Raw genomic sequence first — 60,948 nt, 5'->3', positions numbered from 1 at the left:
ACAAATGGGTGTGGCGGCTTATGACTTAATCCCAGCACTCAGGAGGCTGAGGCAGGAAAATAGCCATGAGTTCGAGGCCAGCCTGAGCTCTACACAGTGAGCTCAAAGCCTCAAGAATGGAGACTTTCAAGAGACGTGTTCCTTCCGGGAGATGGATACCACAGCATTGGTTTGGGCTTAAATCTACTTCAACTTTGAAAGGAATTAACTTTTACTGCTTTCTTTAAGATGGGGTCTTGTTACCTAGAGTTCATCATCCACCACCCCCCCCCATCTCAGCCTTCTGAATCCAGGATTAGAACATACATATTTTAATTTCTGAGTAGCTAAGATACCTTGAGCTTCTGGTTCTCCTGCTTCCCTGTTCTGTGTGTAGATTACAGGCGTGACCTACTCTGCTCAGCCCTTCACTGTTTAAATGAAGACTGTACTTCACTGCTCACTTACGTAACACTATCTTATTTTAGCTTCCGGAATAGTGCTAGCTCCCATTTACCGGGCCTTCCAACTCTGTTTTCTTTATGGATTGTTTCCCTGCTACCGGTGGCTGATTGATAAATATTTGCTAAATGTAGTTTCTTGCTGGGCGTGGTGACTTCCATCTGTACACCCAGCTCTTGGGAGACTGAGGTGAGGACTGCCTGAGTATGAAGGTATGTCCTGGGCCCTTGACTGAGGCAGTGAGGGAATGAAGAAAGGACAGATACATGGACACACAGAAAAGCTGGGTGGATGAAGCTCTATGATGGAGAAACCACAACACATCCTGTTTGTTGTATGGAGTTAAACAGAGGCAGGGGTATGACACACAGCTGAGTGAGGAGGCGGGGCTTATCACACACACACACACACACACACACACACACAGCTGAGAGGCGGGGCTTATGACACACACACACAGCTGAGAGGCGGGGCTTATGACACACACACACACAGCTGAGAGGCGGGGCTTATGACACACACACACACACAGCTGAGAGGCGGGGCTTATGACACACAGCTGAGTGAGGAGGCGGGGCTTATGACACACGACTGGAGCTAGAAAACAGGTTCAGCTGGTCGGTAGGGCGGTCTCTGTAAGGGAGCAGCCTCCGACTGTAAACTGTCCAGGGAGAAAGCTACTGTGGACATTTTCTGCATTGCTATCAACAGCTCCACAGGACCGGAAGGGAAATCTTTGCCATTTCCCCAGGGGTTGGGGAAAGGCTTTGAGGTCCTTGGCTGTGTGCACATAAACAGCACACATTTACTCAGGATTCCAATCACCCTAGGCTTCCTCTGCTCCCTAGAGGTTACCTTGAGTAGTGGTTTGAACGAGAATGGCCCGCACTGGGCTTATATATTTGTACACATGGCCTCACCACGCCCCCCCAGCTGGTAGAACTTTGTGAGGAATTACCTGGGTGTGGCCTTGTTGGAGGTGTGTCACTGGGGGTGGGCTCTGAAGCCCGCCCTAATCCCAGTTAGTGCTGGCTGTCCGCTTCGTGGTTGTCCTCTCAATGTGAACCCTCAGCTTACTGTTCCAGGGCCACGCCTACCTGCCTGCTGCCGTGCTCCCAGACATGATGGTCATAAACTTACCCTCTCAAACTGTAAGCCCACTAATTTCTTCCTTCTATAAATTGCCTTGGTTATGGTGTCCTTCACAGTAACTAAGACAACTTGTCTCAAAAAGTCCAATTTTTTTCCCCCTCATAAAATAACATTTTTACTGGGTATGGGATTTTTTTTTTCTTTTTGAGGCAGAGTCTTGCTATTACAGCCCTGACTTCTGCCTCAGCCTCCCAGATGCTTTCTGTAGGTTGGCACCACTATGCTGAGGTAAGCTATCCGCTGCTTCAGAGACATGAAACGCACTCCAAGTTGGTTCTGTCTTCTTGTGAACATCAGATGGTTGATCTATCAATAGAGGGTGTCTTATAGGCTCATCTGTGGTTGAGTTAAACATTACTGGGGTTAATGTGACCAGTTAGAGAACAGCCTTAACTGACTTCATGGCTGAGGAAAAGGCGTTAATGAATTTTAGTTCATGAAACTGTCTTTGCAGGAATGCTTGTCTGTAGCACATTCCCTCCAAACCCCTAAAACATTCTCAGAAATTCATGTCTGAAATAGCATCTGGCAGCTGACGGCCTCGTGCTGCTGCTGTGGGTCTGCTCAGTAGGTGAGCTTTGAGCAAATGCTCCCCATGGGGTGATGGCAGTGTGGGAGGTGAGCTTTCCCAACTTCTCATTCTGTAGTGTGTGGCTGCGTGGTCAGAGGTCCTCCTACCTTAGTACAGGTTCCAGAGCTCAAACCAAGGTTAGCAGCTGTGTGACAATACCATTTACTCAGTGAATGGTCTCACCAGCCCAGCCCAGAGCTCTTACCAAACCACCCCACCCCTGCTAGCCCTCTGCCATATCAGGATGTGCTAGATATGTGTGTCTGGAAGTTAATTCAAATCCTAGTCATATTTATTTATTTTTATTTTTTCTAATTTATTTATTTTATGAATATGAGTACCCTGTAGCTGTCTTCACACACTAGAAGAGGGCATCGGATCCCATTACAGATGGTTTTGAGCCACCATGTGGTTGCTGGGAATTGAACTCAGGACCTCTGGAAGAGCAGTCTGTGCTCTTAACCGCTGAGCCATCTCTCCAGCCCGTCATATTTGTTTTAAAGCTTTATGTGTATGGGTGTTTTGCTGCATGAATGTCTGTGTACCACGTGTGTGTGGTACCCATCACAGCCAGAAGAAGTCGTTGGATCCCCTACCACTGGAGTCACCAATGGTTGTCAGCTGCCATGTGCGTGCTAGGAACCACACCTGAGTCATCTGGAAGGACAACCAGGGCTCTTAACTGTTGAGCCACCTCCAGACCCTCCCTAGAGGGTCAACATGGAATGTATGAATGGCAGCTTATCTAGTTAAGCCAATAAAAATATCAATTAGTGGCAAATTAATTTTAATAACAAAACCTCAAAGTTATTATGTATCTGTATGTTTATACACACATCCATCATCCTCCTGCAGGAGACTTCTGGGGCACCTCATGACTACTGTAGCCACCTCAGGTGCTTCCGAAGGTGACTTCCGGGGGCGAGTGCTCCACAAGAGCAGGGTCCAGTCCACAGCGCTGTTGTCTGGGGTGCAGCACAGGCAGCGGTGGCCTCAGTCCTTGTCCACCCGCACAGTGCAGCTGCCATTTCTCTTCAGCCAAGCTCACACATCCAGGTGCCTGTAGAGCCTGCGGCTTTTCTCTTTTTTGTTTCTGTTACCGTGTTTTTTCCAGGGCTTCCCAGGTACGTTCTCAGCACTCGCAGCAGCTGCAGTCACCAGGCCACTCCCGGGCTTGTAACCCATGACAGCCTGGACCCCTTTGGTCAATGCTCTGACATTCTCCTGGAGAGAGGACACGAGACATGAACACACTATCTCCTTTAGGGCATGTGCACTGTGCCGCTGGTGCATGGCTTCTGAGGAACAGGAGCAAATCCCTCAAGCACACGGCCTCCTCTGGCTCTGTCTCACTCCTACGGGCTCATGCTAGGCTTTGCTGTACTCTTAGAGTTTGTCTTTCCCAGCCCTTCTTGTCTACACTTTAGTAGTTTCCAATGTCTAAAATCACTAAGAATGCAAAGTATTTCCTAAAAGTTCTATTTTTTCTTTCTTTCTCTCTTTTTTTTCTTTTTCTTTCTTTTTTTGGGGGTGTGTGAGGGCGGGACGGGGGTCAGGGTCTGTCTTTGCAGCCCAAGCGAATTTTGAATTCATGACTCTCTGCCTCCTGAGCGACAGCATGGCAGACGTGTATCACATGGAGCCTTGGTCTCCAAGCTGCTTTGGCTCACCTGACACTCAAGAGATATTACGTTTACTTAGAAGTAGGAATAAACATTATAAAGTAGTATTCTATGACTATCATATGCAGTAAAACATTACTCTTAGGGGTGAAGGTTTAGATACAGACATTAAATTAAGGTGACAGCATTTTCCCCCTTTATTGAAAATAGTAGGTCTTTTCTCACATAATGCAGCTTTCAGCTTTCTCATGAAATGCCTTCAGAAATCTCTTCAGACTAAACAAACTCAAATTGTGTCCTGTATGACAGCTGTGGATGCTGGGAACCAAAGCCAGGTTCCCTGCAAGAGCAGCATATGCTCTCGGCCTCCACGCCATCTGCTCCGCCCCTATTTAAGAACATTAAAATGTTTATTAAACACAACCAAATGACTTCACTTTTGTACTTAAATTTGACACTGGAAAATGCTACCATCTATGAAGAAGTGATTTTTTTTAAAAGATTTATTTATTCATTTATTATATATAAGTACACTGTAGCTGTCTTCAGATACACCAGAAGAGGGAATCAGATCTGTTTACAGATGGTTGTGAGCCACCATGTGGTTGCTGGGAATTGAACTCAGGACCTCTGGAAGAGCAGTTGGGTGCTCTTAACCGCTGAGCCATCTCTCCAGCCCTGAAGAAGTGATTTAAGTTACTAATATTGTACTTACTTATGATTTTATGTGCCTGCGTACACATATATGCATGTACACATGCATGCATTGTGTGTGGAAGTGAGAACATGTATGTATATGTAATGTGTACGTGGATGTCAGAGCAGCGTGCTGAGTACTGGGGCCAGGAGTGTGCACCTCTGCACCTTGCAGTCTTCAGCTTGTGCGCGTGTACAACTATAATCCTTGTCTATGGGATGTGGGGGTGGGAGAATCAGGAGTTCAATCAGTTGGGGTCAAGCCAGCTCTGCAGAATGTCACTCCTGAGATGTAAAAACACAAATATACACATGCACACCTAGCAACAAAATTAGTCGAAAAACAACCCAAGTGTCTAACTGGTCAATGGGAAATGAGCCACGGCACTTCTTCACATTGATTTGTTTGCAGTGAGGAGTGATATATGGACACACACTCCACAGGCGGACCCTGGAACAGTTGCGCAGAGGCAGGACTACACTGAGGTGAAGCACCCAGAGCAGACAGCTCCATAGACAGAGAAAAAGCAGTTGGTGGTTGGTGGGAGAAGGAAAGGGAAGGTGGTATGGGGTTTCTTTTTGGAGTGATAAAATCCTATAAAACTGGTTGTGGTAATGGCTGTACAACTCTGACTACAATACGAACTTCTCTATACTTCAAAACTGTTTGGAGCCAGATGTGGTATCGCACATCTGTAATCTCAGCACAGGGGAAGCTAGAGTTAGCTTGAGGCACAAAGCAAGACTCAGAAGGAAAAGCGCAGGTGCTAGGGAGATGGCTCAGCGGGCAAGCTGTTGCAGAGGACCTGGGGTTTAATCTCAGCCCCCACTTGGTGGCTCATGACCATCAGTAACCACAGCTGCAGGAGACTGGACACCCTCGACTGACTTCCACAGGAACACACGATACCGGCAAAGTAACCATACACAGATAAGAGTGTGCTGTGGGAACTCATGAAGTTTGTTTTGCAATTGTGTGCGTGTGTGCGTGTGCGCGCGCGCGCGCGTGTGTGTGAGTGACCTATGTTGCATCAGTGCCCAGAAGAGGATGTTAGATCCCCTAGACCTTGAGTCACAGGTGGGACTGTGAACCTTGTGATGTGGGTGCTGGGAATGAAACTCAGGCCCTCTGGAAGAGCAGCAAGTGCTTTAACCACTGAGCCACGGCTCCAGTCTACTCGATGTTTATAGTAGTAAATATTCTTAAATGTATTCGATGAGAAGTTAAATGCAGACTCTTAAATCTTACCTGATGGAAAAAAGTCTTGTCGACTACATTTTCAACCTGTTTGGCTTTTTGGGTTTTGCCTGGCTGAAGCCTCAGTTCTTCACCTTTTATTTTGTTCTCTAGGAGTTGCCTGTGTTGATGCTGGAATGCCACAGGGTCTTTTCCAGGAGGAGGGTGACAATACAGAAGTTTACCCTGCAGAGAGAGCAGGAATGACACTGTGCCTGTGTTACCCCAGGGGGGCAAAGGTCCTCAAGATGATGTCAAGCAGGTGCAGGCTGAAGCAGCTCCCTGTGGTAAGGAGCCTCGGTAACTGCAGAATCCCAGTCTAACACACTAGGCCGTCCAGGGCCCAGAGCTTATGTTCAACCTTCCTTCTGTGGCCTTCCTTTTCACTGTACTTCATTCCTACTAAGTATTCTTCAGTATTCTTTTATGTCGGACACACTAACTCTGGGAATACTAGGTTAGTCTGAAATCAAGATCGTTTTTGAGAGTTGGGGCTGGGACTCAGTGGTAGAGAACCTGTCAGCTTGGGTAGGGCCCACAGGTCAGTCCTACCTGGGCATCAGTCTATCTCAATGGAAGCCATCTTTTTTAACAGGCTGACATTACTGAGAACACAGCACAGGGAAAGGCAACCTGGCTCATTCAGTCAGGATCTGGCTCACTCACTCTGACGTAGTCCTTCAGGATGTATCGTGCAGACCGAGGCTGGTCTGGCTGTCCGTGTGCTGTCATGAATCCCCGCATGCCTATGAGAGGAAACAGTGTGAAGGAGCGCTCAGAAGGGGTCGGCGCGACAGGGAGCACGGGGTGAGATGCGTTTGGCTCTTCCCACAGCGCTACAAAAAATTAATTTCCTTTCTCAACATTTCCTAATGCAGAGCAGACCATAAAGATTTACTTAATCCTTTGTTTGCTTGGTTTTTGAAACCAGGTTTCTCTGTGTAGCCCTGGCCATCCTGAACTCTTTCTGTAGACCAGGCTGGCCATGAACTCAGAGGTCTGCCTGCCTCTGCCTCCCACATGACCACAGGCACGCGCTGCTACTGCCCGAAGCCTCTCTGATACCTGAGCACCACCCAGCAGGTGCCAGGCTCCAGCTTCCTGGTTATCTGTATCCCGTCTCAGGCATTCGCTCAGAGGCGTCTTGCAGGAGAATATTTTCTACAAAACAAATGGCCACACAGAGAACATCCTAATTTAATAATCACACCTGTTTTCAGCTTCCCAAACATTCCAAGACGACTGCTCCAATTCTCCATCAGGAGCAATGGGAGAGCACGGCTGTCTTGGCAGGAATGCTGGGTTTAAAACTCAGCTCCTGTAAATACTAGTTATGTTGGCCTTTTCACTTTAGAGGAAAATATGCAAAATCCTAATTCCTATCACACACACACAAAATAAACTTCGATCTAGTAACACCCTAAGTGTTGGTCTGGAGAGATGCTCACTGGGCAAGAGCATGCACTGCTCTTGCTAGGACCCAGGTCCAGTGCCCCACAGCTGTCTGTAATTCCAGACCCAGGGAAGCCACCCCTCCTGACCTCTGAGAACACTGCAGTCATGAGTACAACCCCTACAGAGACACGTGTATCCCCACACGCACACACAACTAAAAATAAAATCTTAAAAAACAAACAAACCCAGATGTTAAAGTAAATATTATAGAACTGCACTCTGGGAACAAGAAAGGCTCTACACATAAAAGATCAAACCCAGGCTAGCCCCAAAGGAAAACACTGCCGTGTAACTGGTAACTTTTACAGTGCTCAAGAAATCAAACATAAGTGGGGTGAAGGTGGGGGTTAGGGAGTGGGGAGGATGACAAAGAAACTACACTCAGAATAACAACAAAAGCTTTACAAATTAAGAAGATTTAAGAAAGAATGCACAGGAGAAACCAACCAACCATCACCATCACCAAAAACAAGAGAAGAGGGTGGGGAGGGGAGGGACTGGAGAGCTGGCTCAGTGGTTACGAGCACTGGCTGCTCTTCCAGAGGTCCTGAGTTCAATTCCCAGCAACGACATGGTGGCTCACAACCATCTGGTGTGCAGGCATACATACAGGCAGAAATCTGTGTGATGTATACACATAAGTATTATACATAATAAATAAATATTAAAAGAACAAACAAAGGGGGCGGCGGGGGATAATGATGTTCCCACTTCTTCACTGGCATTTGCATCAGCAGTTAATAGCGTACACAGGCTGGGCTGCCCACAAATGTCTAACTGAGCACCCACTGCTTCCTCAAGCTCCAGACACACACAATGCATAATGCATAGACATAGACACACATGTGGGACACACATGTGGGACAAACAGTCATATAGAAAAAGAGAAAAATAAACACAACGTTTGGGAGCGGGAAGGCAGGCAGGCAATCTCTGCATGCTTCCTGCAGACTCCAGGCCAGCCAGGGTCACACAGTGAGACCACCTTAAACGAAACCAAAGAATGCTCTGGAGAAAGGGCTCAGTAGAGAGCACGAGGCTATGCAGAGGACTCAGGCATTCAAGTACACTGCCCGCACCCACACAGGGCTCACAACCACAGGTAACTCCAGCTCAGATCTGGTGCCTCTACTGCTGTGGGCAGGAGCACTCATGTCATAACCATGCAAAACACAACTTAAACTACACAAACTGATGTCTTAGAGTGACGTGACAGTGCCCTTAAAGCCTGTGGCCAGAGGCTTTATCCACAGTCTTGTCAGCGGTCTGAGCCGACTTGGTAGGAAGTAGTTGATGAGAATCAGCACTTATGCTGCTAAAATCAAACAGCTGGGAATGCATCTCATGCTTGTCCTGGGTTTGATGCTGAGCGACCCTCCCTGAATCGCTATGAACCATTTTGCTGGGGATTACAGGAGGCAACTCACATCCATAAGCTGTCAACAGCTCTTCTGAGGTCGGAGGTCGGTAGGGGTCTTCATCTTCTCCAGGCTTTATAATGTTAATGCCATAGGTAGCTTCTAAAACTCGCCTCGGGATATTCTGGCAAACGTAGACTTGTTAAGGAATCCTCCTGAACTGACTCCTACGCTCCCACGCATCTAAGACATACTGCTTCACTGCTGACCTTGCACAGCTCCTCCAACCGCCCAGCCCCTCCCAGCACTCCCTCCCCAAAACAACAAATAAAAAACCCCTGAACCAAACCAACCAAAAACCAAGCCAGGCACGGTAACTTATACCTGTAATTTCAGCACTAGAAGGTTGAGGAGTCTAAGGCTAGTCTGGGTAACACAGAGTGTTCTGGGCTAGCCTGAGCAACATAGTAAGGTCCAGTCTCTAAACATACATAAAACAATCTGGGGGTCAGAAAGATGGTTCACCAGTTAAGAACACCTGCTTCTCTTTCAGTACCAGGGTTCAATTCCTAGCACCTACAAAGCAGTTCACAACTGCCTGTAACTCCAGTTCAGGGGATCCAATGCTCTCTTCTGACCTTTAAGGGCAACAGGCATGTACGCAGTGTACAGATATACATGCAGGGAACACACACATTAAACAAAAAAATCAATAAATCTAAAAGAAAGAATTTATCCAAAACAATCTAAACAACATTACCTTAAGGAATAATATTATAAACAAACTCTTAACTTTGAGACAATCCTAAGGGAGATACCAAGGACCATGCCTTGTTCCTAATGCCTACCACTATGCTGTGTGAGGGCAGTGCCCTGAAAATCCCCAAAGCCCTCACAGACATTAACACCCAGAGCAGAGCTGAAACAGAAAGGATATTAGTGATACAGGCGGAACGTGATCTCTCATCTGGTCGATAGGGAGGATCCCACTGCAAATCATCTCTGCTTTGGTAGACACAAAAGATGGCATCACCAGGCCGGGGCAGTCACACAGACAGAGGCCTGGCTCCACGTACAGGGTCTGAAAGTCACAAGCCAGGTTATGACAGCACATGGCAAGCAGAGGAAGAGACGGAGCACAGGACAAAGAACAGGGACATACCTGGAAATGCTTGGTGTGGCCTGGCGTGGCAGACACCGATACTTTCTTGTTGCCCATGATGGTGTTGATGGTTGAGCTCTTACCAACATTAGGGTAGCCCACCTAGAAGAGGACCACAAGTCACTCGAGTGGTAGAGATGCTATGTAAGTGCCTGGTTGCTCTGAGAGATTATTTAACAGATGCTCTGTCTGTCTGTCTTTGATTTCTTGGCTTCATACACTTAGCCTTATATCTGACACGTGGTTTATATCTTATTTCTGCAGGCTCGGCTGTTAGCCCCATAGCAAACCTCACCCTTATGCCCAGCACCTCCCCATGAAACACTTCACTGTTTCCACTGCATCGTCAACAAGGGGGTGAAGCCAAGCACCAGACAAACAACCCTAACTTCCGAGCATCTAAAAAGCGGCAGTGCTTTTCAGTCAGGGCTCAGTGGAATGTGGCAGGTAATTTCTGTAGAACACTTAAGCTTCTCTAGATATACAGAGTTAAGACTTCAGAAAGCAAGGGAGGCCACTTTATTTTTATAAATCAAAGACACAGGTAGAGAAACCAGGCTTCCCAATACACGTGGAAAGTAATTTTTGGAATAGAGACTATACACAGCCTTAAATCTCAGAGAAATTAAAAAACCTTCCATGTTCAGGCTAGTTGATTGTGGGATTAAGAATTACACTAGTCTGACCCCGGAGGCAGACCTTCAGTCAGTACACTACAGTGAAATGCCACTTTACTTCAGCACTTTTTTAAAAATGTTCTGACTATGGGGAAGGTGCTGTGTGTTCATTTACGTGTGCAGCACCTGCAGATAGTGCTCATGGAGGCCTGAAGAGGGTGTCAGATCCCTGTGAGCTGCTGCCACGCGGGTGCTGGGAGCCAAATGCAGGTCTTCTGTGAAAGTAGCCGGCACTCTCGACTGCCAAGTCACCCTTTAGACCCTACATTCTAAGCCGCCTTCTGTTGCTAAGGTGGTGGACAGATGCAGGAGAGAAAGAGCTAAACACAATGATGAACCCACACCTAACCCTAACCGAAGAGCTGAGAGACTCGCACTGCTGCCACCTCTCTCTCCACCCTGGTTTGCTTCCCTGGAAAGGTCTTTCTTATGCTACCCCTTCCATGTCCTTACTTAGCTAAGGCTGGGCCATGTAGAGCCATGCTGTATCCTTTAGGTAGGTCATGTGGCTGGGATGGGAGCTATCTTTTCCCATTTTGTTATGTTTACACAATAAAAGTATCTGTCATAGCTTGTCTGGCCAAGACTGGGACTCTCCCGAATGGCATCTGAAGCAGCATAAGCTGGCCAGGATCCCAGGATGTCTACAGAACACCACACTGAAGTCTGGCAATATCAAAACCTGCCTCATTCTCATCTCTCATAATGGATGTGACAAAGGTCTGGACTGGAAGATTTTAGAAAGCACTTAGTATAAACATGTGTAGCAACAATGTAACTCTGAGATATTTCCTTTGAGCCCGACCCTGCCCCTCCACTACTACGTCATCCCATGATGCCAGGGGCAACAAGAAGGAGGAATGTGTTCCCTCGGGTGCATACGCCTGACTGTGTGGGTCCACCCGTAGCTACAGAAGGATGGGGACTGCAGGCTCTCTCTCACGTGCTAGCTTCAGTGTCGCTCATCTTACCAGCCCTACAGTCAGCTGTCCGTCTTTCACCTTCTTCCCAGTGTGGAGTTTCTTGAAGAGCTCTAGTAACTCCTGCTTCGAGACCAGATGGCTCTTGTTGCTCATCTGTGAATTTTCTGGTGATGCTCTGCTCTGAGCCTCAGAATCCTCAGGACCGTGTTCCTTCTGGTCCCGATCACAGCCCCCTTCCTCCTGCCCCTCCTCAGGATTGCTATCTTCTTCAGAACACGTCTGCCAATCTTCCTCCTCGTCCTCCTGACAGTCCTCATACTCACTGTCGTCATCGTCACTTTCGGACTCCTCACTAAGCAAGAACAAGTCTCTGTGTGGAATTTCATTCCCGTCCAAACTGGAGTCTTCAGACTCAGAGCTGTTGGCTTCTCCAGCAACACTGTTTACTTCATCCTGGTAGTAACAGAAACCACAAAACTTCAGACAGCAGACTAGTAATGGAAGGAGAATGAGGAATACTATGCTGGGGACAAGCATATGGCAGAGCAAGCACACAGGTGGGTCTGAGCAGACTGCCCTAGGGAGGGCAGACCTTCACTTTTGTTGCTGTTTGTGCAGTGCTAAGACTGAGCCCAGGGCTTTGCATATGCAGCAAGCAGTACACCACTACCAACCTTGCTTTGATTTTATAGCTGCTCTAAATAAGTCAAAAAGTACCAAAGGCTTTCTGACCTTAAGTGAGTCAAAACAGACCCCTGTGTGTAAAATTCAGAGGTTGCAAAATTTCATTCTAGATTGGATGTGATGATAATGATGATGATGATGATGATGACAAGCTCACTCTGTAGACCAGGTTGTCCTTGAACTCAGACATCTGCCTGTTTCTGCCTTGTGAGTGCTGGGATTAAAGGCAAGCACCAAAACACTTGGCTGGCTGAGAACAGCACTTATTTGAAGACAAGCACTTTAACTCACTGAGTTAAGTTTCTAGTTATGCTTCCAGCTCTACAAATTGGAATCTTCCTTATGTACCTTAGCAGACATCATGTGGAATAAATAATGTATTCCATTAGAGTCCATAATTTTAGTGATAATCCCTACAGAAATAGGTAAGCACCAAGCTGAGATCCCCCAAAACAGTGTCTATGAGATATCCGAAGGCAAAAGATGAACAACAGTACAGGAACCAAGGAGACAAAGAATAAATCCTCAAACCAAAGATTAGGAGCTAACCAAGCTTTACCGAAGGGAAGAATTTTCTGAATTAAGAGATTAAGAAGGAATGAGCTGCCTGGTGTCATTGCTGGAGACAGACCTTATGCATGCTTGGTAAACACTGTACCACTGTCATATCCTCAGCACTAACTAGTCAGCGACAGATAACGTGACCATCTAACAGGGAGATGGGAGAAGGACTTCCTTTCAGTTGGGACTTAGAGCTCAGTAAATAATGAGCTCGTCCAGGAGAGGGCGCTGTAGTCACAGAACCCACTTTTTGAGCTGGGTTCTCCTTTGTAACTGTATCTGCCATGGAACTCCCAATGTAGATCAGGTTGGCCTGGAACTCATAAGAGATCCTCCTGCCTCTGCTGAATTAAAGGTGTTCTCCACCATGCCCAGCCTGCATGCCACCTATATTAACACCCATCAAATAGCCAAAAGATAAGGATAAAAGAGGAGGAGAAAATATTACCTCTAAGTGTATTCTAAATATCAAAGATGCCACGACTAATTTTTTAATAGACTTCAAGTTTTAGTACAATTTCGGTTAAAGATAAAAGAAATAGCATAATGTGTCTTAATTCAAGTTTAGTTTGTTTTAAAAACAAATTCAGACTTAGACAATTACAACATCCTTCAGTTGTACCCTGTATACTGTGAAGTTTCTCAAAAGCAAATACAAAACCTTAAGAAACTTCTTAGACGACTTTCCAAAGGTAAAACAGTCAAGGTCCCAGATGTGACACGAGGCATGTTAGAGTACATGAAATCAAAGTACCTGTGTGATCTGATTAAAGATTCTAGTTTTATAGACTATCCTGTAACCACTGCACTGTGGGGAGGGGAATCTCCAAACAAAATTAATCCTCACAAATCACCAATACAAACAAAGCACATTAATCAAAAATCAAAGTAACCCCGAAACCCACCTTGAGAAACCCAGCCCATTACCTTAGAGTCACCATTTAGGTGAACGGTTTCTGCCAAAGCTGACCAGAAGATAACCTTCACACCTTCTTTCTCAAAGTGCACAGCCCAGGCAACCCTCTGCTCAGCAGTCAACAAGTCTGCCTTGTTTATCAGAATCACATTCTCCTTGGCAGCATCTATCTCCTTCACGTAACATTCCTGTAACGACAGGCATTGCCGGTCTCCTCAAGCAACAGCTGGGCCCATCATCACCACAGATTCCCAAAGTTGTTATCGCACCCCCCTACCTCAAATCATTTTCTTTTTCTTTTTGTTTTATTGAGATAGGGTCTCTCTGTGTAGCCTTGGCTGTCCTGAAACTCACTCTGTAGACCAGGGTGACCTTGAACTCAGATCTGAGTGCTGGGATTAAAGGCAAGCGACCCCATTACTAGGCTTAAATCACTTTCTTAAACAAAGTACTGCGTGTGAACATGAGCTGCGTGCATGCCACATCATGAATGTAGAGGTCAAAGGAGGTCTCTGAGGATTCAGTTCTCTTGATCAACTTCTGCAGGGGCCCAAGAGGTCAAACAGGTCACTGGGCTTGTGCAGCAAGTTCCTTTAACCTGCTGAGCCATGTCCAAGGAGGCCCTTAAATCACTTTCTAACTCAAAGATTAGAACTTTTGATGCACTCTACTAATTGATCCTTTCTGTGAGCTCTGAAAAGAACTTCTACCACTAATATTTTTGGTATTCATGCATTCAGAGAAACCAAGATGGTCTTCAAATGGGATTGTGTACATCACACACAGGCATGTATCATGTTTCATGAGTTCAGCTGGACTGTGTCATTTTCAGTAATCCTTACACCTCAGTACTACTGAATATTTTATGAGTTTAGTTCATTTGTAAAATAGCTCAGGTGTAATAAGGTGTGAAGAGAGAACTCTGGAGTGGATTAAACCGTGACTGGAATATCCTGAGTGAAAGCAAATGCTATGGGGCTGGAGAGATGGCTCAGCGGTTAAGAGCACGGACTGCTCTTCCAGAGGTCCTGAGTTCAATTCCCAGCAACCACATGGTGGCTCACAACCATCTGTAATGGGATCTGATGCCCTCTTCTGGTGTGTCTGAAGACAGCAACACTGTACTCATACATAAAATAATCTTAAGAAAAAAAAAGCAAATGCCATTTTGACTTGTCTCCTGAAAACAAGAAACCAGGAAATGGCTAGCAATAAAGTGCTTTCTAGCCCAGCAGCTAGAACATGGCAGTCAATGTATGCACTCTACAGATGGGAACAACTGTTGGCATAAAACTGTCTGAAGAAGGCTGCCAAGGAGACAAGACAAACTTCACTTACCAAATCCTCACATCTGAACAGGAGCGGGTTCCGAGCATCTACTATCTGGACCACAATATCACTGGGGGGGGGGGAAAGTGAGACAACGCAGTTACCGTAGCGTAAAGGGGACCACTGCTGGCACAGCGGTTAGCACGAAGCTCACAACTATCTAATGTTCAGGAATAAGTGTCTGGGGACTGCTTGGTCAGCCACAAACAGTGCGTACCCCACTTCCTTTCCTCAGTGTCCAGAGACCCTTGAGCTCACAGCTACAGCTGCCTGCACAAGACCTGAAGAGGATCAAGCCATCACCATCCAGCCCGGAGTGGGAAGGGGGCTCATGAACTCTTCCCCTAGTCAAGGGGCTACTGACACCTGAAGGCTTCCAGAGAGTCAGTTTTCTTTATGGTATGGCCCCCAGTCCATCTAGTCTGCTTCAGTGGCGGTCCCCACACCCATGAACAAATAGGAAATGAAAACTGGACCCAGCGGGTTATGAAGATTTGTGTATGCAATTCTTAAGTTAGTGAGGTTTAGCAAGTATTCAGCCCTGGTCTCAAGAATCCTATTAGGGTCTCCACACTGACCACATGTAGGCAGCTCCATTACAAAAGCACTTAAACCCAAGATTGCCAAAGAGGAGAGCTTACAACTAGCCAACAGTCACCTATGAGTTCCGAGAATGCATTGAAACAAGAAAAACAGGACTAAGAGTCAGCTTGTGGTGCCTCAGTGAAGCATGGATGTCAAGTCAGATGTCAGGTCACATGGACGATGTGACAATAAGGTATCTTTCTGCAGCAGACAGCAAGCCCCTCCAATCCAGCAAAATGGAGACGAGGCATGCAGGTCTGCATGGCACTGAACACGGGGGGCACTTTCCTCCTTAGAATACCTACTTCCTTCTTTCAGAGACCCCCTTCCTTCCTTCCTTCAGCCTTTGTGGCTAGGGAGATGGTGGGTGCCACGTGGCTACCACTGCAGAGATTCACTGAGGAGGCAACATGGCTGCCGTGTTCCCTCCAAACCCTAGATAGTCATGGAACTCACTCTGCTCCAAGTGCTGGGATTAAGGGCATGCCTAGCTTAAATCTACTCATCTTTAACAAACTTTTAAACTTCTCTAAGTTAGTTTCAGAATTTCCTTTTTCATAGTCACTTTCAAGTCAAACTAAGCTAAGTGACTGCAAAACCTGACAGCCTAAGACAAACATTAGTGGGCTGGAGAGATGGCTCAGCGGTTAAGAGGACCGACTGCTCTTCCAGAGGTCCTGAGTTCAATTCCCAGCAACCACATGGTGGCTCACAACCATCTATAATGAGATCTGATGCCCTCTCCTGGTGTGTCTGAAGACAGCTACAGTGTACTCATAGATAATAAATAACTAAACCTAAAAAAAAAAAAAAAAAAAGACAAACATTAGCTCTGTCTAGCAATGCAGCAGGGAGAAGACGCTGCAGGCCAGCCTGCTGGAGGTGTAGACGACAGTGGCCTTGCTAGGACGGAGTGGTGTTAGTCTCACGCCTCAGCACTTTCCTGCGGTTTTATATGGCAAATCGTTTTTGATAACTGCTGTTGAATTAAAGAGACAGATGGCTTAGTCAGCCTGTTAGCAAACAGGGACATCTGTCACAGGGAAGACATCAATAAAATATTTCCTATTAAAGATGTGGCGGGTTGGGGATTTAGCTCAGGGGATTTAGCGCAAGGCCCTGGGTTCGGTCCCCAGCTCCGAAAAAAAGAAAAAAAAAAAAAAAAAAAAAGATGTGGCAATAGTCAGTTCACTAATATTTCTGGGTAACTCAGGTCTCTTCCTATGTGACACAAACCATACTGTGTGATTAACACATACTGTTGTATTGAGGAATGGGTTGGCAAAATGAGTCAGCCAGTAAAGGCTCTTGCTGTCAAGTCTGATAACCTGAGTTAGACCCTGGGACCCACATGGTGAAGGACAGAACCAACTCTCACAAGTCATTTTCTGATTTCCACAAGTATACATGATGATACAGACATATCTGTCCCCGTCAGGTGTATATTCAAAAAATAATTAAATATAATAAAACATGGTAAGTGGCCAGAGGTGACCTGTGAAGATGGTTCGCTACTCCCTTGACCAAGAAAACCCCACAAAATCATGCAAATCAAGAGGCTCAAACCTTCGTGTTCACTTTAAGAACACCCGGGAAACTGCCCAGGCCATCAAGGGTATGCATATCCGCAAAGCCACCAAGCATCTGAAGGATGTCACTTTAAAGAAGCAGTGTGTGCCATTCCGGCGGTGTAATGGTGGAGTGGGTAGGTGCGCCCAGGCCAAACAGTGGGGCTGGACACAGGGACGATGGCCAAAAAAGAGTGCTGAACTTTTGCTGCACATGCTTAAAAATGCAGAGAGTAGTGCTGAACTGAAGGGTTTGGATGTAGATTCTCTGGTCATTGAACACATCCAGGTGAACAGACTCCTAAGATGCGCAGATGAACGTACAAAGCTCATGGCCGGATTAACCCATACATGAGCTCCCCCTGCCACATCGAGATGATCCTCACTGAGAAGGAACAGACTGTTCCAAAGCCAGAAGAGGAGGCTAACAGAAGAAAAAGATATCCCAGAAGAAACTGAAGAAGCAAAAGCTCATGGCACGGGAATAAATTCAGCATAAATAAATGCGGATAAAGTAAAAAAAAAAAATCTATATATCTATAAATAATAAAACACTTTAACAACAGCTCAGCAAGTCCTAACTGTGCTCCAACTGACCTGCAATCTCTAACGTGTACAGGCTCCCTTTGGGGATCCGAGGGGCATACAGAGCAAAGACAGTGCCTCTGTCAGTCACGGAGGACTGAACATATACGGTTACTTCTGCCCCCTCTAACAATCCACAAGAACAGAAGTAAGTAAAGTCCTCGTTACAGAGCAAGAATGACAGGCACCAGAAACACCAGTCAGTGAACTTAGACTGCTTATGTCCCAGGCAGTTGGGGGCAGAACTGTAACGTGTCTGAACAGGAAGTTCCCAGGCTGCCTTTGCTGTTCCAACTCGGCCCTGGCAGCAGAGGGCTGGGGTTAACTATGGCTAAGATGAACCTGACCGGGGCTCAACTGAGACTCTGGCCTGGGAGCAGACGGGCGAGGGAGTGTTGCTATAAGGCGGACATTAAACATAAAGCAGCCTGTGAGGACGCCTGGCCCCCCTGCCACAGCGTTCTGAAAATTCCTGGTTTTAGATTTTTCCAATTTGTTGTGGCAGATTCAAGGCGTGTTCTAAGAATTTTCTACATTCCGTCACTATCTGTCATTACGGCTCCCCCTTTCCTCTAATCTGATTAGTAAGGCGTCTCTCTCTTCGTTCAGACAAGACTTTGCCCACCTTTATCATTCTCAAGTATTCAACTTTGTTTCGTTGATTTTTTCCTGTTTTCTTTTCATTAATTTTGGCCATAATATTGTATCTTTCCATCTACTGATTTGGGGTTTGGTTTGTTCTTTCCAGCACTGTGAGGTGTACCTTTAAGTTATTTGAGATTTTTTTTTTCTAGGCAGGACTTGAAGTGCTATGTAGCCAGGATGAACCTGAATCCTTTTGGAAAAAAAAAATAAGGCTATACGTGTTGTCACAGGTCTTTAATCCCAGTACTTGGGAGACTGAAGCAGGCAAACCTCTGTGACTTCAAGTTCAGGCTGGTCTAGAGTTGAGTTCCAGACCATCTAGGGATACGGAGAGAGACTGACTTTTAAGTTATGCATCTTGTGTGTGTTTATTGAGTGTGTGCACGCCACAGCACACACATGAAGGTCGTAGATAACTTTTCCTTCCCACCTCTACTTTCTGAGTGCCAAGGTTACAGGCAGGCATTACTATGCTGTGGTAGTTGAATGGCCCCACAGACTCGCACATTTGAATGCTTGGTCATAGGGGAGTGAACTACTCGAGCGGGGTTAGGAGGTGTAGCCTTACTGGAATAAGTGTCACTGGGGGCGGGCTTTTCAAAAGCCCAAGACAGCCCCAGTGTCTCTCTCAGCTACCTCTCTAGCACCAGGTCTGCCTGGGCGCTGCCATGCCTCCCACCATGACGAGATCGGACTAAATCTCTGAACCTGTAAGTCAGCCCCAATTAAATGCTTTCTTTTATAAGAGTTGCCATGATCATGATGTCTCCTCATAGCAACAGAATACTGGCTAAGATACGTGGTCAGTTCTATGTGATGCTGTGGGTCAAACCCAAGACCTTGTGCACAACAGCAAGCACTCCTACCAACTGAGTTATAGACTCAAGCCCCCGCTCAGGTTTTCTCTCTCTCTCATTCATTCATTCATTCATTCATTCATTCAGAGACAGGGTCTCACTTTGTAGCTCTGGTTGACCTGGAACTCTCTGTGTAGACCAGGCTGGCTGTGAACTTGGAGACCCACCTGCCTCTGTTTCCCAAATGCTGGGATTAAAGGTCACTACCGTCCAGCCTCTTCTTTCTAACGTTAAGAGACAGACAGAGGAGGCCTGGTGAAGTGGCTCAAGGAGTAAAGGCTCAGCTTGCCGTCAAACCTGAGTGCACAAGTTCAATTCTCTAGACGTCACATGATGGAAGGAGAGAACCAACTCCCTAAAGTTGATCTCTGACCACACATACATGTGACACACATGTACAAAATAAATGCAAACAAACTACTCTGACAGGTGCTAAGACAGAGAGTATTCCAAACAAACACAACCGACCCCTCTCCCGTCTCCCTGTATAAACTACATCTAGACATGCAGGGCTGTCAATCAGCTTTGCAGTGCTTCATTCTTAAATATGAATGGACAAAAGTGTAAGTCATTTAAGGAGGTTTCCTACGGAAACAGCAGAAGCCAGGATGAGCAGAAAATGGAACAGAGGAAAGACCGTTTGAAACTAAACAAGAACTGTAGGAAGGCGTGTGGGTGGTGTCGTCCATCAAGGTGTGGTGCTGCAGTCTGTGACCACTTTGGAAGTAAGCAGCGCACACCCTCGAACGCTACTGAAGCTCTGAAGGAGACATGAGCCCGCCTGCTCCACTCAAGTTCCCCAGGGGTAGAGCGCAGGCTCTCCAGGCTCCAGCAGAGCGGAGACTTAAGGGATGCCTATGCAGAACCTGCCTCTGCCAGCAGAACTTCTTTCAGAGCCTCCTCCGACCTCCCACATCCCAACAGCCTTCCACCTGCCGGAGGGAGATGGCTTTAAAAATCGGATGTGTACTAATCCCTTCTTCTAGTGGTGAGAACATTCACAAAGGTCTGCCACCAGCACTAACTCTTAAATGTTTTCAATACCATAAAAAGAAATGTGTTTTCTTTTACAAGTTAAATTCAAGCCCCACGTAAACAAACCTGTTTCTGACTGTTCTTCTGAGGTATATTTTATGGATTTCAAATGAACACAACCCTATCGTCTCTTACTTAAAACTACCATTTCGTGGATAAAGTTTATTTGCTAAATCCTTGAAAGCTATTCAGAAACTCTGAGGAAAGCACGGCTTTCTAACCATGCAGAAGAGAAGAAACAGAGAACAAAGATTCAGAAAGTCTCTTTGGTGGCAGATGGGAAAGAACCAAAGTCTTCCACTCCAAACTCAGCAAAAAGACCAATTGAAAAAGTGATCTGGGCTGGGCATGGTGGCTGATGGCTTTAATCCCAGCACCTGAGGAGCAGAGGCAAGCGGATCTCCGGGTCCCAGGTCAGCATGCTCTATAGAGCCAGCTCCAGGAGAGCCAGGACTACACAGAGAAACCCTCTCTCCAAAATCCAACCAACCAACCAACCAACCAACCAACCAACCAACCAACCAACCAACCAACCAACCCAGGTTGTCCTAATCTTCACCAGTCCTCTCTTCTCTGCTACAACGCCCAAGGCCTGGCTATCTGCAACCAACTGCGCTGCCCCGTCCTTGACTAGGCACCTTGTGCTCTGAGCTCAAGGACTTTGTCTCACTCCTCCATGTGTCCTTGGAGTTAGCAGCCCCCCCTACAGCACACACCTCAGAAGCTGGGCTTTTCTGTGCTTGTTTTCCACATTACCAGGGCGAACTTAATGAACATGTGCTGAAATAACGACAGCTGCTCCAGAATTTACCCTATACAAACATTTACTCTGCTTTTTAAAAACTTATTTATGTTTGCATACAAGTGTTTTGGTAAACGTGTGTGTGCACAAGCATCTGCCATATCTCCCATGCCTTGGAGCCCAGGAGAGGGTACAGGCTCCATTGGAACTGGGAGCTGAACCCAGGTCTTCTGTATGAGTAACAACCACGCTTAACTGCTTAGACATCTTTCCAGCCCCATCTTACATACTTGTCAAATGCACGCATCTAACACACGCGCACACACACACACACACACACACACGCACGCGCACGCGCACGCACACACACCCTTCCATCCTCTAGTACTGAAGAACAAACTTAAGATCTCAAACATGCTGGGTAAGTGTTCTACAACTGAACCACCTCCCTAGACCTAAAAAAAAAAGAACCCACTACAATTTCAATGGAATACAGTATACATTCAGGTCTCTTTTTCCCCCTCCGCACAGGGTTTCTCTGTGTAGCCTTGGCTGTCCTGAACCTCACTCTGTAGACCAGGGCTTTCAGGTTTAAAGATGTCTGTGTCTGTGCATGTGTGCATGTCTAATTATGTGCATGTGTCTATGTGAGTGTATACAGGTGGCAATGGAGGGCAGTTACAAGTGGTTGTGAGCTATCTAATGCTGAGTGCTAGGAACCAAACTTGGGTCCTTTTCGAGAGCAGCAAGAGTTCTTACCTATGCATCATCTCTCTAGTCCTATATTTTTCAGTTTTTTAAAAAATTAATCCTGCTATCTGAAAAATTCATCCACACACATAAAATATTCTGATTACATTCTCTCTCCCTCCCCGTCTCCCTCTCAGCTCCATCCAGTGCTATTAGCACCCTCCCCTACACAACAGCTTACAGTCAGTTCCTCGGCCAGAGTCAGACTTTTGGTTTAGTTTTGTGATCTGTTTATAGTCAGGGCTACTTTCTGTTTTGCATAATTCTCAATAGCTCACTGTGTAATTTAGTCTCCCTCCTGTTGGATCCAGTGGTTGGAGATATGTCGACATTTGGTCCAGCAACAACCCTGCAATGTCTTCATCAAACAAAGAAAACGTTTCTTACCTTCTCTCAATGACCCTCCAGAGCTGGCGCCAGAAGTCCAAATTCCGTTCAAAGGGAGTCAATATCAACTTCTGTTCTTCTTCTAGCCTGGCTTTAGAATGAGAAGGTTACATCTCTGCCTGATCATAATAGTTTTAAAGAATTATAAATACGCACATTTATTACATTAAAAAAGACACATTTACGAATACTGTAAATTATTATTATTTATGATACTGGGGGTTACACCTAAGGTTTTATACAAGTCAGGCAAGAGCTCTTCCCCTCAACCACATCCCAGCCCTGTTTTTAATTTTTTGTAGTCTAGGAAGGCCTTGAGAACTCAGCCTTCCGAGTGGCTTCAATTACATCCCTGCACCATCAGACCAGGCTCCACCCGATTACTTCACTACACCTCTTGTTGAGTCAACTCAAGAAAAACTTACTCATAGCATAGTCCACCAATTCAAATTTTATCTTAAGCCCTTGGAGTTTCTCTCCCACAACCCTCACTGGATGAATGCTGGCTCACAGAAGGGAAGTAACGTAGAAAAGACTAGGGCCAGAAAGATGGCTTGGTAGTTAAGAGCAACTGGCTACTCTGCAGGAGTAGCTCACGGCAGCTTTCAGCACAGGTAACTCTAGAGCCAGGGGATTGGATGCCCTTCTGACCACTGCAGGTCACTCTGCAGGCACACACACACACACGCAGGCAACACACAGACACACGCAGGCAACACACACACAGGCAACACACACACACGCGTGCACACACACACGCACACGCGCGCGCGCACACACACACACACACACACATCAAATAGATAAGAAAAGACTAGCAATGGGGCAGAGTATCTACTAAGCAGCTCTGTGCACAGCTGCACTCGGTGTGCCGTCTACACTCACACTGTATGCGTTGGCAAACACTACCACCCTTTCCCGGTTAAAGTTTTATTAGTTATTTTGTGTGGATATTTAGAGGCCAGTTGACAACCTGCAGGAGTCATCTCTCCTCCCATCACCTGGGTCCTGAGAATGGAACTCAGACCATCCAGCTTGGCCGCAGTGCTTCAATCTGCTATGCTATCCTGTCAGTCTCTGGATTTCTCTGCAAGCTAAAATGCCTGAACCCAGGGCCTCCGGGCAAATCTAGTCCAACACTCACCGGACAAGCTGGCGCCTCCATTTTAGAAAGTTATCTTTCTCTGCTTGTTTCAGTTCTTCAGGGCTAGTTTTTCTGTCCCAATTTGGTCTGAAACAATCATAGAGAAGAAGAAATTTTATATATAAGCTACCAAAATATGAGAGAATCTGAAGGTAAATGGCAGCTGGAAAGGAGAAGGAAGCAGGAAAATTACGAACTAAGAATATCCTTAGTGGCCGTGTCTTTTTTAATTCTTTAAAAATTAATTTATTAATTTATATGGATGACTGTTCTTGCTGCCATGTATGTCTGTGCACTCTGTGCATGCCTAGTGCCTGAGGAGGCTAGAAAAGAGCACGGGATGCCCAAGATAACTGTGAATTCCACATGGGTACTGCGAGCTGGATCTGGTTCCTTAGAAGAGCAGCCAGTGTTCTTAACCACTCTTAATTCAGCCTCATTCTGTCTTATAATGATCTGAACTCTTGTTCAACTTACCTCCTTGGTATACACAGGAACTGTCTGTTTTCTTCATGGAGTCTCTTAATTCTCTGGCTCTCCTCGAAAGACAGCAGTCCAGTTCTAGCCTCAGGGGGCACAAACTTAATATTAAGCTTCTCTGTTCACAGGAAAGAAAAGTACTATTAGTCAAAACGCAATGGTGTCTGCCCAGCAAGCATGAAGCCTTAAGTCTACGCCGAGCACCTGGAAATGTGCTCAGTGGTGCACGCCTGTGATCCCAGCCCTTGGGAATGGAGGCGGGAGGGTCAGGAGTTCAGGACCTGTACTGACAATTCTGGAATTTTGGGTTCTTTTAAAAAGGCAGAAATATTATAAGAATGGTTTCATTTTAATCCCAGGTGTGGGGATTTGGGGCCCTGCAGCTGACTATGATCTGCCTCATGTTCTAGCAGAGGTGTGATTCTGCCAGCTGCAGATCGTTTCTGTGATTGTGTGACGTTTGGAATCCTGGAAGTTTTTCAAAGGGTAAACTCAAGAGCCCTAATAGGGATTGGTGGCTGTTGGTCATTCAGGAAGATTGCTTTTGGTTTGTTAGTAATTGTGTTCAAAGAAGAAAAAAGAAGAAATTAGATTCAGATCTCTCTCCTCTCTCTTCTTTCTCTCTTATTTAGTGATATGGGAGGTGGGGGGGGTGGATAAAGAGTGAGAAAAAGAGGAACCACTAAAGTAGCACAGAGCAGCTACAAGAAATGATAAGAAATTAGATTTAAGGATCCCCCCCACCCCCTTCCTTCTTTCTCTCCTATCTAGTGACAGGGGGTAAAACCGCAGGGTGAGAGATTTAAAGGGTGTGAAAAAGAGAAACCCACAAAGTAGCTGAGATTGGCTAATGTGACCCCAGTAGTATACACAACTGAGAAGGTGGAGCCTACAGAAGCAGAGAGTGAATATCACAAGGAAGAAACAGGATAAAGGCCATCAAAGAGTGCAAAGCTTCAATGAAGCTTGAGAAGGAGTTCTAGACAGTTAATGACCAACATGGTGATGTCACCAAGGGATGCTGTCCATTTGAAATTTACCAAGAGGGTGGACTGTGAATAACCTTGCCACCATCAGAGAGCCATGTGCAGTGATGGATCAGTCAGCTTGAAAGTCACCTCCCATACACTGTGTATGTATATTAAGACATATCGTGTACCATAACTTCATAAAGCTAGGAGGTGGGTAGCATGACTATCCCCTCCCAAACCCCCAAATCAAAACAAAAGCTCCCCTCAAACAAAACCTACCAGAAAATGAAATCTGAAACTATGTCTGTCATTAATTGCCTAAAAACCTATAAAGAACCCTTTATCCCCAACCCCTTAAAAGACAAGTCCTCACTATATAGATCAGGCTAGTCTCAAACTCCCTGACATTCACTTACCTCTGCCTTCTGCACTCTGTGGTAAAAGGCATGGGTCACCATACCTAGCCTTCCCTTTCTTCCTCCTGGGAATATGGCCCTTGCCCACCCCCTCAGTGTCTGTGCTCATTAACACCTGTCCCCTGCACCAGCACAACCAAACTTGTGACAATTTTCTCAACAAAGTAGATTGCCATTTCACATCCTGTCTGGATGCCTCTGCCTGCCTGTGTCTTTTGTTTGGAGATAGGGTTTTGTTATGTAGCCCAGGCTGGGGATTTATTATTTGTAGCCCAGGCTTGCCTCAAACTTAGGGCAAGTGCTGCCCAGGTGCTGGGATCATAGGTGTGCACCAATCTGAACAGTTGTCTCCTGCTCATCACCCAATCTTGTCAGAAACTACTAGGAGCCTGCTGTTTCTTAGACTTCTTTCAAAACATATAAAAGAATATTTTTAAAAATGAATAAAATGTATCTCTTAACATTCTCTGAGTAGCCAGCACAATGAATGAGAGTAACTGATTCTAAATAAAGGCATTTGGAACAAATAAACGAATGACTTTCTAAGGAGCACAACATCTGTAATAGTAAGAGAAATACATAATAGTATCTGTCAGTGACTGAGTGCACGCACTTACAACACAAGGTTCCAGACAGCAGCAAGGATGTTTTGAACTCAATGGTGAATTACAATCTGAAGTGGTATTTGTTCTGTGTTTGAGCCGGGGTCTCACTATGTAATGTAACCTTGGCTGGTCTGGAACTCACAGAGGATCCATCCATCTGCTTCTGCTTCCAGAGTGCTGGGATTAAAGGCATGCACCACCATGCCTGACATCTGAAGTGTTCTTTAGAGGTGAATTTAAAAACCAGTGTTGACTTTACCTTACACCCATGGGACCGCCCCATACTGCTTTTTGGATTCATTTGAAGTGAGCAAGATGGCGGTGTGGCCAGTGTCACAGGCACCAGGTAATAAACAACTCACCAGCCACGAACTCCGTCCCTGCAAGTTCTGCAGTTGCAAGAAAGTCCTCGAGGGAGCTCTGTTCCGTCACTGACTGAAGATTCAGACGTCCCCAATCATAACCATCATTGAGTTCACTCGTATGCAGCTACGAATAAAACAGAGCAAAGAGTGAGGCAGCTCTCTCCTGCGCCTGGCATCCACAGGCTCTACCTTTGCTTTTACTGGTCTATGTTCTCAAGGTGGTTGACTCTTCTAAATGTATACTACCAATACCTAACGCTAGCTAAGAGGGGGGCCCAGCTCAGCAAAATACTTGCCTGTTGCTGTCAATGGTGTTGATATCCGGCAGTACAAAAACCCAAGATCAAATATTTAAATGAACACTTTCTTATCTCAGCAAGAGCATTTCCCTTTTATCCTATAATTTTATTTTCTGACTCTTTTGAAACGAATTTTATTGTGTTCTCATTTTACCATCAAGAAAACAGGTTTAAATAGGTAAAATAATTTGCCTATAGTTGTAAACCCAGAGTTTGATATACACCACCCTAAGTTATATGCTTATATGGGTCAAACATAGTTTTTTAAAAACGAAATTAAGGATTGAAAGCTTAGAATTAACAAAAATCAGGATACAAGTTAGGATTTCTTTTTTTTTTGGTTCTTTTTTTCGGAGCTGGGGACCGAACCCAGGGCCTTGCGCTTCCTAGGGGATTTCTTTAGATTAAAATTAAACCTCTCCACTATTTCCCAAAGGTTAGTACATTGATAGGTCACCACAAAACCAGGTGAGAGGATTAGTCATCAATGTCCAGACTTGAACACTGAGAAGCATGCGTGTATTCCTCACAGTATCTGTTTGGAAATGGGACGGTGTGATGGACATGTACCAGGGACAAACAACTTCAGTACAAGACCTTAGTGAGGACTCAGAATGCCCTCAAATACTCTGCTAGAATTAATTTCTCTATTTCATTTACTTCTTAAGGCTCCTACTACGATCTTTCCTAAGCTTCTAGAGACAATGTCAATTCCTTAAGATAAACTCCAAGGGGGCAAAACAAGGGAAAGCAGGGATCGGATTTATTTGTTCTTCTGATGGAACCAATCACTTCCATTGGATCGATTCTCTGGATAACTAAAAATCTCAGTTTAAAGATCCAAGCGTGGTAGCCACGGCTTGTAAATCCAGGACTCTCCAGGCACAGGCAGGAGGAAGGCAGTTCTGGGCCACTCTTCGCTGCATACGGACACTCTGTTTCAAAATTTTACGATAACACGTAATTTTCTTTATAGAAATTTCCAAGAGCGTCCATGGCATCTAGGGCAAAAGCCAAACACAGGGAAACATTCTAACATGAAAGGCTCTTCATGTTTTCACTCCTACTTTATTACACACTAGCTCTGTTTTAAAGCCTCTCTGCGCCCTGCGCCTTGTCGGTGTCTGCTTCGAATTCCTGTTCAGGCGTGACTTCTAGCTACAACTTTTGTAGCATGGAGGCTCTCAGAACGAGACGGGAAGAATATGGAGAGCACGGACGTTCTTACCCAGGAGTCAGTATGACGGTGACTGCGGCTTCGTTGAGTCTGATGCCGGATAAGTACCCGACCCAGTGACCCACCACCCGGCGCTCTTCTCCGGCCCATAACAGCGTATCAGCAGCACGAACCACTTCTCAGCGCGTGAGGCTTCCGGTTTCCCTGGCTGTGAACCAGGAAGTGACGTAAGAGCGAGTCTAAGTAGTACAGTTCCGAAGTGAAGCTGCAGGGTATTGAATGACTTGCTTCAGGATGATTTTGGTAGAGCCAGAGTTTAACAGTACTATAGAGAAGAAATGTAAAAATCGATCGGGAGGATTCCTTATGGCTACTCCTTCGACTGTTCCCCTTTTGATAGATTGACCGACTTAAGAGAATGGTACATTCCAGACTTGTACGTCACTGTTTAAAGTCCGGCGGGAAATTGGGCCAACTGGAAAATATGACCGCTCACGTTCGCAGCACTTTCGACGGGAGGAGGGCCCTCGGGTGAAGGGGTGTTTCTGTGGCTCTAGGTGGCAGAAGTTTCCTGATGCTGGTTTTTCAGCTCAGTTTTTGTTTTCCTAGCATTCTGTAGTTGCGGAGCGGGGAGAAAAGTTCACACATGGTTGAGAGTTTAGAATGGGTATCATTTTCAGAACTTGAAAGTTGAGAACAAAAGCCGGCGCTTTTAGGGGAAGGGAGGGAGGTAGAGAGGGAGGAAGAGAGCGAGGGAAGAGAGAGAGAGAGAGAGAGAGAGAGAGAGAGAGAGAGAGAGAGAGAGAGAGAGAGAGAGAGATATTAAGCATTGTATCAACATTTTTTATAATTAAAATTAAAGCTGTCTTTAGTGAGCTGTCTTCACTAATAGATATTTAGTGCCCCAACCGATCGTCAGCTTTCCTCGTAATGTGTATATAAAAAGTCTGGCATGGTGACACACATCTTTAATCCTAGCACTTGGGACACGGAATCTTCACAAAGAGAGCTCCAGGACAGTCAGGGCTACACAGTGAGACCCTGTCTAAAAAAGAAATAAGTGTATAGTAGTTGGTGCTGAATAACATTCTCATTACTGGGGAGACCACTGTAACATGCTGCTCAGCCGTGGAAGGAGTTTTTACCGGCTATAGATCAAAGATAGGCAGTGTCTGGAATTGACCGGCTATAGGTCAAAGATAGGCAGTGTCTGGAATTGACCGGCTATAGGTCAAAGATAGGCAATGTCAGGAATCGACTGGCTATAAATCTAAGATAGGCAGTGTCAGGAATCGACCAGCTATAGATCAAAGATAGGCAATGTCGGGAATGGAACATGAGTCTTGTTACTCTTCCGTATTATTGAGAGGACTCGGTCAACATGTATTTTAGAAGTCATTGTTGCTAACTTGTTTGATTAATCTATGTATAACGCTAAAATATAACTAGGTGGCACATAAATATATATATGCACATGCACATATATGTATACACATATATACATATGTATGCACAAATACACACACATATATACACACAATTTTTACTTGTCAGTTAAAACAATTAAGAAAAACATCAGGAAGGCACCTAGTCTGGTACTTTTCTAGCTTTAATGTGTACAGAAATTTCCTAGGAATAAGCTTAACAGACTGATTCATAAGTTGTGATTATGATGTGTCTGTCTGTCTGTCTGTCTGTCTGTCTCTCTCTCTCTCTGTGTGTGTGTGTGTGTGTGTGTGTGTTGTGTGTGTGTGTTTAACAAGTTTCCAGGTAACAAGTAGCAAGAGTAGCCCATTCCTTTCTGGTGTAGATGAAGATACTGCAGTGGATTAGCTAGAGGTCGGCCATAGCAAGTTAGCAGCTGGCAGAACTAGGACCACAGTGCTCACCCATTTCTGATCTTTGCCACTTCCTTTTTGTGTGCCTTACCTCCACTAGACTCTTGCTTAACTGGAGTGGATTTTGTGGAGCTCCCAAAGGATTGACAAAGTTGGTGGTAGCTGGAAAGGCTTTGAGGAGACAGTGCTCACAAAACACTGAGAAGGGATGTAAGAGAACAGGACTTCTCCATTTCCCAACTTAGAAGCATGACCGTATAAATCTCTGAACACAATCTCCAGGGGGAAGATAGAGAGAAGCACACAAATAACATTAGAGAGAGCATCTGGCATTGTTAAAGATAACCCTAACTCAAAGAAATGAAGAGAGTTGTGCATTTTAATGAAGGCAAGGACAACAGACAGTGTAGAGAAAATGGCCATCTGATTACTAGATTTCAACCAATAACTCAAGGCTTCACCCTAGTTCCGTTTTCCAAGGCTTTGAAAAACACTCTTGGTTGGTTGGTTGGTTGGTTGGTTGGTTGGTTGGTTGGTTAGCTTGTTTGTTTTAAGACAGACTCACCACACAAACACACAGGGTTTCTCTGTGTAGTTCTAGCTGTTCTGGAACTCTGTAGACCAGGACAGCCTCGCCTCAGATGCTGGGATTAAGGTGTACACCACCACCACATGGCCCAGAGTGAAAATTTAATCGATATTGGTTGGGGAGTGTGAAAAGAGCATCAACATGGTAAGATTAATTAACAGTAACTATTCCAAGCTGCCAAGTAAGGCACAGTCTATTTTAAGATTTGCTCACAACACAATACTCAAAGAAGTGAGTCTTCAGTTTTCTTATATGGCTAATAGGAATAAGAGTAATGGTCATGCCTTTAATGTGGTGCATGCCTTTAATCCCTTCGGGAGGCAAGCAAAAGCCAGTCTTAGTGAGTTTGAGTATAGCCTGCTCTGCATAGAGAACTCCAGGCCAGCTAGAACTACATCATAAGACCCTGTTTCAGAACAAAGCAAATGGAATGTTCAATATAATTTTTGTCCTGCAAATGAAACAAACAAAATAGTTCTGGAAGATCATTGTCCGATAGTACGTGGAGATACCCATTTGGCACATTTGAATATCCTCTGCCCCACCCCACATACACACACCCCAACTGAGCAATAGACGTGAGAGCCCAGCTACATAATTGCTCATGGAGAAGGGCAAAGAGGTAAGCAATTGAGGGTGCTGATGAGGCAAGAGCATAGGACCCAGATTCGAAAGAGTGGAGTGCAAGTGAGGATCATGGTGATGAAGGATTGAATAAAGGGCTGGATGCCGCCAGAAGGAGAGGGATGCATGGATGAATCAGCCAGGTCCCTGCCCTCTGACTGCAGGAGCTATTCCACCCACACACTTTGGGGAACAACCTCGCTCGGCCAAATTCCCACCACTGCTTTGTCATGCCATCAGAAAAGCTCATCTACAAGACCCCCACCTGAAAACTCCCAGTTCCCAGAGCTAAGCTCTTCCATGGAAACCAGGATTGCCTGAGAAACTGATTCTTGGGGAAGTCTGCATTGGTTTGGGGGTTGGAAGCCTGTATCCGCCTTCCAGAGAGCAGCACAGGGAGTGCACCTCATCCACGGTGTTGCATAATAGGTGACTTACCTTGTCCAAACAACTGTAGTTCCAAGCCCCGATACCCACACCCGGGAACAAATCTTGGGATTGTGTTTCATCAGTCCAGTTCCAGGGCTCCTCATCTGTCAGGGGAGGGAGAAGAAAAGCAGATTGGCCTCTATTTTGGCTTTATCACCTCCTTGCCCAAAAAATGTGTCAGTGGCTGACATTTTCCCAAGGTAGGCATACATCCGCATTCTCCCATCTCTCACTTCTACACACCCTAGTCAGGAACAGCAAAAGCAGTTTGCGTAAGCCCGAGAGTTGTGAAAATTAAAGTCTGGCCATCTTTGCAGAGTGTCGGCGAATCGGTAGGGGAACTCCCTTCTATTATCTGCTGTTTTCCGTTTCTCTTTGTGGGAGATGGATGGGTTCTCACCTGCCAGTGAGTTTAAATAACTTTGCAGGCATTTATTGGTGATTATTATTAATGATTGATTCACTGCAATTAAACATTGGTTGGCTGAGTAAGTTGTTCACCCAAGGGAAATTATCAAGGGGCTTTTTTTTTTTCTTTTTTCTTTTTTTTTTCAGAGCTGGGGACCGAACCCAGGGCCTTGCGCTTCCTAGGTAAGCGCTCTACCACTGAGCTAAATCCCCAGCCCCTGGGGGCTTTTTGTTTTGATTATATCTACTATACTGTAGGCTATAATACATATATATATATATATATCACAGCTCTCAGAATATATGCATCTCACAGCTATAGGAATATAAATATGTACCACAGCTATAGGAATATATATAATACACATATATATGCATGCCTATGCCTATGGATTTAAAAATGATTTGAAACATTTAGGATGTGTGTGTGTGTGCGCGCGCGCGCGTGTGCGCGCGCATGCACATTTATGTCTTGGCACTCCTCTAGGAAATAGAGGACAATTTTGTGGAGTAGACTTTTTTCCTTTTCCCTTCACAAAAGCTCTGAGGATGGAACTCAGGGCACCAGGTTTGTGCAGCAAGCCTTTACCCACCCCCCCAGCCTATGAATTTTTTAAAAAAAATCAACTCTTCCGTGTGATGCATCTATGGTTTTACACACAAATGACTTCACAATTAAGTTTTTCTTTCACAAGAGTTGGGTAAGAAAGGGCATCACCAGGGTTGGGGATTTAGCTCAGTGGTAGAGCGCTTGCCTAGCAAGCGCAAGGCCCTGGGTTCGGTCCCCAGCTCCGAAAAAAAAAAGAAAGAAAGGACATCACTGTTTTTCTGCACCTAAAAGTCATAGCAATTTGTTGACAACTTGAGTCAAAGTTAAATGAAGGGACCTGAGTGTGGGTTTAGTAATTGACAAAGCAAAAATGAACAGATAGAAAGTGCCAGGTTGATCGCACTCAGTCGTTGATTTCCTCCATCAATTCATTGCTCTCACTGTCCTCTGGACCATCAGCTTTGGGCAAGCTCCCGACTGAATGAGTGTACATTTTAGTGTCAATCAACCAGCATCAAATAATCCCAACCAGCCTGGAAGCCATGGAATGTACCATCCAGAGCGTCCCCTACAGACTAGCATTTTGCATTTTGTCTCTATGACCTCTCCTCTTAAATTACCCTAAATACATTATCTCTGTGCGGTGGATGACGTTGGGGTGTAGATCTGTGCCGTAGGACAGCACCCTGAAGGCACGCAGGGGCTAGTTCTATTCATGGTCACTTCTATTCATAAAGAAAGGAAAGAAGGCTGTTCTAAGTGGATGCAAGGCCAACGGAAGCAGAATGCATGCTAGAAACCAGAGGCACCGTCTGAGATTCAAACTGGCCCAAACTTTCTTACAATCAGGGGCTCAAGGATGTCAAGTGCAGGTTTGGAAGTAATGTGTTCCCTCCCACAGGAAATATTTAAGCAACGGCTATATAACCAAGGATCTGGGTGGTTTTGGTCATGTCTGTGCACCAGAGTGGGTTATGGCTAGTGGCTTCTGAGGTGCTTGGCAGTATCTTACCCATTGTAGGTACCCTTCTTCATGACACCCTGTGATTTACTCTAGTATCTGGAACAGCGGGTGCATACAGGCAACCTCAGACAGTTTCTGTGTGGGAAACAGTAGGGCAGTACTTTTCTTGTGTAAGTTGAAAAGACCACGTCTTGCCTTTTTTGCCAAAGAGGGTTGCTAGGAACCCTCCTATCCAGCAAACTCGGCCATCATTGGTTATATAAACTGTAAGACCCTCTGTCTTGAGCTAAAGGACATTTCTCAAAGAGAGATGCTAAAGTTACTAAGATCGAGTTCACAAGTAGTGGGCATTAGGACTTTAGTCCTTGCTGCGAGACCGCTCTCTAACCTTTGCTAATCTAATATCGATTTCCTGTGACTACATCTGCAAAAAGAGTTTTCCAGGTAAGATCACACACACACACACACACACACACACACACACACACACACACACACACAACACACAGAGGTACTGGGGATAGGACTTGTCCAAGATGGCCAGAGTTGATGCTCTTTTGTGTTTAAGGTGAGCCAGAGTTTGCCTCGAGAGGACATTAAATAGCAGATCGAGGTCTCTCCCATCTGAGAGTCACTAGAGGCCATGAACAAGGGAAATAGCATGAGTACAGCCAGAGCTCAGGTACTCTGAGACCATTTCTGAACAGTGCAGTTCCTAGGGTAAGCTGTTCTCAACTCCTTCAAATGCAGTCCTTCTCCTGTGTGAAATCAAAGGAGCAGTGGGGCCCATAAAGCCCTCTCAGGGAGAGGAAACCTTCAGATGGGTCTCAAGCACTTGGCTGTGCCAGACACAGAAAGGAGCTCAGCACACTCCAGGTCTCTGCTCTCACGCCTGTCATTCAGTGCTGGGCACAAACCACCTTCCGCACGAGTCATTTCTCTCCTTTGAACGTCCCCCTCCTGTCTCTGTAGCAATCTGTCCATCCTTCCGTGCTTGACACGAAGTGCCCCACCCTGTCCCCGCCCCAAGATAAGGCTTCCTGAAAGAGGTCCTGACCTCTTCAATATTTACTAGAAGTTCACCTCAGAGTTCCCAGAGTATTTAGTGTGCTCTTCCTACATCATCACCTCAGATCAAACCTCTTCGTATCCAGCGTGCAGCAGCCGGCTGAATAAATCTTAACACTGAATAGCTGTTGTGTTGTTAGTTCTTGGCATTGCCTAGCTAAAGGTGTGCCAAGTCTGTATGCAAGAGAGAAGTTTAGAAAAAAAGACAAAGCCAGGTATTGGTGGCACACACCTTTAGTCTCAGCACTCAGGAGGATCTCTGAGGCAGGTGGATCTCCGAGTTCAAGGCCAACCTGGTCTACAGAGTGAGTTCCAGGGCAGCCAGGGCTATACAGGGAAACCCTGTCTCGACACACACACACACACACACACACACACACACACACACCGAGAGAGAGAGAGAACACAAGGTTGCTTAGTAACCTTTTCTATTCTTTCTTTTAAAGATTTATTTATTTATTTATTTATTTATTATAAATACACTGTAGCTGTCTTCAGACACACCAGAAGAGGGCATCAGATGGTTGTGAGCCACCATGTGGTTGCTGGGAATTGAACTCAGGATCTCTGAAAAAAAAAAAAAAAGTCAGTGTTCTTAACCACTGAGCCATCTCTCCAGCTCAACCTTTTCTATTCTTAGTTTGAAAAGTCTTCAAGTATCTCTATATATTTAACCTCATTTTACTTTATATCTTCTGAGGAGTGAAGCTGTGTAGGTGTTGTTTTTAAAGTTTAAAATGCTGACAAGATCAAAGTTAATACACAGAACAAAGGGATTTCGTGGTTACCACACTTTCATGAACCTAAGTGTGATCTTTTTTTCTTTGTTTTGTTTGCCCATTTGTTTTGAGACAGGGTCTCACTCTGTATCCCTGGCTGTCCTGGAATGAACTCACTACGTAGACTTTGAACTCACAGATTTCTTGCAACCTTTGCCTCCCAGGTGCTGGGATTAATTCTGTGTACCAACATACAGGGCCTACGTGTTATCTTTACTACAACAGAAACCAAAATCCTGCTACGAGAGTCTGGTGACAGATATGCTTTGGCTCAAACCTCTTTCAGGGCAGTAAGAACCATTAAAAAGTGAATTTTTCATGGAGGAGTCAGTGAATGGAGAGAAGTTCGTCTGGCTAGTGAGGAATGCTCAAGCCTAGTTGATAGAATGAACCAGAAAGCCCTAAAACATAGACTTTCATCAAGTGTAGTAAATGGTTTTTTAAATAAACACAATACATTTATTTAAAAGCCTGGGCTTTATAGGTAGCAGAAAGAAGGAGGCATGAAATCCAGATTTAAGCCATACGGAGCCTCATCCTGACTCAACCACTAAATTGCTCTCTGGCCATGCACATGTTCCCTCTGGGCCTCAGTTTCTTAGACTTTAAAACCAGAGGGTTTGGGGTTGGGGATTTAGCTCAGTGGTAGAGCGCTTGCCTAGGAAGCGCAAGGCCCTGGGTTCGGTCCCCAGCTCCAAAAAAAAAAAAAAAAAAAAAAAAAAAACCAGAGGGTTTGACTAGGTTACGGAGAAGAGGTCTCCAGTTTTGGCAGTGTGCGCTTAAGACACAACGGTTACTGTAAAAATATCCATAGGCTACTGTCCACGCCACATGCCACACATTGACCATACACTGGCAGCAGGCCTGAGCTAGGGACTGATGAAACTTCAGTGCATGAAACACACCGAAGGAGCTCACAGCCTAGCGGGGAAAATGGAGAACCAACCAGACAATGTTAAGCAGATGAGAGCTATAGCAAAGTGTACAAGTGAAGTTGAGGAGGAAACAGAATGTTTCCTAGAGAAGATGCCATCTGAGCTGGCTCTAGAGAATGAGTATCAGGGCTGGGGTGGAAACTCTGCCTGGCAGGACCCTTAGGTTAGTTCCCAGCATAGAAGAAGAAGAGGAGGAAGAGGAAGAGAAGGACGGGGAAGAGGGAGAGGGGGAGGAGGAGGGGGAGAGGGACAGAGGAGGAGGGGGAAGAGGAGGGGAGGAGGGATCAATGATGGTGAGGGGAGGGGGAGGGGGTAATGGTGGTGGTGGAGAGGGAGGGGCTGATGGTGATAGTGGAGGTGGAAGACAAACTCGGGACCAGACAGGGGAAGTGACAGACCATTTCAATTAGATGGCACCATACGATCCACGGAAGGGACAGAAGAAGCAGTCTTAGCAGCCCAAGGGGAAGGCCAGGTCATCCTTCATCACTTAGCATAGATTACGTTGCCAGGAAAGGTCAAGGAGGTTGAGCAGCTAGGTAGGGGCCCAACATCAGAATGCTCGAATACTGGGCTGAAGGGGCTGTGCCTGGAGTCAGTGGGAAGCCCCTTCAGGGTTGAGACTAGGAAGAGGCACAAGGCCAGGGCTGCGATGTGGTGACTATACAAAGTAGCTCTGAGGGAGACAGGCTCAAAAGGAGAGACTTGTGAGCTATGGGGGAGAGGTGGGCATGTGTGTGAACATGCCGTTCGCTGTGAGTTTGGTTGGGACACAAGTCAAGGTCTCTCTATAGGCCTCACTTCTGTTGGGGGAGGTGTCAGTTCAGCTCTGCTTGTCACTACAGAGACAACTCTCGGTGCAGGGACATCTTCCAAGAAGATTGGCTATATCAATCTGGTTCCCATCGCCATATATAACAAAACACACGAAGCTAGCCACTTAGCAAGAAAACCAGTCTATCAAGTCTACAGTTTAGGAAGTCTAAAATCTAAATGACAGAGCACTGGCTGGGCTGCGTGGTATCTCGGCAGATGGTGTATATGGGAGCCCACACACGACAGAGAAATCACGTGCTGAGACACAAGGCTGGAAAAGGATCAAGAGAAAGCTCAAGGCCAGCCTTGAGCTTTCGTAGCAATACTGTTTGGTGGAAATTAGCTGGAGTCCCACACCAACCGTGGGAACCCCCTCTGAGGGCCTCGAGGCTTCTCACTGATGCTAGTGCAGGTGCTGGCAAAGCTGAGGAGGTTGAAGACAGGAGTCAAGGGCAGAGGGGCTAGGATAGTAAGATGCTAGTTAAGTCACGGAGCAGACGAAGAGGCTTGAAAATCCCTGAGTCCATTTAGCTTGTCACAAAACCTAAAGGCCTTTACACTAGCTGTGGCTTTTGTTTAGGACAACACTGCCTGCATGGGTGATCCTACAGCCGCATTAAAGAAGGAGGGGAACAGGAGGAACTAATTTCAATGCAATGCCTTCCATCTACCTCCCTGTGGCCTAAATATTGTTATTCAGCATGAAATTTACATAAAATTATTACAACCCCTTTGTCTTATCAAGTCATCCAAAGCAAGCTTCTGGTATACCTCAACGTGAGCCAGCCATCTCCTGGGTGCTCCAGAGCCACGCACGCCAACTTTACTGGCTGGTGCAAGCATCTCTTTGAGTGCCAGCTCCCTCGGATGCTCAGTGTTCAAGGCTATCCCGGAGAAACACCTTCCGGCTTTGAAAGCGCCGCTTTCACTCCTAATACTGCCTCCTGTTCACCAGGGACTTCACACTATGGGGCATTTTATTCCTTGGGTATGACTCCTAAGAAAGCAAACACCCCCAGCCACAATGCTCGGTCTCCAGCAACGTCATCCCCACAGCAGACTCTCAACAAATGTTTTCCAAAGGACTAGAAAGTTCCAGACTCACCACTGTCACCTTGAAGTCCATGTCCAGTTAGTGGGACATCAGGGGAGGAGGAGCACTATGCAAAACACACAGTGACAGAAAGCCAGTCCAAAAGCCCTCGAGGAGGCTGGTTCTCAGGCGCCAAATGAGAGGCTGGCATTCGGGCCGGCGGTGTTTCTTTTCAGCTGTGACTTGTACTGATCACTGGCTTGTCCAGTTTTTTGAGAAACAACCTCACCAAGTGGCACTTTCGTCTGCCACCAGTAGATGGAGTAGTGTCATCAAAAGTACAGCCACAGCGTCTAACCAGTTTCTCAATGGTCTCTGCTGAGACGTTCTCTCTCTGAACTGCCCGTCGCCAGCTCCTCCTTCCCACGAGGAACTGCGACCTCAGAGTTCGGCAAGGGTGGCCAGGTTCTCCAGAAGGCAAGGTAGATAGACCCCAAGGTCCAGGCCTGGAAGAGATAGCAAGTTTTCCTTCCTGGGTTTAGAGCACAAGCCCAGGACATGACTCACATATGGGGTGTTCCCATTCACCTAGAACCTTTCAGTTCTTCCAAGACTGAAACAAGCTCATTAAACAGGTAGTTAGGCGTGACACAGCCTGTACATCTGAGACTCGTATTCCCGCTGCCACCGAAGAGCTGTGGTTGATGGCTTCTTCATCGCTGTTTCTCTCTGGTTTCTCTGTCACTGGGTGTAGTCCATGATCATGCCTCCAGTGGAGGTGAGACCAGCTTTCATCCTCTTCTTGCTCCCCAAAGCCCTTTGGAGCCCTCAGACATCCTGGCCACTTAGATATGTTAACTTCTTGAATATGGGATCTACTTAGAACTTAGAGTTTGAGATTATGGAGTGGGAAAGGATGACTCAGCCGAGGCTGAGCTGGTAGGCTTCCCCCAGAATATTTTGTCCTTTAGATGGCAAGTTGTCATTATTGGCATTGCACCATAATTTATATTGTGTGCACACACTAATAAGCACAACATTGCAGTCCCTTTGGCAGAAAAGAAACATCAGTGTTAGCATGATGGATTACTGTAATTCTGGTTTGTTCCATCATGGTGCCTGGTACCCCCCTGCCCCCAACTAACCCAACCACACAGCTGGCAAGTAGGCCACTAGGACCCTAGTTTACAGCCAGTCAGGAAAAGACCACTCCTTCCTTCAGAGAGTGAGAGGGATTTAAATCCATTATAGGACACTTTTTTGATGGGGAAATATTTCTTATTTTTTGTCACTTACTCTGTCCCATCTTAGACAAGTGTCTATATATATTTTTTTAAAGGTTTATTTATTTTATTTATACAAGTACACTGTCCCTCTCTTCCGACACACCAGAAGAAGGCACTGGGTCCCATTATAGATGGCTCTTAACCACTGAGCCATCTCTCCAGCCCAGGAGTCTACATTTTAACCCTGGAATTTCATCATCTTCTACTCTCATAAACCCTCCAATCCTCCTCCTGTTGGGAGAAGTCATCTGTCAAACATCACCCGCTCCCTGAATCCTTTTTAATTTTCTTAGTCACAGTGAACTCTCTTCTCTCTTCTCCCAGATTCTCATAGGACTTTGAGGTTTTGTTTTTTATTTACTTTTTAAATTTTATTTCGTTTTATTTTTGGCTGAAGTTAACCCAGCCAAAAAAAAAATATTTCTGTTCACTCAAATGTCTCATCTATCAACTAGAAGTCATTTTGCTTTTACTGATTGGCCCCTGAGTGTCAAGAAGGTAGGCCTACATACAGCAGCACAGCCTTACCTAGAAACTTCTCATGTCTCAAAAAAGCGTCTTACTCTGAGGGTCTGTGGCAGGAGAGGGTGTTATTGGGACGGGGTGGAAACTGGAAGCAAGTAACTTAGGGATCATTCACTACTGTGTTCAATACTGTTCAAGGCAGTCATCTAAACCACGAGCTTTTCGCTACCTGCTGTTCACCGGCGGAGAAATGGCACCAAGAGAGTTAACAGATAAGTCTTTGACTCTCCTATATTTTCTTTTCTTTTCTCGTCTTTTCTTTTCTTTTCTTCTCTTTTCCTTTCTTTTCTTTCTTCCTTCCTTCCTTTCTTTTCTTTCTTTTGTATTTTGTTTAATAGATGATTATTGAAGAATAATAGTAAACAAACCTGCAAATTCTCTTGAAGTTGTCACAGAAGGAACAGAACTACAACAACGACGACGATGACGACAACAAAAATACAATTTCTCCCAGTCTTCAATCTCAACTTCCACCCCTCCTCCAGTAGTTTCGATCTAGACATACACACTTATTCAGCCAGTTGCAATTTAGCCTAGGGCGGAGTGTCCAAGTTTAAGTTCCTCTTGCTATCGGGTAACTCCGGGTCTTTTTGGTTTCTATAGCTAAAGGGGATGCTGGTAAATCTGGGACGTGGTTGCCTAAGTGGACTAGTCCTCCCCTCATTTGACCAGTGCCTGCAACCTGGTCCCTTTAAGAGACCAGAATTGCGTCCGGCGTCGCAGCCCTAAAGGGATCCTCTCCTGTGCTCCTCCCCTGTCCGCGCGGTGAATGGTTCGCGCCGGCCTATATTAACCCGAGATCTTCCTCTCGGACAGCAATGATGTGAGGCGAGCGAGTCGGCTACCGCGCGCACGACCACAGAGGGCGCGCTGCAGATCGCGGAGAACCCCGAAGCGGAGCCGGACACCCCCGGAGGGAAGCAATGAGGTAGCGGCAGTCCCCGGAGCGGACGATGTGCGCGTCCTGCCCTCGGAACCCCGCGCTACCCTGGCCGAGCCGGCGGAGCGCGAGTCTCCGGCGTCCCCTCGGATCGAGGATGCAGTGAGCTGCGGGACTGCTGTGCTTGGCCCGCCGCGGCCAGCCAGACCTCTCGGACCGCACTTGGGGCAAGCTGCTCATTCCCGGACCAGCCCAGCCAAGGGGCTCGCCCTCTCCGGCACCCACTGGGGGTGGGGAGCACCGGCCCCTGGGCGCACTGCTGTAGTTTCCGCGGCTCCTGGCCCTGGCCCAAGACTTGTGTGTGTGTCACGTTCGCTGAAGAAGAGTTCCAGCTTATTCTCTCACCATCCCGGTTGTTTTGGCCGAGCCCTCCCCCTCTATTTATTTGCACGCACTCATTTGGTCTTTTTCTAACATATTTTCCGTTCTGCTCTCTTATTTCGTTGCTTGTATGAGACTTTTGTCCTAGTCTTCCTCATCTAAGCTTCTGTAATATTTTCTCTCACTCCCCCTCCCCTTGTGTGTATACGCCTCTCTTTTGCACACTCGAAGCTGAATATTTTTTTTTCTTTCTTTCTAAGATTGTACCCCAGCCCCTGCGGGGTTCCCAAGCACTATCTGGCCTCTCCTGCCTCCATCTTCCTGTCCTGGAGGTCCTCCCAGCTCGAGTTTTATTTTTCGAGCTTGCCCGGGCAAAGCGACGCCTGGGTTGGTGGCCCTGCGGGGCTCGTACCCCGCGCTCGGCCACCGCCGCCCAGCCACTCCCGGACGTCCTCCGGAGATGCTGCCGTGGAAGAAGCACAAGTTCGAGCTGCTGGCCGAGGCGCCGCCGCGGCAGGCGTCCAAGCCTAAGGGCTACGCTGTGAGCCTGCACTACTCCGCGCTCAGCTCCCTGGCGAGAGCCTGCCCGGAAGGCGCGCTCAGCCGGGTGGGCAGCATGTTCCGCTCCAAGCGCAAGAAGCTGCACATCACCAGCGAGGACCCCACTTACACTGTGCTCTACCTGGGGAATGCCACCACCATCCAGGCTCGCGGGGACGGTTGTACTGACCTAGCGGTGGGCAAGATCTGGAGCAAGAGTGAGGCCGGCCGTCAAGGGACTAAGATGAAGCTGACCGTGAGTGCGCAAGGCATCCGCATGGTGCATGCCGAGGAACGAGCGCTGCGACGTCCCGGACACCTCTACCTGCTGCACCGCGTCACCTACTGTGTGGCAGACGCGCGGTTGCCCAAAGTCTTCGCCTGGGTGTACCGGCATGAGCTGAAGCACAAGGCGGTAATGCTACGCTGCCACGCGGTGCTGGTGTCCAAGCCGGAGAAGGCTCAGGCCATGGCCCTGCTGCTCTACCAGACGTCAGCCAACGCTCTGGCAGAGTTTAAACGTCTCAAGCGGCGGGATGATGCACGTCACCAGCAGCAGGAGTTGGTGGGCGCACACACCATCCCCTTAGTGCCGCTGCGCAAGCTGCTCTTGCACGGACCTTGCTGCTACAAGCCGCCAGTGGAGCGTAGCCGCAGCGCTCCCAAGCTGGGCTCCATCACCGAGGACCTGCTTGGGGAACAGCAGGAGGAGGAGCTGCAGGAAGAAGAAGAAGAGGAGCACCTCGAGGGCTGCCTGGAGGAGGAGGAGGAGGAGGAGGAAGAAGAAGAGGACCGCGTGGGGGATGGGGATCCAGCAGAGGAAGAGGCTGAGACGCAGAGGGCGCTGGTGGTGGCCATGCAGTTGGAATGTGAGGACTTGCTGGACCCGCTGGAAAATGGCCACGAGGAGGCGTTGGGGGACGGTGGGGTCTCTCTGGGCCCCAGCTCCGGGACACCACTTCCTCTGTCAGGCTGTGCTTCAGACATGAAGGCCCAACTGTCACAGCTTATTAGTGACCTGGGTGACCTTAGCTTTGGCAATGACGTGAGCACCCTGGAGTCCGACTTAAGGGTGACACGCCTGTTGTCGGGCGAGAGCACAGGCAGCGAGAGCTCCATCGAGGGTGGAGGCCTGGACGCCACCTCGGCCAGCCCTGGCAACCCATCCGGCCCTGCTGACAGCACCAGCCTAGATGAGCCCTACTCAAGCTAAGCTACCAGAAGACTTCTCCGTGCGCTCACTCCCCCCAGCCCTCCACATACACACAGTGGTTCCCCAACAGTAGTTCTATTCCCCTTAAACTCCAGGAAAGGGAAAATGATGCACTTGAGGCCCTGGGTTTGGAGTTTCCTGGAGAGCTATTCTCTCTCCAGTTACCCCAGCGCTTTTGGCTCTGAGGTGGCTCAGGTTGTGAGCCGGGAGATGGGGGGCGGGGAAGAAGCACTACAAAGGAAAGAGATAGGCTTTCCAGGGTGGGTGAGGGAAAGCGGGCTGAAGCTGGAAAAGGCCAAGGGCGGGCTGGAGGTGCCCAGCAGCCGGTTTCCTGTTTGTGAGGCAGCTGGGGCTTGGGAAGGAGGGGTTAACTTCCTCTCCAGACCCCCTGACTGGAAGGCCTCTCTCTGTCTTCAATATCTCATTAACAAAGTCACTTTCATAATGTTGAGGCTTTAATGCCGCTTACCTGCCCCCAGTTCTTTTGGATATGAGAGCTTGGGCTGTTTACCTCAGACTCAAACTCTTGAAAGTATGCCAAATTTCTCAGATAACTCTTTTATGGGGGGCGGAGGGCGGGGTATGAAAGTTGTGTTTTGTTTACAGTTAAAGAAATCTAATATCTAAGACACACACACACACACAAAAGGAATTTTCCTTTAGAAATACACACCTTCCTCATGCCCCAAAGCTCCTACTCCATGATGCTATGTAAAATATTTTTGCACCGTTGTGAAGTATTTTTGACTTTTTTTTTTTGTACATATATCTGTGTTCTTGGAGCCGAATGTTTATATTTCTTTTGCTGTGCAAAAGATAACCTGTAAAATGTTGTTCGGTTGTATATATGGAAATGTGTATAAAACATTTTGTTATTTTTTTTGAGCAGCACTGTTTCGGTTCTGTTTGCATGTCAGCGGGGTGAGAATAAAGAGGAAAAGCTGTCAGAACAGGCGAGCCTCTGGAAATGCTACCCCAGATGATTGGTGGTGAGGTGGGGGTGGGAGGGAACGGGGGTTGTGCCTCCAGTCTTAGTGTGGTCCTGCTGCGGCTTGGAGAGCTCAGGAGAAGGTGAAACCATGCTACCCTCTAGAGTGTTTTGGGATCAGACAACTCCGGGTGCTGTACCTGTGGCCAGCCTTCTGTCTGTTCCGCATTCCCATTGCTTGTGGGCGATGTTACTTGCTTGTTTCTGAGACCAGAGCACTGACTGGCTGGGAACTCCATAATGGAGACCAGGCTGGTCTGCTTACTTCTGCTCCCCAAGTGTTGGGATCAGAGATGTGTGGCATTCATTATGCCTGGCATACGGATTTTTTTTTTCCCTTCAAGTTAATGTTGGAGAGGTCAGTGTAAATTCAACTGCCCACACTGTTTAGACGTGTATGGCTGTTTACTGAGTGACTTGCCATGGGCTGAGTTTTTTTTTTTTTTTTTACCACCTCCTGTGGGTTGGCCTGGATCAAGTACAAACATAATATATAATCCTTTTCCTCTGCAAATTGCCACGGCGCTTTGGAGACCGACTAGCAACTGGAGTCGACAAGGGGGACTCTGTGGAGTGAGGCCTGCTTTGTTTTTTTCTCCGGGAAGAAAAGCAAAGAGAAAAGTTGTAGGCCCCAGACACTTGGGAGTGAGTCATGGTGCAGGTGGGGCTGGGGGAGACAGCTTAAACAGTTTCCTTCCCTGACAGCCCAGCCTGGCCCAGTGGGAACCATCCCTAGAGCAAGACGGAGGGGCTGTTGGCTTGGTGTGGGCGTGTGTGTGCTGTAGGGTGTTCATGCTTTCTCTGTTTGTTTCCGTCGTGAACTCCAACCAGATGTCTCTGGTTGGGCTACACCCAATCAGCTGGAAGTGGTAACAGGACGTTGCCCAAACTCCCTTCTGCCAATCATTTTCCCGTTGCCCTTTTGGACTTCTCTTCCTGTGTGGCAGAAACGGATCGCACTCCTGGCCTTTCGAGGTGTCCTGAGGCCACTTTTGCTTTGTTTTCTTCAAAAATATGTTCTGAGCAGCTAGGCCCAAGGATCCTAAGGAGACTGGAGTGCACTGGAATCAGAGAGGAAGGGAGGGTGAGATTTTCCTTCTAATTAACGGGAGTGGCTCAGCGATAAACCTGTCCTTTTAGAAGAAAGTAAAGGAAGTGGGGTGGGGGGGTGGGAGTATTTTAAAATAATGTCTTCTTAGGGACACAGGCCACACCTTTTAATCCTGTTTTGTTTTGGTAGAGTCTTCATCTGTCTCCCAGAATGCATCAGAAATGCATGGTCGAATGACACTTTTAAATGGTCAGGTATAGATCAGGAAGATGGGCAGCACACCCTGCTGCGGCCTTCTATAGCGACACCTCCAGCGGCTGATAGCTGTGCGAGCCATTGTTCTCCTGTCCGACCGAGTTCACATTTCTAGTTATTTCCACACTGCCAGCTTCCTCCGCCGAACAAAACCTGTGAAGGTGTAAGGCAGTGGAGCTGATATGCCTCCAGCTTGGAGCAGGGCCTTCCCCGTTAGCCAGACAACGTGCCAAGGTTGGCTTTCATCAGCGAGGGATGTAGATACGACAATGTCGTTTAAGCCAATGCCATCGATAAGCGCCCCCCCTCAGCCCCGTCTTACTCGATTTGTGAGTAATGGGGAGTAGGAGAAAGAAATGCTGGTGGAAAAGGAGCCAACGTCCTTCCTCCCTCCCGTCCTTCCCACACTCTCGTTCCCCTTGGCTTCTTGGCTGTTTGTCACCACACCTCGGGGCTCTTGGCTGATGTAATTCCAGAAGAGATGTGAAGGGGAAACATGATGCAGCCACTCGCCTCGCCCGTCTTCCAGGGATGACATCACTAGAGAAAGGAGAAAGGTGTCCAATGAAGACACAACAAAACTTCGTTTGTGGTACCTAGTGGTGCTAGACAGCCTGGTGTGACGACAGCCAGCTCAGGCTGCGGGGTGAAAAATACACCCCAGAAAGGCCCGATGGATGTTGGTGTACTCATCACAGGGACCTCTTCTTGCAAGGTGAGGTCCCTGTTTCTCCCGTCATAGATGTAACCCACCAGTGTTTTAAGTGCAGTGAGACACTGCCCATCCTTTTGCAGCCTCACCCTGCAAGTCCAACAGTGCAGGACTGACTGCATGGGAACTCAAGTGACTTCCGGAGGCAGGCGGGCTGGTGCAGCCGCGTTGCTAAGTCTCTGCGGCCGGCATCAGTCCACTTCTCTCAGCACAGACATCCCATGTTGTGTCTGTAATGTGTTGTGTGTCCTAAGGGAGAACGAGGGAGGAGTAGGACGGTGTAAAATAAACCTTAGCATGACAGTCTCTGGACTATGATAGTTTCAGAGAACACCCCCCACCCCTCACACACACACACACACACACACACACACACACACACACACACACACACAGTGCCTCTTTAAAGAAACATCTCTCACGACACGCCCACCTCCCCCACTCCAGAAGCACAGTGGCTCTTAAACAAATTAGAAAGGCTCTGTTATACTCTGAGCAGGTTTCCTTCCCAGGGGACACAGCTGTGTTTGAGGGTTCCGCTGGTGAAGGAGGAACCGTTGGGGAGAATCCACCCTTGGCACCACACTGGAGATTTCGAAATCTCCCAGGAGTCGTCAAAGATCATGAGAAACGTAAAAATTCTATTAGGAGTGAATTGGCCCTGTTTCCTAACAGGATTTGGTAATTTAATCAGCGGGCCTCTTCCTCCTGTGTGGCACGCATCAGTAGTCTCAGCAGCTGCTGGCAGGGGCTGCATGACAGAGCTAGACAGTGAGCAGGGACCACAGGCAGGAGCCCGGCGCCACATCAGATGCCTGGGAAACTACTCCGGCCCGAGGCAGGTGGGGGCCAGGGCGTGCAGTGCTCACTGCTCCCGGGTCCTGAGTATATAGCCACATTTGTATCTAGTTTTATTGTGAGTTGGAGCTTTCCCTCTTCCTGAAGGCTCCCCTCTATTCACAGCCCAGAGTTGAGCCAACTGGAGCAGCCATGAGTAGTCACCATTTTGATGGTTTGAGAAGCAAGGGGGCAGCCGTTCCTTCCTCTGCCTTGGGGTATTCAGCAGCACCAATGAAAGTCTTTATTTCTGACTCCTGTGGACAGCGGCCCTTCCAACGGACACCATTTTCTGTCCTCCTCTCCATCACTGTCTCCAACCCCACTTCCTTCTGTTAATACACTATTCCCACTGTGCACCCAGCTTCTCCTGTTGCTGCGATCGTCACCCGGTCCTTGGCTTCATTCCTCAACTTTCCACAAATGCGCTCAGAAAGCCAGTTACTCCAGAAGCAAAATAAAACCCCCGATGTTAAAGGGAAAGTGTTAATGCTATTGGTCACCACCCACTCCTGAGATTTCAAGGCTCCCTCTGGCCTTGCCCCCACATTTAAGAGATGGAAGAAACTGGAGTATCCTGGCCAAAGAAACTGGAGGTTTATCCTGGCCAAAGCCACACAGGAAGGCCCCAGGGTCCAAGTCCTAAGTCAAAGCTGAGTTTCCCGGCCTCTTTGTACTCCTACACTTCATGCACGGTAGACACTCGATTACAGATGTTACTGGCTAGCATCTCCCACCACCGTTTGTGAACCAGTACGAACGGGATGTACAACGCTGTAGGTGAGAGAGGTCAGGAGTGTGTCTTTCTGGGAAGAATATTGTTGGTGGGAGGCTGGTGGGTGGCAGGCAGTTCTCAGAGCAACTTGATCCGCTCTTCCACCCATGAGATCTGGTCTAGCCAGACTCCACCCTCAAAGAGCAGGTCTAAGCTGACAGTGAGGAGTTCTTCCCATTGCATCATGGTTATTAATCATCTGTATCCTTCCGGCTGGGCAGAATTCTTCTAGGTTAAGGATGTGTCTTAGGCGTCTCCGATTCACTCTGTGGAGAGCACTGAAGTTTGCATGTAATAGGCACTCAGAAAATACTCCCAGGGAGGGAAGAGGTTAAGTCTATTCCAGGCTGGAGGTAGAGTCTGATAAATTTCCAGGTCACCACCCAGGCAGAGGAATCCAGATTTGAGGACCCGTGTGGGATGAGGTGGGAAGTTGCTTCAGTTTTTGCTGGACCGTCGTCAGCCTTCTAGAGAGAGGTGATTCTAGCTTAGCGGAGGATGGGCCACGTGGAGTTGGTTTTGAAGATAATTGGTAACGTGCTTCTACTCATTTCAGCTTCCAAATCCTTGCCTGAGATCACTTAGTATGTTAGACTAGAATTTTCGTCTCCTGACTGACAGTGCATATTTAGAGTGTGACGTAAACATTAGTTTGTTTAGCCGCTGAATTTCCGTATGAGGAAACTTAGCAAGGCCTATGCATGACATCAAGAGCATCCGATAGCAAGATGCTTTGTCACAACAGAACCCAAGCCCACCTGAGGCAAGACTCAGGAACTGACCGTCTCGGAGATGCTTCACCCCAGTAGCAGACTCCGCCTTTCCAGAACCTATATCCATTTCCATCTCTTTCCCCAGAACTATGTATTCTCTGGTTGGAATTCCAGGATGAGTCAATCATGGCCGACAAGGGCATCGGGTCACTTCCAGGGTCCTCTCTCCTTCCTAATTCTGACTGAAAGCCACACAGAACCTTGGGCTCTAATCCTTTTATTTTATAAATGGGGAAACTGAGGTTGAGGATTTTAAACACACGTCTCTAGAAGCTCATGTGTAGCAGAGCCCAGATTAGGACTCAGGGGACAATTTTGCCCTCAGTCTCTTTCCAAGACGACATATAATCCTCTTCTAGAGCCCTGCAGAAGGTGACACAGAGTCCCACGGCCTTAGGAACAGGTGTCAGCTGCTTGTATTCAGAGATAAGCCCCTCTCTCCACCCCCAACAACTGTTAAAGCACCCCATTTGGCCTCCTTAAGCTTAGTATGTGTCCTGAATTCTTTTCTAATAATAGGGGATTTCAGGAATCAGATAGGGAAACAGAGTGAGTAGTAAGAAATGTTTTGGTGCAGGCGTATTCAACATTACAGACGTTTCCGAAACACCAGATGCCACATTTCAAAAGACATCAATCTTGCAGTTGAGTTCCTACCCAGAGAAAGAGAAAGTGAAAGATTTGCAAGGTCAGGTGAGCTCAAGGAGAAAGGGCCACCTGGTCCTGCATCAGCAAACTCTCACTTCTGCATTCTTAGATCAGGGCTTGCAAAGGATTCCCAGATACCAACCACCTATAGACCTAGAAAACCACCCACAGTTAGCCATGGCTGCTGTTGTCCCCCCCCCCCCCCCAAGGCTTTCCCAGAAGGGAAACAACCTTCGTAGGACAACTTTTCCCCGGGGTCCTGAATCCCGGCGAAAACCCGTCACTGTCTCCTGTCATCTGATTCCAGTACAGGAACAGTTCTTTTTGGAAGAGCTTCTGCTTGTCTGGAAGAGATTACCATGTTGTGCGGAGCCCGCCCTTGCTTTCTCACACCTGAGGCAATTGGTCAGCGAAGGAACTGGTAGACGAGTCCGCCCGCCCCTTTAGACACGTTCCCACCAATGAGAATACAAGGTCTTAGTCATGTGGCTCAAATCTTCCATTCCTTTCCTCTGATCCAGAGCCTAGCAAATGTCCAAGGTCAGCCATGAGAGATGGGATTGGGAGTCTGGAGTGGGCGAAGGGAATGTTTCTGAGGGCAAGGCTGTAAGGTGCGGCTGAAGCAGAAATGAGTTTTTCCAAGTTGTTCTAGCCTCTCCTGCCCTGGGCGACTTTCCTTTGGGGGCAGCTCTTTCTGAGGACTGGAAACACTAATGCCTCACAGCAGTACTCTCTGGATTGCTCTCGGGCTCGGAATCTAACCAGTGGATGAGTGAAGGTTGCATATAAGGATGGAGTAGTTACTGCTATGACAGTCAGATGACATAACAGTGGGATCAAGAGTCTCTGTGGGGCTCCCACATATCACACGTGTCCACGAAACATGTTCCAGTGCCAAAGGAGGGCAAACGAGTAGACCGAGGACACAAAGGGTTAAGAGCAGGAAACCGCAGGTAAGTATTTACACAGCACAAGGAGAATTTATGACATTTCCATCAAAATGTTAGGTGTCCACAGGGGTTCTGTGCTATCTCCAAAGCAGTCTCTCCCTTCAGCTGTGGTAGGGAAGTGTGTCACTGCTCTGGCTTCTCTGGATGGATTTGTATTTGTTTCATGTAAAGGGGTGCATTATGTCAGCATTTGATTATTGATCCAGATCAATACTGCTGGTGTGATTAATGCTCTACACACACACACACACACACACACACACACACACACACTCCTTGAGACAGTTGTTTAGAAGTGTGGAGGATCTGAGGTCTCTCTGGGAGACATTATATATGGAAAAGAGTACACACAGGCTCTGTTAGAATTTGTGCGTGTGTATCACCATGCTCTCTGTGTGCGTATGTGTGCACATGCATGTGTATGTGTATCTGCACATGTGTGTGTACTTGTACCCATGTGAGTGTGTGTGCCCCGTGGGTGGGCATGACTCGGGCAATACTCAGAACACAAGCTGCGCTGTACACTCTGGCTGTTGTGGTTGGCTTCGGTGTGAAATGCACAGTGAGACGGCCAGCACAGGGAGAGCACCATGCTCATCCTCCCAGACTTCTGCCCAGAGAAACTTCAATCCCCCTTGCCTCTCCATTACACTCTCAATATCTTGTTTGCTTTTAGTATTGAGGGGGTCCCTGAGCTAATCAAGATCATCAGCTCCCTTTGGGAATGCCGAAGACCATGATCCAGGGAAGTGTTGGGTTGTTAGGCTTGCCCTAGATTGTTAGGCTTGCTCCAGGCGGCCCTGGTGTGTACCTGATGCCCTCACATAATTATAGGGAAAGCACTTCCATTTTCAAAATGATATGACTGCCCACCTTCAACCTAGGCAGTTTTCGTCTTAATGCATGCAGGGCTCTGTTCTTCCCGGCTCTCTCCCTCTCTGAAAGCACACTTGTAACATGCTAAGCGTATGATATCACTCCATCACAAGAAGAGGTGTAACCGAGGATAGCGCTCAGGGGAGAGGCCGAAATGGTTTGGCTCTGGGGATAAAGACACTTCTGCCAAGCCTGGACACCTGAGGGTTTGGGGTTTTTTTTTTTTTTTGTTTTTGTTTTTGTAAACAGAGTGTTACATACCGACTGGCCTTAAACTTCCTCTGTAGTTGAAGTTGACTTTGACCTTCTGCTCCTCCTAGCAACACCTCTGAAGTGTCAGGGTTATACGCATGGTTTATGCTGGGCTTTGGGCTTGCTTGGTGAGCACAGTGGCACTGAGGTATTTACATCTCTAGCTGAAGTATTGAAAACATTTTGAAACAGAGTTTCATGTAGTTCAGGTCAGCCCACTTACTATGTAGTTGAGGATGTCTCTGAACCTGTAAACCCCATGTTTACTCCACTTCCGAGTGCTGTAATTACAGGTAGGGGCCACCACGCCAAGTCGATATAGTACAGGGGATCAAACAGGGACGCAGGCTAGGCAAGTTCTCTACTAAACATGCTGCGTTTCTGACCCTCTAGCACGATCTTGGTAAGGTCTTCTTCAGAAACGTGTTCAGTTTCTCTCCCTCCACTCTGGTCTGCCTTTTTATCCCACTTGGCATCTCTACAAAGAGAGAGTATAGGGTGTCTAATGAACTAGGGTAAAGGCTACTGGTTACATTAACAAATCTCATGCTTTTACTGGCTTGACATCATGAAGATTTATGTATCAATGGGTGATGTCAAATATGAAGAGTTCCCTTGTAAGTTTGTTATGCAGTCACATCTGCTCGTTTGCATAGTGCCTACTTCTGCTTGTGCATCGTGACAGTGGCGGCTAACGTAGTCTGCCCCTTGGTCTCTAAGGGAAGTCGGTTCCAGGACGGCCTTTCCGCTACCTCATAGATGACGAAATCTGAGGATGCTTAAATCCTTTGTGCAAATGGTGTTTACTTGCTGTACAATGTAGGTAGGTCCTCTGGTATATCTGCATAAGCCATATCTGCATTATGGTAGCTATTTAAAAAGCAAATTCTGCAATCGTTGATATATTCTTGTTTTTATTTGCATTTTTGTTGTTGCATGATGATGATGGCGACAACGATGATGACGATGATGACAATGATGACGATGATGGTGACAATGATGATGATTATGACAATGATGATGATGGTATCATGATGATAATGATGATGTTAATTTTTCCCATGGCAGGTTGAATTTACAGATCTGAAGCTTTAAGATTCTAAGTACCAACTCTAGTTGCATCAAACGCTGTTGCTATGGTTTGGGTAAGTATCTCCCAAAGGTCCCTGTGTAAAGCTTTGGAAGAGTGTTCAGGAGATAGGGCACAATAAAAGGTCCTTAGGTCTTAAGGACAGAACCCCAAAGGGGATGTGACACCCAAAACCTGTCCCCTCTCTTTGCATCCCTGTTAGTGAGGTGAGAGGCTTTCCTCTGCCATCCTCTGGCCACAGTGAGCTCCCTCATGGCAGGCCCAGGGTGATGGATCGTCTGTCTGTCATGGATTGAACTCTCCAAATTGTGAGCCAAATTAAAATAACAGAAATGTTGAGGTTGGGGATTTGGCTCAGTGGTAGAGCGCTTGCCTAGCAAGCACAAGGCCCTGGGTTCGATCCCCAGCTCCGAAAAAAAAAATAACAGAAATGTTCTTTCCATTGGTTCTCTTAGATGTTCTTCTTTTGTAATAGTGACAGAAAGTGGACTAACAGAGCCCACAAGCCTAAAGTATTTGTCACCCTACACGCTACATAAAAAGATGCTGACTCTTACTCTTAAACACCAGAGTCTGCCTGGTCCTCTACATCTGGACAGTGTCCTATGGTCTCAAGGCCCTTTGCAAGGCTTTAATAGGTCCAGTGTGGCAGGACACACATCATATCCACCTCACTTCCTTGGCCTGAACCCAGAATAGAGATGTCCTTGTCCCTATCAGTACAAGGGAAGCTCAGAAATTCAGGCTGTGCTCGTTGGAAGAGGAGGAAAAGTGCCTTGGTTTGGTTCTCTACTGCTGTGATAAGGATCATTAACGATAGCAGTTTGGGGATGAAAGAATTTACCTTGTATTACAACTCAGTTCATCGTGAAGGAAAGGCTGGGCAGGAACTCAAAGCGGGGACCTGGAGGCAGGAACGGAAGTAGAGGTCTCCGGGATTTGTGTGTTTGCTGGCTTGCTCTTCACGGCTGACTCAGCCTGCTTCCTTATACAGCCCAGGGTCATCTGTCCAGGAGAGGCACCACCTACGGGCCCTCCCATATCAATCACTAATCAAGAGAATGCCCCACAGACTTGTCTATAGGCAAGCTGAGGGAGGGCTTGTCTCCACTGAGCTGCTTAGACCATGCTAGTATGAGCCAAGCTGACAAAACAAAACCTCAACCAGGACAGAAAGGGTCTCAGAGAAGGAACATACAGCGTCTACAGCATGCAGAAGGGACATGGCTGGTCATTCCAAGTCTGTTCATAGGCTGCCTATTTAAACCTTGGAAGATTTGGCTTTAATCAGCCCAGATGTTAAGATGACCCTTCCCCAGGCTTGAGAGATGGCTCATTTGGCTGCTAAGCAAGTGTGAGGACCTGCTCTCGGATCATCCTTAACACCTACGAAGAAAGCTGGACGAGTCTCAACAGCTGAAACCCTAGCACAGTGTAGCACAGTAGAGTGAAGGAGTGGAGAGAGGTGGATCTCTGGAGCCCCCTGGTCAACCAATGCAGCCATCACTGAGTGCTAGGTTCAGGACATAACCCTCTCTCCAAAGATAAGGCAGAGTCTGCACATTTGCACACGCTTTAATCCCAGCACTAGGGAGGCAGAGGTGGATGGCTCTCTGCGAGTTGAAGCCAGGATACCGCGTTCCATGTCAGCCTAAACTACACAGTTAGACCTCGTCTTCCAAAAAAGGTAGACAGTGACCCAGGAATACACCTGACATTGATCTCTGGCCTCCACATGCACACACTCACACATGCATCCATATGCACAAGTATGTACACACACAAACATTATTCACCCGTTCACTTAAAATTACAAACTAGTTTTCACGTGGGTCTCAGGGATCGAACTCATGCCGTCAGGCTTGGCAGCAAGCCCTTCTAGCCCATCTCGCAGCCCACATTATTGGTTCTTTGGTCGTCTCTTCATTTCATGACCACTAGCCCAGGTTTTTCTGAGCTAAGAACACGGGAAATCCACTTCTTATAGTTTCTAAAGCCATCCATTTTTTTTAGTCACCTGGCCTACAGGCTGCTTTGAATAGCTTAGGACATGGAGTCCAAGCAACTTCTCTAGAAGACGCTGTAAACACCAGCTCTAAACTACGACTGTTTGAGGTGCAGTGCCTCCTGCCAGGGGAATCCCTGGGTGCTCGCTGTCCCTGGCAGACCTCTTTTTCCCGGAAGGACAGCTGAGGTTCCTGGGAAGTTTTGCTGAGCTCTGTCTCCCTGCAACCTGTTGTTCTGATCCCCCCCTTGCCATGCAAGAGGTAGCCTGGCTGGTTGTTCCTAGAGCTCTCCTGTAGAGGAGGTCCCTGTCTGTGACCTTGAAGCCCACTGTGGAGCCCGGATGCAAAGAGAGAGGGAAAACTCAGCCTCCTAAGTGAGAACGGCTCAGACAGATGAGCGAGTAGCCATGCTATGCTCTCAGAATGGTCTAAGCTGGTGTTTCTCAACCTGTGTGTCTCTGCCCCTGCTGGCAAACTCCTTTCTCCAAAAAGTACTTGCGTTACAATTCATAATAATAGAAAAATTGCAACCATGAAGTAGCAGTGACAACGACTTTATTGTTGGGGTTCACCACAATGTGAGGAACTGTATCAAAGGGTCTTGACATTGGGAATGTTGGGAACCACTGCTCTAAGTGAATTCTACCCTGTACCGTGACCCCACGCCATATCTGGGAAAAGTCTCACCACCAGGCTGGGCTGTAACTCAGTGTCAGAATAAATTACTTAGAATACTCTGAACTCTGTCTCCAGCACTGTGGGGCTCACTGGCTTTTGTCAGAAGCATCTCTACTAACCAGTTGACTCCCCGCACTGGCCTGGAGGGCGCACGGACCTTTGTTTTGCATGGTTAGTTATGTATCACATCACTTAATGGTGGTGCTAGGAGGTTCTTGTCATTGTGTGAGTATCACAGAACACACCTACACAAACCCAGTTGGCCATAGTGAAACCATTGTGCGCGCGTCTGACCACTGACCAAAATATCATTACCTGGTGCCTTTGACTGTGCTATGCTGTAATGGTTGGATTTCGGGCTTGTTTATTAGCATACAATACACCAATTCAAAACTAAGCCACACGATATGCCTGAAGAATGCTTCGATTTAACAAGGCATTTTTTTTCAATACGTTTTTGGATCCCCAAAAGACATCTGAGAAACGGAACAGGGATGAATCTTTTATTATTATCTTTTGATAACTTTAGTGATGAGTCTGCAAGTAGTTGAAATTAAGGTGTCTTTATCAAGAAAAAAAAAAAAACAGAAGACAGGAAGAAAAGAGTAGAGAAAGCCAAGGCGACAAGCTGGGTGAGCACCACCCAGCAGGGAAGCACACAGGCAGGTTCAGAGGCTGTTTGTGGCCTCTGCAAGTCCCAGGTGGCATTTGATGGTACAATTCTGAGGTCTACAGCCCTCATTTGTAAATAGGGCCAACTGTGGCCCTGTTCAGTTCAGAGGAAACCATGAGCAGAAGCTACATCTCCAGGAAACTTCAGGCTAAGTCTGCATCCTCAGCATGGTGGAAGGGAGGGGAAGGTGCCAGAGAGGGATTCTGGTGGCTGCTGCCTTCTCTACCGTTTCATTCAATTCCTGCTCCAGCTGCAATGTCCCAAGACAAAGTGTTTCCTTGGGACTTGTGATATTAAAGGCTAGATCCTCACTGCCATGCCCTGGTCCTAAGGAAGTCACTTTTCTGTGTGCATGGTACATTGGACCTTACGACAGCAATGCTCTTGGATAACTTCTACCTGATGTCCATAGCCATCCAGTGTGTCAAACAGCCAGGGCAGCATCCATAGTTCAGCTTTTAGGTAAGAGACCTAGGGAGTAAAGAGTGGAGAGCAACAGAAAGCACAAACTGCACACAGCAAAGCCCCGGGGCTCCAGACATGAGTATCTGATTGTAAGAGAGTGAACCAAGGCAGAGCCAAAATTGGGGTCCAGGTCCCCTGAGTCTAAGTGTTCAGTAAGGGTCAAATAGCACTGGGCAGAGGGAATGGCTGAGGGGCACTGGGGAAGATGGGTAGTCAGGAAGGAGAATTGTGGGGAGGATGGCAGTTGGCAAGAACAAGGGAGTGGGTGGGGTTGGGGCCATCGCCTCTATTATGTGACTGTCATCAAAGTGCCCAAATAAATAAAGGCTTGCAATTACAGGGAGAAGTAGGTTTGGGACTCTCCCAGCGGCAGGGCCCAGATGTTAATTAAATCTAGGATAGATCATTATCTCTCTCCGCTGGACGTGGATACAGACAAGCAGGTTGAGAGCTTCCCCACACAGCTGTTAGGTGTTATTATTTCTGGGTTTTAAGAGGCACCTAACCGGGGCTTCGGGGCACAGCTGAGGGGAAAGAAGCCACACTAAGTGCTAGTCACAGAGGACATTACCTCTTAACTTTCAGGGTTAATACAAGGCCTGCCTGGGCTCTGGGAATTTACCCTGTGGCTATGCCAGAGCTAAAGGCTTATGTTCCTGGACTAGGGTCCCCTCAGGCCAAATCCAGTGGTCCAAGTGTGGACAGCAAAAACCACAGACACCCTAATGGCTGCATACGAGTGGCTCCGTATTAAAAAAAAAAATCCCAATAATAGCAACGAATTAGGTACCAGCAGGGTGTGCACACCCCTAGTCTAAACAGTCATCGGTTCACATAGGGGGCCTGACTCAGGTCACTGGCTTAGCTAGAGTGTTCACGGAGGAGACGTGGCAGCCTGGTGACATCATGGGGACCATTGGGCTAGTGGCTGTTTTCTAACAGACATGGGATAATTCAATGTTATGCTAATTGGAAAGGCTGTCCTAGGAGATACCAGGCAAGAGAAATGCACTTTATCTGTAAATTAATTTAGAAACATCAAGGGCTTCGTGTTAAATATTATTATTGTTAATGTGATTTTAGTTCACAGAATATCTGTGGGCTTTGCTTTCAATGTCATTGTCCTGCCGGCTGTGTTCCAGATAAACAAGAGGCTCCTGGCTCCTAGACTGCTGGTTGGTGGTGGCCCTGTCTAACTGTCTGTCTGAGGTGGAGAGAAAAGTAGGCCATGATTTACTATTCAGGGTCTCCCATCGGCAGGGGATTCCATGTCACTAGAAGATAGATTTGTCGCCTGTGTTTGGTCGCCTGTGTATCTGCTTCCGTCCACTTGGGTAGATCAAGAACCTGTATGCTAACGAGAGGTGAGTTGCTTAGGATTGATCTAAGAATCAAAGGACACCTGCAGAGTCACCCGGAAAAAGCTGCCCTGATAATGGGTCTGTCTCCGGGTCTCAGCGTCCCTGTTTGTAAGACCAAGAGGGGCTTATTCTACAGTTTCAGCAGAGTGTGATAGTGGGCAATCTTTTTAGGACTAAAGCTATCCAGTGATTTTTGTCATATTGTCTCTGGTTTCAGTCACTCTAGGTATAGTGACTCTCAAGGACACTACGAAGGTTTCCTAATCATGTTTTTATTGTGCTTGGAGACACAGGATGGCTTCTGAGCAGAGTGTGGCCATGATCTTGAAGATCAAAGCGAGGCCGCCTTACTTCTGAATCCTGACCTTGCTTTTGAACAGTTGAGTAACAACAAGGATAAAGAGGCTTTGAAACACTGTGGTGGCCTAGTTACGTTCTCCCTGGGAAAGGCAAACAGGCATGAGTTACTTTAATTCCCCTCTGCACGTTGGTTAACAGGCTGACTGAGCATTCAGGACAAGCCTTAGACTAGATATGCACGCCTGCATGTAAACGATCAGTCTTAGAATAGAACTCGGGGGGGTGGGGAGTGAAAGAAGAGGCTAGAACTGTAGGTACAGGCCTGCCTTGTGCTGTCTGTGGTGTCTAACTCATGAGGCTGCTTGTTTTGGTTGTGGCTTTACGACGAGGCCTTACTGTACAGCCCAGGCTGGCTTAGAGATTCCTATGTGCCTTAGGCCTTAGGTCTTCAAGTCTCAACCCCCTAGCACGAAGATGTCTGCCAGCGTACCCGGCTTTGGATTCCTGAGTTGGTTCAGTCATGGAAGCAGTACCCACTTTAGAGGACATGGTATATTCTTGCTTCTCTCTTAAGTTAACATTTACTTACTATAATGTTAAAATTGACCCAGATCAACTAGGACCTGGGAATACTTACCAATAGTTTTAATATAATAAATTTTACTTATAACAACTAATGCACAGTTATAGCTTACCATGGTATTTTTTTATCCCATTTACATCTTTTATATATCTTTATATGTTTACATTTCATTCGATTGTAAACAGACTTTTGAATGGGTAGGAACCAACTTTTAAGTTTAGCATTATTATTGTTATTTCGAGACAAGGACTTGCTGTGAAGGCCAGGGTAAACTTGAATTTTTGGCAATCATTCTCCCTCTGCCTCTGCCTAGTGCTAGGAATATAGGCAGGAGCCACCACACCTGGCTTTGGGCAGAGATGATTATTGTTATTTATAGATTAGGAAATTAAGGGTCAGAAAGGCCTATTGACTTAGAGTCACAGAATCAGAGGTAGTAGCGACCTTCTGGTAACAGACTTTTTTTTCTCCTTCTGATGGAGAAGCTAGTCGGAATGAAAAGGCTTGCCCAGTCCTTAGTAAGTGGACCAGAAACTAACATGCCAAGGGCATTTTTCTTATAGTTGAGATCCAAACTGTGTTCCATTTAATCAGTGACTTAAGCTTAGATATTACCGAGGAGAGAGAACAGACTACCCTCCACCCTCTGGGTTAAGGTCTGAACTAGTCTTTAGCAAGAGGCTGTTTTGAGTCCATCATTATCCAGTGTAAGGCAATATAAAAAACACAGAACATCGAGGGTGGAATTTTAACTACTGAGAGTAGGCGCTTCACTCTGGGGAGAAACATGGAGAAACTGGATAGAGGGGAGGTGGTTCTAGGTGTGTGGGCCACGGCAGAGGGTCCTAGGTGGGTTCCTGTTCTAAGTGCCCAGTGTCACATGCCCATCTCAGCCATTGCATCTCTCTCTGCCTTTCTAAGCAGTAGAGAACTTTGACTACCTCATACCCATGATGCCACTCCACTGACCTCCCCTCACACAGCTCTGCCTTCTCTAGATACAAATAGGTTCTTCTGTGGCCAGGACCTGGTGCTAGGCATGGAAGAGCAGGAGACCCATCAAAGAGTCCTCCCTGCCCAGAAGAATCAGTAGCTTTGGAAAGGGATAGAAAAATCAGATCTATCTAGAACCAGCCAGAATCCCCTGTGGCAAGACATCAATAAAATTGAGCCTCTATACCACATCATTGAACAAGGAGACAGAGGGACTGAGGAAGTGACACTTAGCAGGGAAGAGGATAATGGTGACTACCCAGAGAGAGGAGAGATCTGTACTGGGAATAATCCATTTCCAGCCATAAGTATGCCATAGGAGCATAAGCATGGCTGGTCAGAGAATTGATGACTTGGGAAGGAAGTGTAGCTTATAGTTCTACACCATGCTTCATCGCTGGGGGAAATCAAGGCAAGAACTCAGGAACCTGGAGGCAGGAGCTGCTACAGAGGCCACGGAGGGGTGCTGCTTACTGGCTTGTTCCTCATAGCTTAACCAGTCTGCTTTCTCATAGCACCAGGGTTGAATTTAAATGTGTGAGGTGTGTGAGTGTGTGTGTGTGTGTGTGTGTGTGTGTGTGTGTGTGTGTGTGTGTGTTAGGTGAGAAAAATATACAGGGGTCAAGTCTTCAAGAGCTTGCATATTCAATAACTTTGATAGTTCCACTGGCTGCCATGGACATCGATGGTTCTCAGAATGGAAGGCACTGAACCACGAGATGATGGCAGAGTATGTGCTCGTGACAGTGTGGAAGAAACATGGGGGTGAAGAGGATCTGGAGAGAAGAGCCTCTTGTAATAGTCCAGGCAAAGATGAGGAAGGTTGGGGCTGAAGGATGGATGCTGTGGTAAGATATCCCAAGGCTACGATAGAACAGTCAGGCAGACAAGAGGAAGAGAGAGATGTGGGACGCACCTCTCTTCTTTCTCTAGTCTGTATTCAGGGAGGTGAGGGTGGTAGCTAATTACATCATTGACGATGAAAGTAGTAACAACACAGAAAGAAAGGTTTCTCCCCCCGCCCCCCGTATTGATAATTTTATGTCAACTTGACACAGCTAGAGCCATTTTGGAAGAGGCAGTCTGAACTGAGAAAATGCTTCCACCAGATTGGTCTGTGGGCAAGCCTGGGGTGATTGATGATTGATGTGGGTGGTGTTAGATCTGGGCTGGTGGTCCTGGGTGCTATAAGAGAGCAGACTGAGCAAGCCATGGAGAGCAAGCCAGTGAACAGCACCCCTCCATGGCCTCTGTAGCAGCTCCTGCCTCCAGGTTCCTGAGTCCTTGCCTTGATTTCCCTCAGCGATGGACCATGATGTAGAACTGTAAGCTGGAATAAACCCTTTCCTTCCCAAGTTTATCACGGTCTACAATGTAACAATGAAACCCCTGACTAGGATGCCCTCTTACAGAGAGAGCTGGTTAATAAACCTTTAACAACGCACCTTTGCCAGCTACTTGAAGCTGCTCCCAATGTGGGTTGCTTAGAGGGCAGTGTTGATGCTTCAGAGGCATGAGATGGACCTGGGACAAGGGAGGGATGAATGAAGAAGACAGGATGGGGTGGAGTGGAGGGAGACATTACTAGTGAAGTAATCAATGTGTGCAAAAGCACATCTTCTTAGAGGGTATCTTCATGTGGAACAGGGTACAAAATTGATACCCAACAACCATTTGCAGGCTGTTGTTCCCAGGGACCTAAACTAGGTTCTTATGACCTGATAGGCTACATCTGTAAATGAATTAATCACTCCTTAGATGATTGTGTGACTCCAATGCCGTCATGAAAGAGCCTCCACGAACCAGGAGTCCATTTTTATTCAGGGAATTCTCTGAGCACAGTTGCAATGGTTCATAAGTTACCTTGAGACTGACTCTCAAGCAGACCCAGATTGCTATTCAACAGGGGGATAAACTGAGTGTGAGAGAATGTGCTGAGGGTTTTCTGATGATCAAATTCCCTGGTAGAGACCTGGGTGATTGGTTGAAGCTGGAACTTCAGAGTTATTTGTAGCTGGACAATGAATTTTCTCCCACAAAGGAAACAAACAAACAAACAACAAAAACAGCTAAACAATCTTTCAAGTGGCTAAGAAATTATCTATGATTTATGTGAGCCAGAAATTCGGAAATGACGTATCCAGGTAGACACGATTTGGGATCTTTATGGACTTTTTTGGTCAGTGTCGGGCTGGGTCCGTGTTCATCTGACTGAGTCTGTTTCCGGTGGAGCTTGGCTGCCTGGTTGGCAAATTAGTGCTGACTGAGGGATGCTGACAGCAAGTCTTCATTGGGCTACTGGAGTATCCTCATGACCGGGCAGCTGGCTCCCCGCAAGTGACAATCCAGGAGAGATTAAAACAGACAGAAGATTCCATGCCTTTCACAGCCTAGCTTTAGAAGGCGTTTATCAGCATTCCCATGGTGTC

General features: G+C 46.9%; 2 protein-coding genes and 1 pseudogene across 3 annotated transcripts; 2 read left to right on the top strand and 1 right to left on the bottom strand.

Annotated features, from left to right (window-relative positions):
* Positions 1 to 2,938: 2,938 nt before the first annotated feature.
* Positions 2,939 to 27,613, bottom strand: Lsg1 (large 60S subunit nuclear export GTPase 1). 2 transcript variants are annotated; one of them, NM_001013421.1, is made up of 14 exons: positions 27,447 to 27,560; positions 25,917 to 26,043; positions 23,560 to 23,680; positions 23,083 to 23,169; positions 21,939 to 22,025; positions 14,794 to 14,854; positions 13,467 to 13,643; positions 11,343 to 11,747; positions 9,695 to 9,796; positions 9,470 to 9,613; positions 8,602 to 8,725; positions 6,386 to 6,465; positions 5,732 to 5,905; positions 2,939 to 3,388 (listed from the first exon to the last, which is right to left on the bottom strand). In NM_001013421.1, exons 1-14 carry the CDS (start codon positions 27,543 to 27,545, stop codon positions 3,209 to 3,211), a joined length of 1,968 nt encoding a protein of 655 aa, NP_001013439.1. In that variant the 5' UTR covers positions 27,546 to 27,560; the 3' UTR covers positions 2,939 to 3,208. The 2 variants fall into 2 exon arrangements, with proteins under 2 accessions (NP_001013439.1, XP_038944038.1); XM_039088110.2 differs by lacking the exons at positions 2,939 to 3,388; positions 5,732 to 5,905; positions 6,386 to 6,465 and adding an exon at positions 6,481 to 6,880 and having other exon boundaries at positions 27,447 to 27,613.
* Positions 13,851 to 17,677, top strand: LOC134481013 (large ribosomal subunit protein uL22-like; annotated as a pseudogene).
* A 12,443-nt stretch (positions 27,614 to 40,056) lies between the features above and the next one.
* On the top strand, positions 40,057 to 43,205 carry Fam43a (family with sequence similarity 43, member A). Its single transcript, NM_001039002.2, has one exon. It carries the CDS (start codon positions 40,961 to 40,963, stop codon positions 42,251 to 42,253), a length of 1,293 nt encoding a protein of 430 aa, NP_001034091.1. The 5' UTR covers positions 40,057 to 40,960; the 3' UTR covers positions 42,254 to 43,205.
* The last annotated feature ends 17,743 nt before the right edge of the window (positions 43,206 to 60,948 follow it).

This window comes from Rattus norvegicus, chromosome 11, assembly GCF_036323735.1.
Source record: "Rattus norvegicus strain BN/NHsdMcwi chromosome 11, GRCr8, whole genome shotgun sequence".
In the NCBI taxonomy this organism is placed as follows: Eukaryota; Metazoa; Chordata; class Mammalia; order Rodentia; family Muridae; genus Rattus; species Rattus norvegicus.
This window is presented reverse-complemented; position numbering and strand designations above follow the sequence as displayed.

Bases quoted from the DNA above. Each gene is read 5' to 3' on its own strand.
- Lsg1 (NM_001013421.1), bottom strand. From the start codon at position 27,545: ATGGGCCGGAGAAGAGCGCCGGGTGGTGGGTCACTGGGTCGGGTACTT. The intron at 5,906-6,385 runs GTGAGTGAGCCA...CTCTCTCTGCAG, and splicing joins TCCTGAAGGACTACGTCAGA to GGTAAACTTCTGTATTGTCA. The intron at 3,389-5,731 runs GTAAGATTTAAG...TCCTCTCTCCAG, and splicing joins ACAAGACTTTTTTCCATCAG to GAGAATGTCAGAGCATTGAC.
- Fam43a (NM_001039002.2), top strand. From the start codon at position 40,961: ATGCTGCCGTGGAAGAAGCACAAGTTCGAGCTGCTGGCCGAGGCGCCG.